Source organism: Eulemur rufifrons, chromosome 3 (genome assembly GCF_041146395.1).
Source record: "Eulemur rufifrons isolate Redbay chromosome 3, OSU_ERuf_1, whole genome shotgun sequence".
Lineage (NCBI taxonomy): Eukaryota > Metazoa > Chordata > Mammalia > Primates > Lemuridae > Eulemur > Eulemur rufifrons.
Window position 1 is genome coordinate 4,956,058 of NC_090985.1, and position 58,606 is coordinate 5,014,663.

Here is a 58,606-nt window from a genome sequence, read left to right on the forward strand (position 1 = left end):
TCATGCACGCAGACATTCATCCACTCATCCATATACTTTTTGAACCATTACGGTATGCTGGGAACTGTGCTAGGAGCTTTTAAAGAATTACTCTGACCCAGTAAATGAATTTGGAACAATCTCCAAAATACTGTATAAGTGAAAAAAGCAAGCTTCGCAACACTGTGTATAGAATGCTACCATTTGTATTAAAAATAGATATATAAATATACATATTTATAAACTTGTAAATGCATAGAATTGCTCTGAAAGGATACACAAGATATAGATAACAGTGATTAACTCCGGAGAGGGGCCTGGAGGCTGACCTCCATCGGGAAGCTTACTGTAATATTTATTGTATACCCTTTTGTATTGTGGAATGACTTACCATGTATATGTATTAATTTTTCAAAACAAACAAAAGTAAAAGAAACTGCCTGGTACCAAATATACAGTGGTGAATGGGGCAGGGGCCCCTCAGTCTTGAGGAAGGCAAAGTACTCAATTTCCTGGGCTATAGTTATTAAGTTTTTAAAAACCAGACTGTTTACATAAGTTAAGAGGAAAGTTCTTGCTAAAATCAACTTATAGTAGTAGTTCGGCATACCATTTTACAGAGATAAAGCAGTTGGAAAATAAACACTAGTCATTTGTCAAGCCTTAGAGTGTATTAAATTGTAGTTCCTAGAAGGGTGGGGACCTTATCTGTTTCACTTGGTCAGTAGAGCATTCACTGCAGCATAATGTGCAGGTAAGTGCTTGTTACAGCAAGCATTTTCTGATGACGGCAAATGATAGCACAACCGTTAAAAATATCTTGAAAAAGGAAAGATCAGAAGATATTGAGCTCTGAGGGAACCATGTGTTCCCTGCGAGGGTTAGGCAGCCTCTTCTGGACGGTCCTCAAAAAGTGATGGTCTTCAAATGGCCAGGCAAATCCCCGTGGGAATGAAAGGTGGTGGAGACACTGCACGTGTTTCGCAACGTCACAAGTGTGATGCACAGGATCCTCCTTGGGGTGAAAAGGCACGTGGACTCCAAAGAGAACCCGGCACTTGGTAGGGGCACCCCAGCCGCATGGGCAGTAGGAAAGTGAACATCTGGATGGCTGCAAACCACTGACAAGCTGGCAGCCAGTCAAAACAGCCTTGGTCACTAAGGCAGCACTGTGGGTGACAGGCTTGACTCGGCACCACCACTGCAGGTGGCCCAGCACATCATTTAACCTCTCTGAACCTCAGTTTTCTTCTCTGTAAAATAGAGGATAACTATGAGATCTTTGTGAGGATCAAAGGAGAGAACCGCCAGAGAGAGGCTGGGCACAGGAGCAGGGCTTTAAATGCTACTGTCATCACTATTACTAAATGACAGATGGGTGTCCTGGGCCAATTCATAACAGATAATCAGCACCGAAGTCTGAACAGTAGACACGGTGTGCTCCACCCTCCGTGCCCTAAGGTCAGAAAAGAATCCCCCACATTCACATAGTGTTTTATAAACTAGAAGATGACTTCACATTCATGATCTCACAAAAGCCTGCGAAGCAAGGTGGATGGGAATTACTAACTCCACGTTGAAGGGAGCCAGTAAGGTTAGGGGGTTAAGAAATCTGAGTAAGGGCAGAACCAAGGCCAGGGCCTGGGTTTCCCAGTGAGTGGCTCAGCATTCTTCCCCCACGCTGTTTCCTGGAAGAGATGGGATCAGAACGGGCGGTCAAACCTACAACTCCATCATCTCTGCCTGCGCTCCAGCTACCGCTGTTTCTGGGCAAGAAGGGACGCGCCATCCATTTCAAACCCTCCTATCAGAACTCCTCGAGAACCTGTTCTTGTGAAGGGACGGGGGGCAGGGCTGGCTCACTACAATTGCAATTAGGGAAGGGACAACAGATAAGTTGTAGGCAGCTGGAAATAGGCCCAGCTTGCCCTCACTGCCAGCTTGGGGAGCAGGGAGGTGGTGGCCTTGCCGGGAACAGCGATCATTAAAAGGGTACAGAGAGCCAGAGTCTCTCCCAAACTGAGGCAAGAACTAACCTTTCCCACTGCCATTAGCATTTCCACTAAAAACCTGGCATTTGATAAAGAAAGAAAATATGTTTTTTTCAATTGTGAAAAGGTCAGGCATATTTATCTGACTTAATAATTTATAATTGATATTTAATGCCTCCCTTAAAAGATCACTTCTAACAATCCAGCCAGCACCCACTTCCCTTTGCTGTTCTAGCTCCTGCCGGGCACAGCCCCATGACACCTGGGTTAGAGACCAGGACACCAGCCTGCTCCTGGTGCTTGGGCAGGCCCTAACTCTCCATCAGCGATAGACAGCCCGCCTCCCAAGTCTAATCCCAATGCTGCCACACCTGAGTTCCCCGTGGCAGTGGCAATACCAAGGTCTCTTGACTATTTCCAGAAAATTACAGAATTCCTGCTTTCCACCCCTCACCAGTAAGGGGTTCTCTTAGGTTGAGAATCCATTTGTAGGAAAGACGGAGGGGCCCAGGAAATTTCCACAGGCTCTAAAGCCAGTGCCACTAGCCCAGGGGAGACCTTGGAGGTGACTTTTAACTGATACTGAGCCCCTCCCTGGCCCTTGCAGGAGGTCTCCAGAGAGCCAGGAGGCGCGGGGCTCCTGGTCCTAAACCGGAGCAGCACTGCTCTCCCTCAGAGACGGAGCAAACAGGGGAGTCCGAGAAGACCCTTACGTGGAACAGGAAAGGGCCAGGCTCATTTGAAGAGGAATACAAGAGCCTACCTGCATGGTAAGAAGGTTTTTTATTTGAAATATAGTCTGAGCAACATGAGTGTAGCCAAGAGGAGGAGGGGCTGGCCTGCGTGGGGCGGCAGCCTCTCTAATGGCACAGGAGCAAGAGTACAAATATTCCAACGTCTGTGTGCCCCAAACCCCACCTGTCAGGAAAGGCAGAACAGCAGAACAAAGACCCACCCACAGCTCCTCTGAGGGGTCTGGCTCTCAGAGCCCGCCTGCCTGCGCTGCATCTCCTGCTCTCCCCGGTTCCGACAGTGTGCTGCAGAAGTTTCTCCCAGCCACAGAGACACGATGAGCGAGTGTGACAATTAGTTCTCAGGACTATTTTGGAGGAAAAGAATCAGAGAAGACAAGAAGGAAGGGCAAGGTGACCGAGGGCCCTCGCCAAGCCAGGCTGGGCAGAGCTCTCCCAGGGGACTGTGTCAGCACCCCTCGTTCCCTCCTTCTCGGGCTCTGAAGGCAGGAAGGAGAGCCGGCGTCTGCAGGAAAATAGAGCTCTGAGGAGTCCCCTGGCTGAAGGCAGCAGGCGGGAACTTCCCAGAAGAGCACAGCCGCTGAGGGGTTTCAAGCTGAGCTGACAGCACTGGGGTTAGAGGGACAGACCAGAGTTGGAGTACCAAGCAGCAGCACAAAGCCATAAATAACAGAAGCAAGTTCAGAGCCGTGAGGTCCTGCTGACCCCATGTTCCCCGGGGCTGGGGGATACCCGGCACCAGCAGCTCGGGGCAGACACTGCTCCAGGGCACAGCCGGCCATACGCACACCCGGGGCAGAGCCTTCTGTTTCCCACGGTCTGCACGGCAGGCGGAGGACGCCATGGCGGCACCCCAACCGCATACACTGCAAAGCCTCTGGTCACACCTGAGGGGACAGTGCGTGGCTGTCCTGGTCCTGAGAGGCCTGTGGCTCACTCTGAGCATCTGGGGCACCGTCCTCCTCAGGGGCCAGGCCCAGCGATCTCCTTGCCTCTGGGTCGGTCAACAAGGGCTCGCCGGCACACTCTTCCAGTCCGTTCTCTCTAGTCTCCATGGACACCTCCTCCCCAGAGCCTGCCACTGGCTCTGCAGCCTCCACTGCCACCTCTGCTGCTGTCTCCTCCTCCTCCTCCTCCTCCTCCTCCTCCTCCACTTCTTCCTCCTCCTCCTTGTCTCTCACCTTGTGGACGATGAAGAGGTGGCGGCTAAGGGAGCTGGCAGAGGTGTAGCACAAGCCACAGAGGAGACACTGGGCTGTGGAACTGTCCACACGGTGCTGAGGTATGTGGCTCTGAAACTCGAGCCCCGAGTCTGTGGCAAAACTACATTTTGCACACTGAAAAAGGGACTTGTGCCTTTTGGTGGAAGAGACAGTTGCGCCATTGCTGGTACCTGGGGTGTCCCCCACTCCACTGACTGGTCTTTTCAGATGGTTCACCTGCAAGGAGACACAGCGTGAGCAGAGTCCAGGCCGAGCCCTGGACACGAGCCCCCAGACGTGACCATGAGCCCAAGGGCTGAAAGCAGGCACCATCCAGGCCAGGGTCACCCCAGACCTGAATATTGGTTTAGGTTTGGTATGTTCAGTTCGATTTATTTTGTAATATATATGCACATGGCAAAACATTCCAAAGATATAGAGAAGATTAAGTCCCTCCTACCGCACTCCCCAGGCCTGCTCTCCAAAGAACACCATATTACCTGGGTTTTATGACTCCTCCAATAGAGAGCCTATGCACATATAAACACAAAACTATTGTCTTTTACAAAATGGTAACACGCCATGCATACTTTTCTTCACCCTGCTCTTTTTACTTAACATATATCAAAGCGTGTCTCCACGTGCGCACATACTGGGGCTTCGTTCTTCTAGCGGCAGCACACTAACCCATCGCGGGGATGCGCAGTGCCCACCGGCAGGCATTTAGTTGCGTTCCGTCTTTGTTACTGCACACAGCACTGCAGCAACTTACTTGAACAGCCTTCTTTATACCCAAGGCCGAAGATCTCTAACAAATAAATCCTGGAAGCAGAATTGCTAGATCAAAGGGTATGTACATTTTGGGGAGAGGGGAGGATGTGCATTTTACTAGTGGGCAAATGTTGCCAAAAAATCAACTGATACCCTACCTACTGTGCAAGAAAGGACCTGTGCCAAACAGTGCCACTGTCTGAATAGAACCAAGAAAGTTTAGAGAGTGGCCTGGAACTCCAGGAAGCTCCCAGAGCTTGCCAGGTATACCAGACCCCTCTGTGGAGCGTCCCCACAACCCTGGCACAAGAAGAGCCCCAATGAGTAGGAAAAACCAGGCTGCTCCAGGAGTTCACCAGAAATAGGAATAGGGCTGGGACACGGATGAGGTCATGGGGCAAGGGGCAAGGGGCAAGGGGCCACGACAGCAGGCTCCAGGCCTGGCTCTTCCCACACTAGCGGGAGGTGGGGAGGTGAGTCAGCCAAGCACCATCACCCTCAGGGGCTGCTGTGAGGCAGAAACAGGGTGGTGTGTGTGAAACGCTCCATGTCCACAGACAGCAGTGCACACCTAAAGCGGGGCCACAGTGACAGGGAAACAACAGTAACAAAAGGCTGACAGGTTGCCTTATGGGTCTTAGCCCCTGTCCTCTACTTGTGTCTAGGACCCAGGTGACCCACACTCAGGGAAGCTGCCACTCTGGTTGCTGCACGGCCACGACTACAAACAGGGTCCCCGCAGCCTTCCTGACGCCCGTCCAGCTGCAGGCCTCACGGGGCAGGGCACACTCACCTGAGAGGAATGTCCGCTCGGAGATCTGACTTTGGACGACTGGCTCAAATCAGGGTTTCTGATGCCATGCATAAGGCTGATGTGGCTCTCCAGGAGGGAGGGCCGCGGAAAGCTGGGGCTGTCCTCTGTGCAGTACCTGCAGAAGCACAGCGGAGAGGTCGTGTGAGACCCCGGCTGCAGGCTCCCCCAGCACTCTTTACACAAAGGTGAGGGAGGGTCTGGAGCGAGCAGACAGCTGTGTCTTCAGGCTGGCTGGAGCTGGCGCTCCCTGGAGAGATCCAGCCAGCAGGCCAGACGCGGTGGCAGACAACAGCGAGTCAGAATAGAACACGTGCACTCCTGACACCTGGCCCTCAGCCCTGATCTCACTCTACACTCCCTGAGGTCACTGCCCAGAGGTCCAAGTGCTGGGCTAGTGGTCAGTATGAAAGCATCAGGGTACATCCCAAGGCACAGGCAGATGGTGCTGAAGGCCCCTGGCTAGAGGAGCTTCCGCTCACATCTCCAGCGCCTCCGCTTCAGCCTCAGAGCCCTTCACGGCTGCCTGGCTGTGCGGCCCCGGGCGGGAGAGCACGATGGGGCAGGGCTCAGGAGCTCCCAGGTTCTGGAAACTAGTTTCTGACCTGTCCCTGATTTCCGACTTGGCCACAGTGCTCTCCCAGTTAGAAACTCACTGGTCTCTTGCCTTAGATCCCTGATCTCGCAGCAGAGAAAATCCCCAGCGAGGCCATGGCCAGAGCCTGGTGCATCTCAAGCCTCGCTCACTACCATCCCCAGAGACTCACCCACAAGTGTAGACCTTCTTCACTGTGTCGTGGTTGTTGCGGATGTGTTTGCGCAGGCTGTTGGGGGTGTGGAAGGACTGCTCACACTGCCGACACGGGTACCGCTTCAGCGTCTAAGGGAGGAGGTGGCAACACATGAAGCAGCGCGACTGTAAGACAGCGCCGGCTGCATCTTGCTTCTCAGATGCTATGGGCAGAATGGAGGATGTCCCCAAAGGCCTCAAGACCTGTGGTACCAAAGTACCCAGAGCACCAGGAACCCTGAAGGGTCAGCCACGTAGGGGGCGTCTGACCCCACAGAAGTCCAGAGAATATAGCACTGTACTGTGACCGTGCGGCTGCACTCACCCGACCGTGGCTCTTTTTCATGTGGGACACATAGCTTTCCCGATCAGGAACCCACTCCTGGCACTCCTGGCAGGTCCAGCCAGTGTTTCTCAGCCGGGGCCTGGCTTCGGCCCTGCGATGCGCTTCGGACCTGCCCCAGCGGCCAGATGGCAGGGAGCTGCTCCGGGCAGCCACATTAGTGGCTGGGGGCTCAGCGGGAATTCGAGAGCCAGGGCGGCTTGAGGACGTGTCCGCTGAAGACTGGAGGCTTGACAGCTCATCCACGTTTCGGGGAACACCGTGGGTGCTCTGGGGATGAGGAGAGCGATTACTGACTGGGCAAGGGGAAAGATGCACAGAGTCAGACCCCCGGCCTGAGGCATGTGCCCTCCTCCCCAGCCTTCTCCCCCAAGGCACCCCACCTTGACATGCTCCATCAACTCCGGCTTCTGCACGAATAAGAGTGGGCACTCGGGGCACTTGAAGACGCCCACCTGCGTCTGACTGACATTCTGGTAAAAATGCTGCTGGATGTGCCTCTTCTTGTTGAACATCATTTCACAGGAACACTTATAAATGAGCCTGACGAGACAAATCCCAGGGTATGGGGAGCCGTGGCCTGCTGGAAGAACCACAGAGCCCCTCCATCCTAGCTCTGCCCTCTCTGAACCAGAGTCAGGTGTGGGAAAGCACCACCCTGAGCCGATGCCTCAGGATGTCCTTAGGAGACTCCAAGCTTCCCGATCCATCCCTACACCACCCCCTAAAGCACCCGGGCCACTCTGCCCCGTAGGGCCTGCTGGCCCTGGACCTGCACTCACTGGGAGGGTTTGTGGGGCTGGGTCGGATGCTGGCTGGCACTGTGGTCAGCGGCGCTGCTGGACGTCTTGAAGGCCATGGGACAGAATGCACATTTGTGGAAAACCTGGCAGTGTCGTTCCTGGATGTGGCTTTTCAGCAAGGTCAAGGTCAGGTGGACGACACCACAGTGAATACACCTGGACAACAGAGTCGGGGTAGTGTGGGTGAGGTAGAAGGAAGGTCAGGCCCACAGGGGGTGCTGAGAAAAGAGCAATGGAGGGCCGGAGCAGAGCCATCCAGGGACTCTCCTCTTCAATCACTCAGGCTTCCATCCTCCACACGTACATCCTGAGAGCGTTCTTGCTGCCTTCTGGCACAATGCAGCCACACGGGGCTCCTGTCCCCAAGGCCGAGCCTTGCAGAGAAGAATGGAGAAACTCTAACCCTCCTCACACTTGGCCACAGGACATTCTTCTGCAAACCAAAATCCCGAACCCACCTAAGAGAAGTTGGTGGAAGCAGAGGAGGAGGAGAATGGTTCAATAATGGCATAAACAGTATCAATTTAAGAGTGACACAACTGCCAAAGTCCAGGAAGAATTTTAGTAGGAAGTTACACAAGCCTGTACCTCCCACAGGCTGGTATTGAATACTCAAGGATGGCCACCTAACAAAATAAACAGTCAGGAAATGCTAAGCTCACCCTAACAACTACATTAAAACAAACAGCCCTTAAAGCCCAAGAAGAAATACTCTAGAGCAGTGTTGTCCAGTGGAACCTGCTGATGGAAATGTTCTGTAGCTCCACTGTTCATGTGGCTATTTAAATTAATAAAATTAAGTTAAAATTTCAGTTCCTTGCTCCCACTGGCCACATTTCAAGTGCTCAATAGCCATACATAGCTAGCACTGTTCTGGACCTCGCAGCTCTAAAGTGCTGTGATGTCTCTTTCGTGGGACTGTGAATAACTTTTTATTTCTTTTTCTTCCTACTAATTTTTATTTTCTGAGGGGTTTTTTTGTGTTTATGTATTTTTATAATGTATGAATAAATCAGAAAACTGTATTATTTTTCCAAAGTTAAGGCTATATAGAATTCTTGTTTCAACTTCAAAATCTCTCTCTATAAATACTGCCTCTTTTTTGAGTATCAGAGAAAGACATGACCTTCCTTCACGCCAACCTGCATCCATTAAGTTTCCTCATCCCTCTCATGTGTTCAGTTTCCTCCTGCCTATGAACATAGCCAGGTGTCTCCCACATGAGAAAACACCTTTCCTGCTCCCTGCTGTTCCTCATCTTCCTTTTGTTGCAATATTGCCTGCCCCTACACCCTTGGCATCCCAAAAGGCACTAGAAGAGAGGTTGTTACTTTACTAAAATAAAGCACACGCCTTCACTTAAGAATTCTTTGTCTCCCCAGTGTTACCCTTCATTCCACTACATTAGCCCATTTTCACAAACCACTGAAACCATCATAGAATCCTCCCCAATCCATTGTCTTCCTTTTATGGGTGTGTTGGTGAGGAGGGGAGAGAATCACCTTTGCAAACTTAATTCGCAATGAGGAGCTGCCCACAGAACCAGAAAGCGGTTTGCAACTAACTCCAAAGAGCATTTATTACTAAATTTGTACATGCTTTAAATTGGGGTTTCTATACAAGCCATTTACTGAATTATATTTTCTCTTCTCTCCTGCTAAATAAAATAGTAAAACCAACTTCTAGCACACAGAAGTACCTCCATATTATAAAGTATTTTATTTTTTTTTAAGAGACAGGTCTCACTCTGTCGCCCAGGCTGGAGTATACTGGCATGATCACAGCTCACTGCAGCCTCAAACTACTGAGCTCAGGTGATCCTTCTGCCTCAGCCTCCCAAGTAGCTGGGACTATAGGCATGCGCCACCACACCCAGGCCACAGTTTTATGAGGACGAAAAAAATCCCGCATATTTCCAAATTCATCGCAAGTGGCCAAGTACACCTGATATGTGTAGAGAATTTCTTAAAGTGGCTCTATTTATGCCATTTAACCAAACAAACTTCTGCAGAAACAATATACTGTTCTCGAATGCCACTGAAAATCCATTGTGTGTATCTGGTAGACATTCTTTGAGAAACCTCATGGAAAATAGGGGTAAAATATAAAGGAGTAAAAGAACAATGCAAAGTGGCCTCAGTGAAGGACTGAACCCAGCAGGGTTTACGAATTGGTGAGGAAGTGTGCAGAACAGAACTCCAACCACATGACACAACCCTTGACCACATTTTTTAATAGAAAAAGAGAAAATAGACAATTATAAAATTATATGCTGTAAAATATGTAAGGTTTTAGAAAAGATAATAAATAATATAAAATATTTAACTTTGCTAATAATAATCACAAATAAGAAAATATTATTAAAACAGTCTAAACTTGCTTCCCTGTGACATCATTGGCCACTCTCCAAATTATTAAAGAGCAGGAAAGTTATAAAATTTTAAAATACATATATAAAATGTATATATACATTCTACATAAAATATATATAAATAATACATACATTAAAAGTATGGACTTTTTATACTGTCTTCAAGAAAAAGCAAAAATAATACAAAACATAAAATAACATTGTAAAACTCTAGTAGAGCTCAATAAAATGGAACATGGATATTTTTTGAGAATTTACTAAAAAACATTAACATCCCACAGAATGCGAGAAAATATTTACAAACCACATATTTGTTTTTCAGTTTTTGGTGGATTTTTTTTTTTTTTTTTTTTTAATAGAAATAGGTTCTTGCTCTGTCACCCAAGCTGGAGTGCAGTGGCCTCATAATATGTAGCTCACTGCAGCCTTGAATTCCTGGGCCCAACCGATCCTGCTGCCTCAGCCTCCAGGGTAGCTGGGACTAGAGGCGCATGCCACCATGCCCGGCTAAGCATATCATGTATCTGACGTAGAACTTGTATTCAGAACATATAAAGAGCTCTTACAACTCATTAAGATGACGACAAATAACCCAATTTAAAAATGGATAAAGGATCCAAATAAACATTTCTCCAAAGAAGATATACAAATGGCAAATAAGCACCATTAACCATCAGGGAAATAAGACACCACTTCACATCCATGAGGATGGTTATAATAAAAAACAATAACAATGGCCGGGCACGGTGGCTCACGCCTGTAATCCTAGCTCTCTGGGAGGCCGAGGCGGGTGGATCGCTCAAGGTCAGGAGTTTGAGACCAGCCTGAGCAAGAGCGAGACCCCGTCTCTACTAAAAATAGAAAAAAATTATATGGACAACTAAAAAATATATAGATAGAAAAATTAGCCGGGCATAGTGGCGCATGCCTGTAGTCCCAGCTACTCGGGAGGCTGAGGCAGAAGGATCGCTTGAGCCCAGGAGTTTGAGGTTGCTGTGAGCTAGGCTGACGCCACGGCACTCACTCTAGCCTGGGCAACAAAGTGAGACTCTGTCTCAAAAAAAAAAAAAAAAAAAAAAACAATAACAAATGTTGAAAAGGATACAGAGAAATAAAAAGCTTCATACACGGTGAGAATGGAAAAATGGTGCAGTCACTTTGGAAAACAGTCTGACAGTTCCTCAAAAAGTTAAACATGGAGTTACTATTCAACCCAGCTATTCCACTCCTACACAGACACTCAAAAAACTGAAAACATACGTTCACACGATAACTTGTACATGAATGCTCATTAGCAGCATTATTCATGATAGCCAAAAGGTGGAAACCACCCAAATGTCCATCAACTAAGGAACAGATAAACAAAATCTGGTATATCCACCCAATGGAGTATCATTCAGCCATAAAAAGGAAATACTAGTTGGGCACAGTGCATCAGGCCTATAATCTAAGCACTTTGGGAGGCCAAGGCAGGAGGATCGCTTGAGGCCAGGAGTTCAAGATCAGCCTGAGCAACATAGTGAGACCCCGTCTCCACAAAAAAATACAAAAATTAGCAGGGCATAGCAGCATGCACCAGTAGTCCCAGCTACTTCGGAGGCTGAGGCAGGAGGATCACTTGAGCCCAGGAGTTCAAGGCTACAGTAACTTATGATTGCACCACTATACTCCAGCCTGGGCGGCAGAGTGAGACCCTGTCCCAAATTAAAAAATAAAAATAAGGAAACATCAATATATGCTACAACACAGATGAACCTTAAAAACATTGTCCTAAGACCACATACTATATAATTCCACTTATATGAAATGTCTGGAAAGGGTACGTATGAGACAGAAAGTAAATTAGTGGTTGCCAGGGGGCAGGGGAGGAGATGGGAGAATTGATGGGTATGGGGTTTCTTTTCAGATGGTGAAAATGTTCTAAAATTGTTCGTAGTGATTGTAGAACTCTGTAAATACCCTAAAAACTACTGAATTGTATGGTATGCAAATTACACCACAAGAAAACTACAAAAAGGCATTAATAGTTGAGGATCTTAACTGTAATGAACACTGTATTGGTGTATATGTCTTCTGACTTCAAACACAGATCACTGAATATTCTAATGTCACCATCTTTAGTAAAACCTCTAGCTGAATCACAATACATTTTTGCCTGGCATTCCTTATAAAAAGGTTTGATAAACTGAAACTGAACTGGAGACATTACATTTCTTCTTACTTTCATAGAATAAAATAAAATATTTAATTAATAAAATATTTAATTAAAAACAAAAAATGGTATTCATCCATCCATGCAATCTTAGATTCAAGATTCAAAGATAAATATTTTAGTGTTGACTACATCACTATTGGATTTGATCTTTTCTCTTTTTCCTTTTTCTTCTTTTTTTTTTTTTTAAGAGACAGGGTCTCGCTCTGTTGCCCAGGCTGGTGAGCAGTGGCCCAATCTTAGCTCACTGTAACCTCGAACTTCTGAGCTCCAGTGATCCTACCGCTTCAGCCTCCTAAAGTGCTGGGATTATAGGTGTGAGCCACCTGTGCCCGGCCTGGATTTGATCTTAGAACAAGCAGCACACACTTAAGTCAAAGTTAGAATATTTTTAAATGTTACAAGATTCTGTAAAAACACACATTCAGGTGTCTTGTTTAAAATGCAGGCTGGGAGGCTGTAAGCAATGCTCCTCTGCAACACTGTGATAAGGCCTCTGCATAATCCTGTCTCTGGATAGTCTTATTTCTCATGTACTTTAGATTCCCCATCCTCTACAACATGCAAAAGAAATCAGTCTACGCTGGAAACATCCACACCAAGACAGAAACCTTGGAGCCATCATGAAACCCTTCCTATTTCTTACTCCCATATACAAGCTGTTATCAAATCTTGATGTTTCTAGTTCTTAAACCTTTCTCAAATCTACCTTCTCTCCATTCCCAGGGTCATGCTCAGCTGAAGCCCACAGCATCTCATCTGGCCACCACACCTGCCTCGCAAGCAGTCTCCAGTCTCTCCCCTTGCACGAGTCAGCTTCCCAGAATGATCTTTCTACGACACAGATTGGCTGGGTCACTCCCCTGCTGCAAATCTTTCTGTAGCTCCTCACTGTCCGTTAGATAAAGTCTAACTATCTGCTGCCAAGGAATCCAAGGTCTTGCATGACCCGGACCTCTGCCAACCCTCTAGTCTCATTTCTCCCTATTCTCCCAGGTGGTCCCGACACACCTGCATACTCATCATTCCTGTAACTCCTTTTGTACATGCTGGTATCCCTGCCCAGACCCTTGCCAGATGTGCTCTCTCTCTTCTTCTGCCTGAAAACCCCCTAATATGTCCTTGGTGAAGCTTTCCTGACCATTCTTCTCTCACGAGGCTTACCACTCTGAGTTATGATTACTTGTGCTCACATGTTTATAACCCACCAGACTGAAGGGCCCTTGAGGGCAAGGGCTGTGTCATCTTTGTATCCTGAGTGTCTAGCATATTGCTGAAGACAGTAATAAGTACACACACAAAAGTCAAGTGAACTAAATCAAAAATTTTTTAAAAGGCAAAAAAACAAAACTTTACTAAATTTGGTCAAAACTAATTTCAAAAGTGAAATGGATAAAGTAGGAACTCCCAATTGTAGTAAATCAGTAAAGGAAACCTAACTGGATCAATGCAAAAGTTACAGATCAATGAGCTCTAAAGGGAGTTTTCTCTCTCACTTTGATCTTTTTCCTGAAAATGACTTCTTGTTTATATGTTTGAAAGAATAAAGGAGATTCTATTTAAAATAAGAGTTTTCTTGGTTTTACTATGAAGCTGATCATTTTTTCCATTCTCAGGTTTTGCCTATTTCCCACAAACTGACAAAAACTAACAAAAATGAAGACACTAGAACCCTTTCAGTTTGGCATCTTGCAGCTCCATTTGTTAAAAACTGAGAAAACTTCAAACTACTACAGTTAGTAAAGTTATTATTTAAACAGTAATTTTAAACTTAATATGCCAAACATTAACTTTGTAAGCAAATTAAATTTATACACTTTTAAAAAGTGAATGTTATATATATTCCAAACTCGCCAAAACCTTCCCCCTTCAAAGCTATTTTTTTAAAACTCTTTATTCTTCTCCCCCTTGCTCTTCCTGTCCTGTACAAAATAAAAATATACATATACCAACCAACGCTCTTGTCCTGTTAGGCTGGAACCCAGGCCTCTTAGGACCCAAACTATCTGAAACGAGTTCTAGGAAAAGGACCAGCCATTGGGCAATACCAGGACAGTGAGCCAGGCAGCACCCACCTGTAGCCCACCTTGCGGGCATAGTGCAGGCAATTCTCCTTTACATGGGTCTGGAAGTAGGCAGAGCGACAGAGGACCCCACACTCCGGGCAGCAGTAGGGGGACTTGTGTGCATGAATCCGCTGGTGGGCACAGAAACTGCACTGGTTGGGCAGCAGCATCTGGCATACCTGGCAAGTCTAGGAAAGAACACCGAGAAAGCAGATCATGCGGGTGCCACAGGCTTGTGGCTCTCCACTCGGAGCTTGGCTTCCTGGGACACGGGTCAGAACAGCCCCCTTCCCCAACCACTCTTTCTTCCAACTCTCCTAGGATGTCTTTGACACTCCCAGACCTCATTAACAGTGTTCATACTGACACCCAAGTAAGCTTTGCCTACCACCTTATTTATCAGGGTCAGACCTGACCCTATTTTCTCAAAGGTTAATTCTACCTCAAGGACAATGAATGTTTCTTTCCTCTGGCTTAGCAGAGGACTAGCCTTTCCTGTGTGGAGGCCTAAAGGCACTTCTTGAATTCTAAGACCTCACTGCACTGCCAGACCCACCAGGGTCTCTGTTTCAGCTCAGCAGAGGCAGCTCTTGCCAACCACCTCTCACAATGGCCTGGTGGATACCTGCTTAGCACCTCTAGTCAGATGGTTCAGTGACTCCCAAAGAGACCTGGGCCCACCCTGACTGGTACTCAGAAGGCCCTCAATGCAGACTGACCTACTGAATGGTCTCGCCAGTTTCCATTACCCAGCCCTGCCTGCCCACTCTGGGGGAAGGGGGTTCTCTGAGCCACAGCTAACCAAATACACGCACAGACAAGGGAGGACCAGGCAGCTCCTTTGTTCCCAGCCCCAGCAGAAAACCAGGGGAAGTATAAGCCAGACTCACTGAAGCTCTCATGGGCAGAGCGGGAAAGCAACAGGCTGAGCTGGTGCCTGCATCCTGCAGAGCTCCTCCTGAGCTTCTAGTAAAAGGGGGACACCTGTACTGCTCGCAGAGGGGGCCACTGACCTTGGGTCAGAGGAGTTGCTTACAGGGAGAAATTATTAGGGAGGACAAGATCTCTGCTTTAATCAGCAAAATCCAGAATATAGGCCTTCTACAGGACAAACAATCCAGTTTTTTCAACAAATCGCAAGGGGGGAGAATGGACAGAGAGGGAAAGGAAACTTAGAGATGAAAAGAGATTTAAGAGATATTTTTAACCAGTTATGATGTACCGCACTTATATGGATCCCGATTCAAACAAGCCAAGTGTAAAGAGAAATGAGATAATCAGAGATAAACGCTAACTTAATAAACGATAATATTAGGACATTAAAAAATATTAGGACATTTGACACTTGATATTAAGATTTGATACTAGAAATTATTCTTGATTTTTAGAAGTGATATTATATTTATGTTTCTTTAAAAAACGCTTTATCTTTTAGAGATACATACTAAAGTATTTACAGATATGATGTTGCTAGGATTTAAAAATGATCCATCCACTGGGGAGAGCAGTGGGTAAGAAAAGAAACGAAACAAGATGGGCCATGGGCTGGTAGATGTTAAAGGAGGGTTCATTATACCATTCTTTCCACTTTCATATGTTTGAGACACTCCATAATAAAACGTTTTGGTTTTTAAGTATCCACTTTAGGTACAGAGCAGCATATACAGTATGCTACCTTTTGTGTAAGAGGAGGGGAATATAACACATACACACATATTTGATAATAAATAAAAAATGAACAAAAATGGTTACCTATGGGGAAGGAGGGAATTGGGGACAGGGACAGGGATGGTAGCAAGACTTCTTTGAATGTACCTTGTCATGGTTTTAACTTTGGAATCACATAAATGTTTTATATAAGTCAAAAAGAACAATATAAAATAAAGATTCCCTAAAAATTGAAAAACAAGCAAATAACGTAAATATATATCAAGTTGATGATATAATCACACAGAGAAAAAAAATTATTCCTAGTGACCTCAAAACACAGTATTTTGACTTATACAACCTTAGTGTGATATAAGGGTAAAAAGAGCTGCAAATGCATCTAAACATTATGCACTTTTCCTAATGTTAGACATATTGGTTTTGACATTTTGTAATTTGTATATGTGTATGTATACGTATGCGTGTGTGCCTGTGTATAGATACAGTCATCCTTCAGTATCCGTAGGGGATTGGTTCCAGGATCCCCAAGGATACCAAAATCTGAAGCTCAAGTCCCTGATATGAAGTGCCAGAGTATTTGCTTATAACCTGCACACATCCTCCTGTATACTTAAATCATCTCTAGATTACTTACAATACCCAATACAATGTAAATGCTATGTAGATATTAGTAGCTGTGATACTATATTGTTAAGGGAATGGTGATGAGAAAAAAAATTTGTGCACGTTCAGTATAGACACAATTTTTTTCCCAAATATTTTTGATCCACAGCTAGTTAAATCCAGGCATGCAGAACCCACAGATACAGAGTGCCAACTGTAAAAATTTATAAATATATATAGAGAGAATAGGAAGATCTTAGGAATCAAGACTTTTAGTATTAAATCAATTACGTAAAAACTCTATCATCTTGAATTTGAATTTGTATAAACACATGGTTTTTCTTTCCTTTTAAATGTATGTATTTCCTATGGCTGTGTATGGTGGCTCATGCCTGTAATCCTAGCACTTTGGTAGACTGAGGTAGGAGGATCACTTGAGCCCAGGAATTCGAGAACAACCTGAACAACATAGCAAGACCCCCATCTCTACAAAAAAAAAATTAAAATTAAAAAAAATTTTAAAGTATGTATTTCCTAGCTCTGATCACTGATAAGGCCTAGAAACAAGATAAACCCAGCAGCAAGCACATCTAGTGCCCCGACTGTGGCCTCTCAATACCATTCCTCACTAAAAGAAACCTGGTTTCTTGGAAAAATGACTGATTCGGGTTTAACAAAGAAAGGTACCCAGGTCATCTTGTTTGGACTGAAAACAAGGAAGCTTCTCAAGGATTAATGAGTTGATGGCAAAAGGACACAGGAGCCAGCCTGAAGGGGCTCCCACTGACCAAAGATGGGATAACTTCAGCATGAAAAAGAATGACTGATTACATATTAACAAATATAATGAATTATGAATGAACTCATAAAAATAAATGAGCTCATTATAACACTAAAGCTAAAAACAATAGAAGAGATTACTTCACACCCATTAGGATGGCTACTATCAAAAAAACCCAAAAAATAATAAGTGTTGATGAGGACATTGAAAAATGGGAACTCTTGTGCACTGTTGGTGGGAATGTAAAATGGTGCAGCTGTGTGGAAAACTATGGTGGTACCTCAAAAAATCACACATACAATTACTACATGTTGTAGCAACGCCAATTCTGGGTATCCAAAAGAACTGAAAGCAAGATCTCAAAAAGATATTTGTACACCTATGTTCACTGCAACATTATTCATCACAGCTAAAATATGGAAACAACTCAAGTGTCCATCAACATACGAATGAACAAACAAAATGTGGTATACACACATAATGGAATAGTATTCAGTGTCAAAAACGAAGGACATTCTGACACACACTACAACATGGAGGAACCCTGAGGATATGCCAAGTGAAATAAGCCAGTTACAAAAAGGCAAATACCGTATGATTCCACTTATATGAGGTACCTGGAGGAGTCAAACTCACAGAGACAGAATATATAATGGTGGTTGCCAGGGGTCAGGGGAGGGGAGAAACGAGGAGTTTTTATTTAATGGGTAAAGAGTTTCAGTTTTGAAAGATGAAGAGTTCTGGAGATTGGTTGCACATTAATGTGAATATACTTAACATTAACACTACTGAACTGTACACTTAAAAATAGGTAAGATGGGAAACTTTATGTGTATTTTACCACAATTTAAAAAAAAAAAATAGAAGAGGGACTCTTGGAACACCATTTGAGATTGTTAGGACATCGACTCACTACTCTGAAACTGTTATTTAAAGGAAACTGGCCAGGAGCAATAGCTCACACCTATAATCCCAGCACTTTGGGAGGCCAAGGCAAGAGGATCGCTTTAGGCCAGGAGTTCGACACCAGCCTGGGCAACATAATGAGACCCGTTTCTATAAAAAATAAAATTAAAAAAAAAAATAGCCAGGCATGATGGTATATGCCTGTAGTCCCCACCACTTGGGAGGCTGAGGCAGGGAGATCACTTGAGCCCAGGGAATCGAGGTTGGAGTCAGGCCACTGCACTCCAGCCTGGGCAACAGAGTAAGGCCCTGTCTCTAAAAAAACAAATAAATAAAGGAAACAAATTAACTATTTCATTTTCCACCATAAACTATGTTTCAGAGCAATCAAAAAGCCCATAAGGAAGCAAGAAAGATATTTTATACAGAATTCCAGCTAATAAATGAGAAAGAAATAACGAAATTAGAAAAACTCTTGGGAATTCTTAACAAAATTAGACTCAAGCAAAAATTATCGATGGCCACTAAAATCAGTAGGTAAAAAGTGGAGAACGTTACAGTGAAGGGAACAGAACATCCCCACTTACATTCATGATCAAGCATCTTTAACAGTGAGACGATCAGGCGCTTTGTGCCTCCTGAAGCCACGGAACAGGAAGAACACAGCATCCCCACCTCCGTCAAGACTGAACCTGAATCTAGGCAAGTCTTTATTGCTAACTTCTAGTCTACAGAAAAAATACGAAATATAGAGGAAAAAAATTACTTGTGTAAGGAACCCATCAGTGAAACTCGGAATGTCCTGGAAAACTCAGGGAGCAATCAGTCAAACCCAGAATTGTTCTGGAAAATTCTCAAGACACATGACCCAGTTTCTTCAACAAGTCAATGGCCTGAGAAAAAGCGGGGTGTCTGGTTGGGTGGAGCAGAAAGAGATACTATTCCAGATTGAGCCATTTAAGAGACATAAACAAATGTAGTGTGTGGCCCATGTTGTGGATCCCGATTCAAAATAAGCCCAAGTGTAAAAAAACATTTTTTTACATAACTGGAAAAATCTAAACATGAACTTGTATTAGGTAATATAAAGCAACTGTTACTAATTTTCTTAGGTGTGATAATGACAATATAGTTAAATTAAATAAACATTTAAGAACAAGAAAAACAGTCCCTCTTTCCTGATATCCTGCCCCCACCTTATTGGGAAATGCAAGGGGGAACGATGAACAGAGTCCCTCAGTCACCGCCGAGAGCGGCATGTTCCTTGCAGGGGCAAACTCCCAGGAGAAGACGGAAGGCCTCAACACAAGCTGTCCCTGCAGTCCCTGCTCTGGTGTGGAGTCTAACCCATTCAGCCACACTCTGCCCTGGACATGTGGCCTGAAGCCTACATACTGTCATGCGGAAACCTAAGCCCAACAGCCATCAACACCAGCTTTTGATCCCAGCGCTAAAGACTTCCCCTTCCCCTGAGACTCAGAGGCCACGTTTAGTTGCATGAGATTTTTTGAGGGATTTGAGCTAGGCTGAGAGGAGCCCAACAGCCACCGTGGGCACTCCGGTCCTTCCTGTCGGGGGGGCTCTTCTCTGACTCCCACACTAGGGAAGAATAACAAAGAAAGGTGTAGGATGAAAAGCTTGCCAGCCTGGGATCCTACATCCAGACCTCTGCCTACTCAGATTTTAGCAGATGTGTAAGGAGCAGTGTGAAAAAAACCACAGGCCCAGACATCAGACCCCACTGCCAAGGGTCCTCATCACATGACTCAGAAAAAGTACTGGCCCGACTCAACCCCGCTAGTACGGCAAGAACACCAAAGCCTCTGGGGAAGCGGCCCCGGGTAACCACGCTCCATCTGACTCATCAGAAGGAAAATGCAAACTGAAACAGGAGGGGGAGATGAGAGGCCACAACTGATTCTACAGCACCTCCTGGCCCCCTCTGGGGGCTGGGTCCTCTGCAGAAGGCCCGCAGGCCTACAGAATCAACTGCCAGACTCTCCCCCAACACTCCCAAGGCCAGCCTCCCACCCACCAACTCCTTGCTCCTCAAACCCATTCTATACTTTCAGACCTTTGTTCTCTACACCTGGAACACCCTTGACCCTCCCCCTCCTCCAAACTCATCGTCGCAGGCCCAACTGAAATATCACCTCCACACTGCACCTTCCTTATGCATGGAGTCACCATGAATGAGTCCCTCTGACGCACTCTGTGCAACTAGGTTTAGAACCCTGTTTTAGCTCCGATCTTAGACTGTATATTGCAGCTGTTTGGGTGGTGACCCCTGCCCTTGCTAAGCCACTGCGAGCTCCTGGAGGAAGGCAGGACTCCCTCCCACTGGCATCCTCCACTCGGCACACAGCCCCCTTGCACAGGGGGCACTCAGAAAACGTGTGCGAAGCTCCTTAGCTACCAACATGTGCACAGGCCAGGCTGTACTGAAGTAAAAATAGTTGTTTTGCTTTCCTCCCAGGCCTCTGTTAACCCTGGCTTAGGGAGGCAGGGTGAGGGGTAGGTTTGGCGATGTCATGAAGAGAACCACTTTCTGGAGGCCTCCTTCTTCACAGAACCTGCTGATACATAACATAGACAGCCACCAACACAGAGGGTCCCATTCTCAGCACAGGATGCCCTTTTTCAAAAAAAAAAAAAAAAAAAAAAAAAGACCAGATCTCATCAAGCGTAACCAAGAATCGGAACAAGCAGATGAGCACAGCTGCTTTTCTGGAGTGGTGAGAGAACATAGTTTAAAGGAAGGGGCCCCAAAAGCCTCTGCCACAGGGCCCACACGTGTACCCACTCGCCCTACTGCCGCTTCTCCAAAGAGACTCTACAAAATCAGCCGTGTCCACTGTTGGGCAGGACAACAACTTACTGAAGACGTGCTTCTCAGAACAGACTGAGGTGCAGGGGCAGTGACTCACCTACCTCTGCCCAAGTTCTTTGGGCACCTGCTAAGCCTGTGCCGATGCCTGCCAGAGCCCAGAAGGAGACTGGCCAGTAAAGAGCTCTCAGCCGGGCAGTGGCCCTGCAGCCCACTGGAGTGGGAGCTGAGTGGAAGACGGGGCGTGTGCACAAATACACTTGCTCAATCTCCAGGCTCTCTCCTATCATGGGCGCCTTTCCCAATAAACACCAAGCACTACATATTCAGGCAGGTCACTGACCACCCCATCAGACATCCTCTTCTAAGACTTCTAAGATTCTACCACTGCCCCTACAGCAATGAGCTCTTTTCTCCATGTCCAGCTCCAGTCATGGAACTGATGTGAGCTAGGAGCCCAACACCCAACACAGTGAGGGTCTGCTTACCAGCCCCTCGGTTTCCTCTGTCGTCCTCTGGAAATGTGCAGCCAGGACCATGTAGTCCCGCATCTGTTTGTGACATTCAAGACACTTGACTGCGTACCGGATGAGCCTCACTGGGTCGGGGTAGAGCGGCAAGGCTGGAAGAGGGGGACTGGCACTGTCTGAAGTGAGGCCATGTTTGGGAGAGGAAGAGGGGGCCGGGGTTGCTGGTGCCGTGGAGTTCACAGGGGCCGACACGAACATTTGGTCCGCAGAGATGGGCTTCACCAGCAGCTGAGAACACTGCATGACGAGCCCCTTGCTCTTATGGTCGCGGGCATGCCGCAGCAGGCTACACTTGTTGAAGAAGAGCAGCGTCTTGGAGCACAGAGTGCACAGCACCTCAATGTGGACGCTCCGCCGGCCGTAGTGCTGGCTCAGGCTCTTCTCTAAGGCAAATGCGTCTCCACACTCCAGGCAGCAGTACCCACTGGCCGGCACGTGGATCCTGCTGTCCGCAGGCGGGCTGAGATTTGGCGCATAGAGGGGCACGGGGTTGGAGCTGTGGAGGACCTTGTTGAAGACCTCCACAATCAGTGGGGCGGCCTTTTTCACCTGGTGGACCAGGGGCACCGACATTTGCGTGAGCTGTGGCTGGTTCCGTCTCTGAGCTGAGGACTTGGCTGTCACTGATGCGGCAACACTGTGGGGGACGAGGTTCAGGTTGGCCAGGTGCACAGCTTTGGGAAGGAGGCTGGCAGGGGCCAGGGTGGATGCCTGCAGTGCTGTGCTCTGCTGCTTCTTGCCCGTCTGTGAGCCTGGGGCAGCCCCCTTTGGGACCCGGGGCCCCGAGCTGAAGCAGGGAGACGAAGAGTCACTGGCCTTTGTCATGCTCTCATCTCCTTTCCTGTCACCCTGGGGGCTCCCTGAATTTGTGCCTGCCTCAGGAAGGTGCTCCTCCACAGGCACTTCGTCACCTGGCACCTCACCTGGGGCCTCAGCAATGGCGCTCCCTAGAGGTGACCCAATAGGAGACTTACTTGGATCATCAGGGTCTGGTAGGATCCTTGTGACGGTCCGTTTGATTTCCCCCGATGATGTCTTAATGGTTTTGATTCTGACTTTGGGAATTGCTGGTGGGGAGCTGGCAGCCACAGAAGGGGAACCTTTGCTGCTGCTGTCACTGCAGATGCTCCGAGGGCTGTCCGATGGCTTGATACTTTTTCTAGTGGCCTCCAGAGGGCTCCGGGGACTCTTTGGTGACTTGGGCATTTTGGGGCTGCCTTTAGAACCCTCTTTAGTGGGCCCTGAGGCATCCTTTGTGTGGCCAGCCTGATCCTCCTTAGTGACACTGGCCACTCTTTTGGCCTGTAGGGCCACCAAGGCTGCCACACAAGAGGACAGCTTGGAATGAGCTGGCTTAAGACGCTGCCTAGGGGGGACTGATGAGCAGGTGCCAAGCTCCCGGGCAAGCCCCTTGGGCTCCCCGATACTGTTGCTAGGGTGGCTGTTGAACTCCAAAGCTTCCCCAAAGAATCGACTGGCATCCAGCTCTTTGTGAGACTCCACTGCCTTCTGCCCACCTTGCTCGTGCTCCTGCTGGCTCCCCAAGGGCAGGGGCTCTGGCTTAGGTTCTTTCTTACAAAAATGATCAAACATATGCAGCTCCGGGACTGGAAATTTAGCCAGAGCCTCCAGGACTGGGCCTCCCACAGCCCCGCACCCAGGAGGGGGTGGGAAATAACTGTCAGAGTGCTTGGGCTTTATCCCAAACCCATTATCTTTGATGGGATCCTCGGGTTCGGGGCTGGAGATTGGACTGAACTGGTTGAAGGTGGGTAACGGCTCTGACTTGGGAGGCTCCAGCTTGCCAGGGAAACTCCTGGCACTGTCTCCATTCATGAAAGTTGAATCAAACTTCCCACAGTTGTGGGGATCTGGAGGCAGGTCTGAGCCCCGGAATCCATTGTGTAGCAGGGTGGGAGCAATGTGGTCTTTCTCCGCTTCAAATGACTCCTGGCGGCTGGTGTTCTTAACAATGACACTCACGGCCGGCACATCTGGGGCTGATCCTGAGTGAGACAGGGACACACTTTCATCCATACACATGCCTGGAGGTTTGAGGGGACTCTCATTCTCCTCACTGGGCGTCTGGATGGCCTCCTTGGCGTCAAGGCTGGTGGGGTCGGGGATGTCAAAAGCAGCCAGAAGGTCATCAAAATCTGGGGTTTTCATATCCCCCATGGCTGGATGCTGGCAAGGGCTATAACAGAAACAGAGAACAGAATCAGTGACCACCATGGTCCCACGGGACTCCGTCTTGCATCATCTTCATGGCTCATCACACTAACACACACATACGCAGTCAGCACGCCCACACGGAACCCCAAGTACTATGATAAGAAATCACACACCTGAGTTTTACCCCACCAGGTTTCTAAAACACTGGAACAGTAGGGGGAGAGATGAAAAGAGAATTTTATACATAGTGACAACCCTGCCTGGCAGGTCTTAAACCTCAATACCTGGAAATTCCTTACCGACTGCATAGCCAAAAAAAAGGGTACACTCCTACCACACGCCCTCAGTTTCTCAGGGAACATCATTACTCCATGATCATGTATGTGAGCAAAAAGCCAATCACTCAGTCCTTTGAGAAAAACAAAAAGCATGGTCCAGCGCTTCCTTTAGAAAACATCTGATTCTACATGAGACTTGGCTATAACTTGTTCTGATAATTTACTCTTAGTAATTACTCACTAACTTTATATAACTTTGGGGGATTTTTGCTACATGAATTCAATCAAATCCAAAATGACTTCCTATTGCCAGGATTTGTGTTGTCTCATGAATAAACTCTAGAAAACGCTATCGTCCTCTAGGTATTTTTTTCTCTACTCAGCAGACACACTTGATTCCTTGATTTTCACCCTAAAATTGTTATTGGTTGGTGAATGGACCATTAAACCTGAGGAGCAGGGTGACTTTCAAGGTACCACATACTGATCAAATTGGCCAAGTGACAGTTTGGGGAAAGGCTAAATTCTGTTTTAACTTTGTATACACAAAGAAGAGAATAACAATTCTATTTTAACTTGATGCACCTGTTTCCTTCATGACCTGGGGAAGCACAGCTACAGAACTATTGTGCAGGGGAAGCCCAAGGCCCTGGAAAGAGGCCTTTCAGTGGGAAATTATCATAACATTCACGCTTAAGATGAAACATGAAACTGGCTGGCTCAAACCTGCCGGAGGATGGAGAAAAACCTCACCATATCCCTTGCTCAGCCTTTAAATCCTGCATCTGCTTCAGCATCCCGGGGTTTTACTGGCTTACGTATTTCTTAAACCATGTTTATGCTGAAAACCCTTCTGGATGCAGACGGACACAACTCTTTTAGACAGCAGGGTGGTAGCTGCATAGAACCAGTGAGTGGCAAACTCTGGGTCCAGGCACCCCAGTTCCAGAAATGTATCCTAAGAACAAAACTTCCCGAAAGCTATATGCAAAACTGTACCGTATAGTATCATTAAAACAGCACAAAAGAGACACACACAAAAAAGAATCTAAATGTCCAAGAACAGGCAATGGCTGAATACTAGAAGGACTATTAAGCAGTCGTTAAAAATTCTAATTATGAAATCTACATAGCAACATAAAAAACTACTTATAATGCTAAATTTAAAAAAACTAAAAAACTAATAAAAAATGTTGTCATTATAATAATGTAAAACTAAGTATGCGTTTGAGCCACACCTTTTATTTACTAGCTCTGATTTTCTAGCAAAGATATTTACTTTATCTCTGACCATTCTCAGCCAATCCCTGAGATTTCTCTGTGAGGAGAACTTTACCTTCTTTCGATGTAATGTCTGCTTCAAACCCCTGCAGCAGGGAAAACCTTTTATAAGGATTTTAAATGCCAAAGTTGAAGCCTTTAAAAGCCAAATATCACATTGTGTTTTCTATTTAGCCCTTGTAAGAAAAACTGAAAACAGCAGAATTGACAATAGTGAATAAAGGACTCTCCGCATACCTGTGTGTTTGTATTCCTTTGAACCTTACTCTAAAATGAGTATTGCATTTTTTATAAATAGAAGATAGAAATTAATCAAAATGTAGTTATAAAAGCAAAAGAAGAAACAGTAAAGAAAAAGACAACCAATAAAAAGTTCTATTCATCGAAAACCTGTCTGCACAAAGTTAAAGGGCAAACAACAAACCAAAAAGTATGCTTGTAACATATAGTTACCGTCATTAATATCTTAATATATTAAAAGCTCTTACAAAGCAGTAAGTAAAAGATAGCAATTCATTAGAAAAATGAGCTTTAGGGGGTAAAAAAAAAAAAGAAGAAAATAAAAATGAGCTTGAGGTAAGGTGATGAGCAGGCAATTAAAAGAAGAAACACAAATGGACAATTATTATAAAAAAACAGTTGCAGGCCAGGCACGGTGGCTCACGCCTATAACCCTAGCACTCTGGGAGGCCGAGGCAGGTGGATTCTTTGAACTCAGGAGTTTGAGACCAGCCTGAGCAAGAGCAAGATCCCGTCTCTACTAAAAAAAATAAAAAGAAATTAGATGGACAACTAAAACCATATAGAAAAAATTAGCTGGGCATGGTGGCGCATGCCTGTAGTCCCAGCTACTGGGAGGCTGAGGCAGGAGGATCGCTTGAACCCAGGAGTTTGAGGTTGCTGTGAGCTAGGCTGACGCCATGGCACTCACCCGGGCAACAGAGTGAGACTCTGTCTCAAAATAAATAAATAAATAAAATAAAATAAATAAAAAACAGTTGCAAACTCACAAGAAATTAGAGAAATACAAATTAAAATAATGAGAAACCACTTTTGGCTTATCGAATTGACCGAAGTTTTTAAAAAGCAATAATCCCAGTATTGGCAGAGATGTGGCAAAATAAGCATTCTAAAGGTAGTATAAATTGATACAACTTATCTACTAACGGGCAATTTAGCAATGCATAAAAAAAGCCCAATAATTGCACTTCCAGAAATTTATCCTACGGAAATAGAGATGATGTGACAAAGACAAGCATTAAAGAATATTTATAATACAAAAAGGAGACACAACCTAAAGATTCAACAACAGGAAATTGGTTCAATAAATTATGGTATATTAGTACAATTAAATGAGGCATCATTATAAATCATATTACAGATCAAAATTAAGGCTATGAGAAATAGTCCTGACAAAAAGTGAGGAAAAAAGGATACTGAAGTACAGTACAATCTTTATTTAAAGTAAAATTGGCCGGGCGTGGTAGCTCACGCCTGTAATCCTAGCACTCTGGGAGGCCGAGGTGGGCGGATCGTTTGAGCTCAGGAGTTCGAGACCAGCCTGAGCAAGAGCGAGACCCCATCTCTACTAAAAATAGAAAGAAATTATATGGACAGCTAAAAATATATACAGAAAAAATTAGCCGGGCATGGTGGTGCATGCTTGTAGTCCCAGCTACTCGGGAGGCTGAGACAGGAGGATCGCTTGTGCTCAGGAGTTTGAGGTTGCTGTGAGCTAGGCTGACGCCGCGGCACTCACTCTAGCCTGGGCAACAGAGTGAGACTCTGTCTCAAAAAAAAAAAAAAAAAAAAAATTAAAAATTAAAGAAAAATTAAATATATATATGCCCGTGTGTGTGTGTGTATATATATACATACATATATATTTCTTTTTTTTTTTAGAGACGAGGTCTTGCTCTGTCATCCAGGCTGAAATGCAGTGGCACAATCACAGCTCACTGCAGCCTCAAACTCCTGGGTTCCAGTGATCCTCCTGCCTCAGCCTCCCGAGTGGCAGGGACTACAGAGGGGCACCACAGTCCTGGCTAATTTTTTAAATACATACTTTTTATGAAAAAGGCTAGAAGAATACTCCAAAATGTTAAAAGTATCTCAACAGATAATGAAATTATTTTCTTTTGTTTATCTCATTTTCAAATTATTTATTCAAACTACTTTAATTTGTAGTACTTAAATAATTTTATTAAATTTTACTTTTAACATGCAAAAAAAAAAAGAAGAAGAAACTAGGCAGGCCAAAAAAATTTGAGGAGCTCCTTACACAGGACTCTGAAAATCATTAATATAAAATTCTTAAAGCACATCTGGCATGACTCAGCAGAAGGCTAGCTAGAAAATCAATGGGGTGACTTAATTAAAATAAAAGGTGTAGTTGAAATAAAAAGCTTTAGCATAGACCAGTGTCTGCAACCTGTTGAAAGCGGCAAGCCAAAGCTGGGAAGAGCAAACCATGGGGCCAGAGCCACGCCCATGAACGCCAGCGAGGAGCCAGGGCCCAGCCTGCAGAGCATCTGGCAGAGACTCACCCCCAGGCATCTGAACAAGCCAGGCAGATCCACGCCTGGTGAGCTCACTGAGTGATCTAGAGTGGCCCAGTCCACAGGGAAGGCAGATCACAGGTTCTCCGTGGCCTGGGCTGAGAGCAAGTTTCCCTCAGAGGCAAGACAGTGGAACCACGCAACAGTATATGCAGCCCACTTGCGGGTAAAGAACAACTCCGAGACTGGCAGACTGACACTCATCCCCTCTCAGAATAAGTTTTACTTCAGGAAAGAACTGGAAGCTTATTTCAAAAAAAAAAAAAAAAAAAAAAGAGCAAAGCTGAATATAAATTCCCACTATTACAGGGTCTACTAGTTTGCCCAGGTCATTTTACAAAACATGTAAGTAAACATATTAACTGGATGGCGAGAAGGAGCATCTTAATCTTGGAAAGGCCTCCCAGCCCTCATTAGTCTATTACAATTCTTTGAGGGTGTAAAAACAATATGATTATATATAATTATGGCAGAACCAGTAGGTAGAATTTCTACAAACTTTAAATGTCAAAATTCTACCAAAAAGCAACAACAAAAATTGAATTCCATAGACTTGGATTGTTAATGTACATGGTCTGTGTATGCCTTTATGTGATTGTCATTGACAGGGAACTACGAACAGTGAAGTTTTTAACCCACTGACCCGTTCTGGACTGGAGCTTAATGTTTTCATAAATGACCTAGAATGGTGATTTCTAATTCATAAGGGAACCAAACTTCACATCTACATATGTGTTCTCAATGACCAACCTACTGAATGAAGACTCATGAAAAATTTATTTTAAAAAGGAGGTCTCACATTCAAAATGCTTTGGGATCCAACAACCTAGCAGAAGAACGTTAGGCTGTACGCATCACAAAGGAAGCAGCGTATCGGTCTCATTCATCACTGCATCCCCATTAGGTACTCAGCAAATATTTGTCAAAGCAATAAAGTGAAATCTTCAAATTTGCAAATTGCCTTTAAGCTGCTCTAAATCAAAATGTAAAATTAAAAGACAAGTTTTCATAAGGCTGTATGAATAGGCAAAATTATGGCAAATGATCATCAGTGAAGGCAAATGTGAAGGAACATTTAGGGAAAAGCAGTACCAATTATGCTATTAGAATAACAGGTTCTAAGCTAAACTATTCAATAAAGAGGCCTAGGCATCGGCTTAGACTATTCTCTTAAGATACCACATTGCACGTTTCATCACAAAAGGCCCAGAAAATGGCAGGCCTTGTCAGAAAGCACACTGCGAGCAGCTTAGAGCTTGTGCTCCGGGCCCCTATTCACTGCCACCGTGTCCGCAGCTACACGTGCTGTGCAGCGTGGGCTCCCACACCTTCAGAAAGACATGCCAGAGTTGGGAAAGGTCCTGAGAAATGAGATTGAAGTTATAAAGTATCTGGAAGCGCTTTCTAATGAGATTCTAAACATTAGAACTCCATTTTTCTGGAAAGATGAAGACTGAAGGGAAAGGGAGAAGCATAACTAAAAGTTTGTTCGTCAAACCTCAGAATACTAAAGAGGAGAGGGCAGTATCCTGAAGTTTAAAATTAAAGATGTAGACAGATAAAAGATGACTTTATCCATTAGTCAAAAACTATACTGAAGTTATTACAGGTAAAAGATACACATAAATGTAGTAACATCCATACATTCAAATCTAAAAGTGAAAAAAAAAAAAAGGCTCTGAGGAACTAAGAACAAGAATAAACTCATGAGCTTTTTTCCTTAAGCACAAAGCCTTCAAATTTCAAGTAACATTAAATTTGGTCATGTGGTTTTCTCAGCAATGTTAAGTTTCGTAACAGCAGATTAATAAAAGTGCAATAACAGGACATCAAAGAGGCAGAGGTGCTCCAAAAGCATTTAGAAAAATCTGATCTCTATTCAGTATATTCTATTTAATACGAAGGCAAACAACACATTGCAGAACAATGGACAATGAGACAACAAAAATGAAGTTTTCTTGGATTTGCCATTGTTTGTGGGATCAGAACTGGATGGAAGAATATTTTACAATGGGGGGGGGCTCTTAACCCTGCTCCCCTACATGATTGACCATGTCTTATATATTGATAGCATCTATCTGTGTTCAATTATTGTTTATAATGCTTAAGAATTTTTAGGACGGGCGCAGTGGCTAACACCTGTAATCCTAGCACTCTGGAAGGCCGAGGCAGGCGGACTGTTTGAACTCAGGAGTTCGAGACCAGCCTGAGCAAGAGCGAGACCCCATCGCTACTAAAAATAGAAAAATTAGCCAGATGTGGTGGCACATCCCTGTAGTCCCAGCTACTTGGGAGACTGAGGCAGGAGGATCACTTGAGCCCAGGAGTTTGAGGTTGCAGTGAACTACGATGATGCCACTGCACTCTACCTGGGGCAACAGAGCAATACTCTGTCTCAAAAATAAGAAAGAAAGAAAAGAAAAGAAAAAAAAAAAGAAAGAAAGAAAGGGAAAAGAAAAGGAAAGGAAAGGAAAAGAAAAGAAAACTGTTGTGTTGGTTGCCAGGTAGGGGAACCTCTTTTGTACCAGCAATGGAAGCTGGGCAAGAGGAAAGACAGAATGAGCAAGCAAGCTTGAGAGTGAGCTGCTGCTCTCAAGACCCGTGGGGGCTTCAGCCTGGACTCTAGCAGGAACATTGATCAGAGAAAGACATTGCTTCCAGGGGTAGTAGGGAAAGAAGGGAGCTCAGTGAAACTTCAGACGCATCAAAGGAAACAGAAAAAGAGCCCCATGCTCCTGGACCCAGAACGAAGGCACAGACTGGGAATGGTAAAGCTGAAAGAATAAGCAATAGCGAACCACAAGGAACTGGCTTCCACTCCTGTGGTATCAGCAGTCACCCAAGTGAAGACCTCGGGCAGACCTTGATTGAATATGTAAAACTAAACTAACTTTAAGGATTTCTGAGTCCTTGAACAGACTAGGCTGCAACAGCTGGGCAAATTAATCTAGAACTAATGGATTTCTAAGTAAAAATTAACTCCTAAAGTGGACAGATTCCCTACAATATACATATCACTGTCCTCAACACACATCTAAGGCCTACTTATGGGTCCAAGTGATCCCAAGTCACAGATGTTCAGAGTCAGTGGCCAATGTTTCATTTCATGACGCACCTGATATTCAAACAAGTAGCAAAAAATGGCCCAAAGAGATTGTCAGTAGTATGTACGAAAACAGCTACACCACCCCCGCCGTCCAGTGGACCAGGCAAAATAAATTTTCTCACTGTCTCTTTCTCTATCTAGTTTACCCCTCCAACGCACATTGCCAGGATGGTTGCTGTGAAACACATCTGATCACAGAGAGGTCCCTGTTCAAAATCCCCATCATCTTCAGGACAGAGCTCAAACACTTCAGCCTGGCATGAGGATCATTCCTGACCTGGTCTCTGCCCACCACTCCAGCCACTTCCCAGGACATCCTTCATTCTAACCACAGCTTGCTCATGCCTCTGTGTCAGGGCTTGAGCTCTTCCCCCTGACTAGAGAAGAATGCCTGATACTCCAACCCCACCCCCAAACACAAATCTGCCTGACCACTGCTCCTCATCCCAAGCTTCAGCTCTAGGGGATGTCACTCCTCCTGAGTGCTGTGACACCAGTGGTCCTCTGCCCTCCTCCTCCTCCTCCTCTTTCTCCTGACACCTGGGATACCCTTCCTTGAAGGCAGCACTTCCCACAGTGGGCTGGAATCATGAGTTTTCTTGTCGTCCTTCCCAGTAGCCGTGAGCCTCTTCAAAGTTGGGATCATATCCTTCTCTCCATTTCCAGGACCTAACACACCTGGCTCCCAGAGACAGATGAGCTGTCACTGCTCCCACCACTCCCAGAACCATTCCTCAATGCCTCTCCAGCTCCCTGGCTGACGCACCTGCCACCTGCCCCTGCTTGCCCTGCGCAAGGTGGCCTTCGCCCAGAGGCAGCTTCTCCTCCCTCCCACCATGCCTTTTCCACCCCAACCAAAGATCCCCCTTCCCAAGAACAGAATTATATCGCAAGCATTCTAACAAGACTCACAGGATGTTAGAGCTGAAGGGGACCTCAGAAATTATCTGGCCCAGGGGTTTCCAAGTGCCTGTCTGCAGGCTGCTGCTGGACTGACTGCAAAAGAGTAACATGGGGAGTGACTTTAAAATGCAGATACCCGGGCTCCAGGCATGGAAATTCTGACTCAATATGTCTAGGATGGGTCCTTGCTTTTTTTTTTTTTAAGCTTCCTGGTTCACTCTAGTACACCGGTCTAGTCCGACCTCTTCATTTTATACATGGAGAACTGAGGCTCAGAGAGGGGAAGTTCACACCTCAGTTACCAAATGCCAAGACTTACGGCTGCCACTGAGGACACAAAGCTGAAGGCCCAGACCCTACTCTTGAGCACCCACAGCCAAGCCCCTGAAAACATGTGGGCACCACTGAAGGCTCAACAAGGGCACAGAATCCTACAGACGTCACCTCACCCTCCCTTGTGCTCCCTTTTGCTTTATTTATTCTTTTTCACAACATACTTTTCTACCTTTATTGCAGTTATTTCAGTAAAACCTTCTCTCTCCTGCTATTCAATAAGCCCCTCAAAAGGCACTCACTGAATTATTAACCAGTATTTCTACATTTGGATCTCTACTTGGATGTCTAATAGGCATCCAACACCTACTATGTCCAAAATGTAACTCTTAATTTCCCCCTACAGACCTCCCCACTTCAGTAAATGACACCTCCATCCTCCCAGCTGCTTAGGCCAAAACCTCTTTACTTCATACCTTTCATCCAACCCACAAGCAAACACTGTCAACACTACCTTCAAAATATACCCAAGTCCACCCACTTCTCACTACCTCCCTCTCATGTCTCCCCGAGATTCCCACAAAAGCCTGCTCACTGGTCTCCCTGCTTCCACCCTTGCCTCTCCTAGTCATTCTCAACACAGTCGCCGAAGTACTACTTTTAAAACACATGTAGGCTGGGCATAGTGGCTGGCACCTATAATCCCAGCACTTTGGGAGGCTGAGGCAGGAGTTCGAGACCAGCTTGGGCAACTTAGCCAGATCTCATTTCTAGAAAAAAAGTTTAAAAATTAGCCAGCCCTGGTGGTGCGTGTTTGTAGTCCCAGCTTCCTGAGAGGCGGAGGTGGGAAGATCGCTTGAGCTGAAAAGTTTAAGGCAGCAGTGTACCATGATTGTGCCTGTTAATAGCCAACACACTCCAGCCTGGACAACATAGTGAGACCTCGTCTCAAAAAATAAAAATAAAAAAATAAAACACACATCAGATCATGTCCGTCCTCTCTTCAAAACCCTTCAATGCCACCCAGTCTCACCCGGAATGAAATGCAGCCTGCACACCAGATGATCTAACTGCCCTCCATCTCCTACGCCTCTCTCACCGCGTCTGTCCAGGCACGCAAGGCCGCGTTACTGTTCCTCAAGCATGTCGGCCATGCTCCTGTCCCAGCGCCTTTGCATTTCCTATTCCCTCTGCTTGAAATCTTCCTCCCCCAGATCTCTGCGGGCTTACTTCCTCACTTCCTTCCGGCCTTTACTCCAACGTCACTTTGTCAGCAGCCGTCCATGGCCATTCTCCGTGAGAGACAATCCCCACCCCCCACCCTCAATCCCCACCCCTTTACTCTACTCTATTTTTCTTCCCAGCACTTATCACCATCTGACATACACACCCGTGCGTTACTGTACTGTCTGTTTATAAGCTCCGGTGTGTTCACTGGAGGACAATCCACCATTAGAAAGAGGAACAATTTGACAGCTCATTTGTCCAGAACTAGATTGCTCAAGATATTCACGGATTCCCGGGCAGGTTTATTATCAGTCAAAAATTTGGCAAATATGCAACCTTTTGGGTGTTTTGCTTTTTAAAACCTTTTATAAATAGAGAGACCTTCAGTGTTGATGGGAAGATCACCAGCAGAAAGGGGTCTACCCAAAGTAACCCTTGTCTATGAATCCTGGGGCCCTGTAAGGGCTGACTAAATTAAACATTATATCAGTGGGGATGCCTACTGGCCAATGTCGCCATGATAATGTCATCTGCCTTGAGGTGGGATCAGCATGACGCAGTGGAGAGGGAAGGCTGGCTCTGAGAACCGCAGGGAAGAGGAGGACACGGGGTGGTCCTGAGTCTTAAGAAAAGGGGATACAACTCTGTGAACAGACTAAAAACCACCGAATTATAGATTTTAAATGGGCAACTTACATGGCATATAACTTATGTACCAATATAACTGTTATGGTTTTCAAAAGATAAAAAGACAGAAAAAGAAAACTGGAAGGAGTTGGGATTATGCAGGACTACGGAGCTGACTGCGACAGGTGGAAGCCAGACATAGGCAGCAAGTTCACACTGAGCTGAGAATTCGGATAAAAACTGATCCTGTGTGACCTGGGCCCTCGCTGCGCACCACACTTTGTTAGAAGGGAACAAGACACAGAGATTTGAAAAAAGTGGGACAGGGCTCCTCTTATTCACACACCAACCTAGGCGGTGCCTCCCCCTAACTTTGGAAAAGTATCATCTCTCGGTAGTGGGGACCCCCACGCGTAAACAAGAAGCCAGCAGCCTCAGACCCACTGGGAACCAAACCCCTCCCTAAGCAAAAGATGCAGAAAAGAGAAAGTGGCCTTCTACAGGCTCACTCTTTCCGCCTCTGGTACCCATGTTTGTCGCGCCAGTCTCGCCTACCGCAGACAGCTACAGTCCCGGAGATCCCAGAAGCGAGAGGCTTGGGGGGACACAGTAGTGTGCTGTTAGTCCTGGGGTAGCTCTGTGGTTGCTTTACATCCCCACAGGAGCTAGTAAGGAGTTTCTCTCCCAGGTGCTCTGTTCTTTCACTGCCATTCTCCTGCACACACACACACATACACATGCACACGCACGCACGCACACACTCTACTCTTTCTCATCCTCTCCCCCATTCCTTCCTCCACAGTACGCTTTCTCTCTCTCCCCCTCCCTCCCTCTGCCTCTCCCTCACTTGTTCTCTCCCTTATCCCCCTCTTCTGCTTTCTTTTCTCCTTCTTCTCTTAACAGAGATCTGAATGGCTCTTCTCTTTTATTCTTTTTTTTCTTTTTATCAGAAACAGGGTCTTGCTATGTTGCCTAGGCTGGCCTCAAACCCCTAGTCTCAAGTGATCCCCCCTCCTGCCTCAGCCCCTCCCAAGAAACTGGGACTACAGCCATGCGCCACAGAGCCCTGCGGTGGGCTTTCTCGCGACTGCTCAGACTTCAGGGCAATCAGCCTTCTGCAGGAAAGCAGGGCTCCAGCCAAAGCAGCTTTTCACCCACAACCCAGCTTGGCAACAGATCCAATATCCAGGGTTCTGTGCGCCCACTGTATGTCCCCGCTGATCCAAGGGAACGACAGGGAATAATGTATCCAGAGGATCAGCCCTGTGTGCCTTTCTGCCATCAGACTAATGGAATATCAAGAGCCTTATCTTTTTAAGACACATAGTGAAATGTTCACAGATAAAATGAGGTGATGTCTGGGGTTGGCCTCAAAATAACACAGGCAGGAGGAGAAAGCAGGGAGGGGTATATAAATGAATTGAGATTGGCCACGAATTGGTAACTGTTGAATCCGGATCTGCGTGGAGTACATGGAGGTTTACCATATTTTTTCTACATTTCAACATTTGAGTAAATAGGGACCTAGCCTGATTAGTGGTCCAACTAGATAACCACCGAGGTCACACTCATGATGGCTATTATTATTAATAAAAAACAAAACAAAACAGAAAATAACAAGTGTTGGTGAGGAAGTAGAGAAATTGGAATCTTAGTGCATCCCTAGTGGGAATGTAAAACGGTGCAGCCGCTACAGAAAACAATAGGGTGGTTCCTAAAAAATTAAACATAGAATTACCACATGATCCAGAATTCTACTTCTGGGCATATACTCAAAAGAATTAAAAGCAGGGTCTCAGCTGTGCACAGTGGCCCACACCTGTAATCCTAGCACTCTGGGAGGCCGAAGCGGCAGGATTACTTGAGCTCAGGAGTTCGAGACCAGCCCAAGCAAGAATGAGACTCTGTCTCTACTAAAAATAGAAAACTTAGCCGGGCATTGTGGCCCTCGCCTGTAGTCCCAGCTACTTGGGAGGCTGAGGCAAAAGGATCGCCTGAGCCCAGGAGTTTGAGGTTGCAGTGAGCTACGATGATGCCAATGCACTATACCCAGGGAGATAGAGCAAGACTCTGTCTAAAAAAAAAAAAAATTTTTTTTAATTTAAAAAATTTTAAAAACTTAAAAATTTTTTTTAAAAAAGCAGGGTCTCAAGATAGCTGCACACCTATGTTTATAGCAGCATTATTCACAATACCCAAAGGTGGAAGCAACCCAGTATCCATCAATGGAAAAAAGGATAAACAAAATGTGGTACACAAACACAATGGAATATTATTCAGTTTCAAAAAGAAAGGAAACTCTGACATATGCTATGAGATTGATGAACTTTGAAGGTACTATCCCAAGTGAAATAAGCCAGTTACAGAAGGGTAAATATTATATGATTTTACTTATGTCAAGTCCCTACAGTAGGCATATTCACAGAGGCAGACAGTAGAACAGATGTTGCCAGGAGCTGGGAGGAGAGAGAGGAGGAGGAGTTATTTGATGGGTACAGAGTTTCCGTATGGGATGATGTAAGGTTCTGGAGCAGGACAGTGGTGATGGCTGCACAATTGTGAATGTACTTAATGCCACCAAAGTGTACACTTAAAAATGGCAGATTTTGTTATAATGTCTTTTACCACACACACAAAAAAACAACCCACCAAGGGACAGAAAAAGTCTCTTACATTCCTCAGCTCTTCAAGGCCAGCTCAGGTCAGCCTAGACATCACACCTTAGTGAGGTTCTCAAAACAAGGGTGTGGCGAGCGTTGCTGGGGGAGTGGAGCTGTGGAGAAAGGAAAAACTTCCACCTAGGCACATGGTCTAGTGTCCAAATACCACCTAAGGAAAGAAGAAAAATAAAATATTTTTTTAATGGGTCCAAAGGTAAATGTTAAGGTAAGGAAAGATAGTTTTAAAAACTAATAATAATAATCCAAGTGAAGGTAAGGCCCTGAAAAAAATCCTCAAACATAAATTCAAAGCAGGCCACAAATGTCATCAAAGACAACACTTTTCCCAGCCTCAGATCTGTTCCCCCTCCCCTATCATAGGCTAGTGGTTCAGAGCACAGACGGGTACAAATCCCAGTTCTACCATTGACTGACCGTGTGACCCGGGGCAAGATTCTTCACCTCTGTGTCTGTTTCCCGGTATGTAAAATGCACTATTATTGGAATCAAATGAGTTAATATTAGGTCATTGAATATGAAATATCCAATTTCCAATCAAAAGGGTAGTTTATTATATCTCAAACAAAAAGCAGTACAATTAACCAAAGTGTGCGCCTAAACTATTGACACAGTTTTGCCATCTTAATGGTGGCTTGTTTATGCCAACAGCGAGGAAGCCTGGAGAGTGAGTGGCGATGAAATTGTAAAAGGTGTTTTCCACAGCTTGTTGAGAACTGAATATTCTCCCTTGCGAGAAGTGGTCCAAAGCCTGGAAGAAGTGGCGGTCAGTGGTGCAAGGTCTGGTGAATACAGTGCATGACAGAGTTTCCAAGTCCAGCCTCCCCAGTTTGAGCAGCATTGTTTGTGCGACATGTGGTCGAGCATTGTCTTGCAGGAGGATTGGCCTGCAAGACCAATCTCAGCTGCTTAATCGCAAGCATCCTCATCATGTCACCCAATTGTTTGCAGTAGACATCAGCTGTAATCGACTGACCGGGTTTCATGAAGCTGTAGTGGATAATACCAGCACTGGGCCAAACAGACACCATTAACTTTTTTGATGAATATTCGGTTTTAGACTCTGTTTCGGCACTGCATCTTTATCCAACCATTGTGCCGAACACTTGAGATTGTCAAAAAGAATCCATTTTTCATCACACATAACAATACTGTGTAGAAACGGTTGACCTTTATGTCATGACAGCAAACAAAGGCAAGTTTTGAGACGATTTCTCTTCTGACGCTTGTTTAATTCATGCGGAACCCATCTATCCAGCGTCTTTACCTTAATGATTTGTTTCAAATGGTCTAATATTGTTGGAATAGTAATGTCAAACCTTGCTGCTAATTCATGCGTAGGTTGAGATGGATTTGCTTCCACTACAGCTTTCAGCTCATCATCATCCACCTTGGTCTCAGGTCACCCACATGGCTCATTTTCAAGATTAAAATCACCAGCACAGGCCAGGCGTGGTGGCTCATGCCTGTAATCCCAGCACTCTGGGAGGTCAAGGTGGGAGGATCGCTTGAGCTCAGGAGTTGGAGACCAGCCAACACAAGAACAAGACTCCGTCTCTACTAAAAAATAGAAAAAATTAGCTGGGCGTGGTGGTGCATGTCTGTAGTCCCAGCTACTTGGGAGCCTGAGGCAGGAGGATCACTTGAGCCCAGGAGTCTGAGAATGCTGTGAGCTAGGCTGATGCCATGGTACTCTAGCCCTGGCAACAGAGTAAGACTCTATCTCAGGGAAAAAAAAAAAATCACCAGAAGAGAACTTCTCAAACCATTGATGTACTGTGGGTTCATCAGCTGCATCCTTCCCAAACCACTGGTATTTCGAGCTGCTTGTGCTGCATTGGTTCCACGATGGAACTCATATTCAAAAATAACATGAATTTTTTACTTATCCATGGTTTCACATAAATTGCTCTGAAAAAATGTGAAAGATAATCACAAGCCAAAATGTGCATTTAAAAGATTTGAGGATGCACCTTCACAATAAGCACAAAACAAGAAGTGTCAAAGTGAAGTGTCAGAGATATCAACTGTCAAACTTAGTACTTCAGGGAATCGGACATTTCATACTTAATAACCAAATGTTTGTAAAGCTCTTACAGCACTGCCTTTCACATAGCAAATATATGTATTTTTTAAGTATTATGCCACCAACCTCAGTGGCCAGCAAGCTTTCCCTCCTAAGTTCTCTGAGGGTCCCAGCAGACTGCTGGTCAGAAGCCTGCGGAGAGGACCGAGACACCAGAGTGATGCCTGCCGTGCCTCCACACAGCCTCGGGATGCCCCTGAGGCTGAGGACGCCTGGGCCAGGGAGTGGGGCCAGGGCCAGCGGGCAGGCAAGCTGGGGAAATCACAGTGGCCATCAAGTGCCTGTACCCACAAATGACAGAACAAAAGGTCTCATTCCCTGAATTTCTAATTCGGCTCATTCTCACTCTAATCCTGCATTCTCTCACTTCACTTCATTTTGTCCCAATTTTGACAGACTGGTATTTAGTTTGGATTCTAAATAGAAATATAGACAATATTAATGGAAAAATTTAGAAGGGAAGGAAAGGAAACCAATTATCTCAATTCTATAGAAAGGAAATAGAGAAAACTTTTTTCCCTGAGTTTTTCTTTTTTTTATTTAGACCTTCACATTTCAAAACATAAACTAACAAGCAGACACTGTGCTGTCCAACTGAGGACAAAAGTCAGAGACCAGGGGTCAGCTGTTGTCTAAAGTCTGACGTCCCAGAGTGAGTTGTCAGGTACTCCCATGAATGCACCTGGTTATCTGCTCCAGGTTAACCTGGTCCCCCAGCCATCGGGTGTGTCAGTTACCCGGATTGCACATGCAATCACACCGTCTGGCTGCAGACGGGGGCTCACAATCCTGAGCATCAGGCTTCCCTGGCCCAGGCTGACTGCTTCTCCCAGGTCATCCTAATCACAGGCTCACACTGGGATGTATAGGAACTTTACAGTTTACAACACAGTATTCCCACTTCGAAAGGAACTCACCCATCAGTGAGCTGAGACTGGCACTCAGGCTCCCACCTGCCTCCAAGCACCAAGCTGCCCTTGTACTCTGAACTCTGAACAGGAAGGCCAGCTCTCACATTCCAGAATTCCCAACACCCTCATCTCACGGAGGTGCCACTGGACATCGTACAGATTTTCCTTCAGTGTGGTACTGAGACATTCACAATAGCCTTTGCCATAATAATGACACACCTTAGGTGTTATAAGATCAGGATTAGAAAACATTGTCCTAGACCATTGTTCTAGATTAGAGATTCTTCCAGAATTAGAAAGGTTAAGGACTGTCAAAGCCAAAGAGATTCTAGAAAACCATTAAATTTAAGCCACTCACTCTACAAGCAAGGAAACTGAGGGCCAGAGAGGTGAGGTAATCAAAGGAGAAAAGGTACATAAACTGAAAAGAGTTTTTATTACTTTGGAAGATTCCTGTTATTCCTGGAAAGGTCACAGGGCCCTGCCTTGGCCTTCCCAGCAGAGCAGCTGTAGTCTCCTACTCACAGTTACCCATCCAAATCTCCCCATCAAATACAGAGGACAAGGGTTATTTAACCCTTAGACCAGTGACTCTCAGCCCTGGATGCCCATTAGGAACACCTGGGGAGCAATCCCCATGCCTGACCCTCCCCCCATGCCCATTAGGAACACCTGAGAAGCATTAGAACCCCACCTCCACCCCCATGCCTGACCCTCCCCCCATGCCCATCAGGAACACCTAGGGACCAATCCCCATGCCTGACCCCAGCTCAGAACAATTAAGTCAGAATCACTAGAGGCTGGGCCACGATGGGATTCCACCCACCACCGCCCCCACACTGACTTCCTTGCAGGTCTTTAAACAATTTAAGCACTCTCTGACCTCAAGGGCTTTTGCACTTGCTTTTCTCTGCATCCTGATTGCTCTTCCCTCAGATACCTGGATGGCTCACTGTCACCTCCTTCAGATCTCTGCTCAAATGTCTTTCAGTCTGTGAGATTTCTCTGACTTAAAATAGAAAATCTGGCCAGGCGTGGTGGCTCACGCCTGTAATCCTAGCACTCTGGGAGGCCAAGGCAGGAGGATCGCTGGAGGTCAGGAGTTCGAGACCAGCCTGAGCAAGAGCGAGACCCCCGTCTCTACTAAAAATAGAAGCAAATGATTTGGACAGCTAAAAACATATATATATATTATATATATATAAAAATTAGCTGGGCATGGTGGCACATGCCTGTAGTCCCAGCTACTTGGGAGGCTGAGGCAGGAAGATCGCTTGAGCCCAGGAGTTTGAGGTTGCTGTGAGCTAGGCTGACGCCACGGCACTCTAGCCAGGGCAACACAGTGAGACTCTGTCTAAATAAATAGAAAATCTGCCTCCCCACCAAACCCCCCATCCACCATCCCTGCTTTATTACTCTCCATGACACTTTTTACTATCTCTCATACTTTATCTTTCACTTGTTTATTGTCTCTAAACCCACACACACTAGAACACGAGCTCCATGAGGGTAAGAGTTTTATTTTTTTCCCTGCTATGCTCTCAGTGCCTAGAATAAGGCCTGGCACACAGCAGGCGCTCAAATATTTATTCTAGAAATTAATGACTACATCAGAAACACCAGTCTCAAAACACGACTGTACCAAAAGATAATAAGCTGATTATACCAAAATCTCTTCTCACCTTGACAAAAACAGGCCAGAAGCCTAATGAAACAAAAACCATTTAGAAATAAGTATTTCTAGTCAATCCAACCCAAGTGGGTTTGTAAGCTGAAAGCAGCTCTGAGAAACAGATAAAACTATGGAGATAGAAAAGGAAGTTGAAAGGTGATTGAACAAATGGATTTCAGGTGCCATGCTAGTATATGTGCAGGTTCGGAAGAAAGCCCAAGAACACCGACAGCTAGACTCACATAGGAAACGGTTTTCAGCCGGCCAGAAAGATAGGCTCCTGTCCTGGATCACAGTCCGCCAGACTAGACCAGTTCAGGATATCACCCCCTGCTCACCACCAGACGAATAAACCTGATACACACCCTCAACACCTTAAGGAGGACTCTTCTTTCCTCATTCACTCTTATAACCCCACCTCCTTCCAAAATTCATTAGAAATCACTGACAATACTTTAAACTCTACCATGTTGGGAGCACTGGAAGCCCTTAGGCAGCCACACAGCAGTTGGGGAGCACGCTGCCTTCATCCAGTCTCCCTGATGTCATCTGCTCCATTTCATGTCTGCCGACCCCCGGCCTTATTTCCTCACCCCATCTGGTCTGTCCCTACACGGTCACCCTGCACGTCTGAGACTAATCTTTCCCAAACACCATTTTCATCAGGTCCTACTCATTCCACTGGAGAACCTAAAATAGTTTCCTATATTATGCCTACTACATCATGCCCAATCCTTGGGTCAGGTTTTCGAAAACCTCCATAAGCTAGGCCTAGACCAGGTCTACCGATTTTATATTTCAGCAGCTGCCCTTCACTTACCTCATGGTGCCAAATCACTGCCTTCCCCTCAACAACGCCAGTAAGAGAAGAGACTGTAGAGACTGGAATAGAGCAGACGACGTCTCCAACTGCCATTCCTGCTGAGAGCATCCTCCTCATCCTCTCCACACCATCCACATTCCTCTGCCCCTCCAGCTGCTCGCTATACTGCCCTTTCCCACCGCATCTCCACAACACACGCACATGCTTTCATGCACTTTCAGTCAGTCGACAATATTGAGCACCTGCTATGTGCTAAGCCTTGTTCTAGTCACTGCGGATACCGCCATGAGCAGAACAGACCAAGTTCCCGCTCATGTGGAGCTAACAATCCACCGGGAGGAGACAGACAGACACAAACAGATTCATCATGTGTCAGGTAGTCACACAGCCTTTCTCAACCAGGGATCCTCATCTGAAATCAGAAATTAGAGTGAAGACATTCTCAATTCTGAAGTGAGAGAGCAAGCCATGTGAATATGGGGGAGAAAAGGTTTTAGGCAGAGGAAAAAGTAGAAAGGCCCTAAAACAGGCATAGGAGATGGGGGTGGGAGGTAGATGATGGAAGGCGACAGGAGGACTCGGGATAGAGAAATGGATGTGCTTACATTTTAAAAGGATCACTCTCCGCTGCCCATATATCTCAGCTGTCTGTCGTTAGGAAGAATTATGACGGATTGGTTTTCCTCTTGAATGTTCCCAAATTTTCTAAACTGAGTGTATATTATTTTTTAAATGAGAGAAAAAACAATCCCCACAAGCCTTAAAGACTCAGCTGAAATTTCAACTCTGCCTCAAAGCCCCGGTACCAGTGCTAGCTCATAGCAAACTCCATGCCCCAGCCAGCGGGACCACCAGGGTGGGCCCAGAGTCAGCAACACTCACCTGTAGCAACTGATATGCATGAAAGTTTCTTTTGCTGCCCTCACTTCTCTCCTGCCCTGCAACAGTGTGTCCCTTCAGACACTCTTGCCCCTAAGTGCCTGCCTGGGTCCCAGTCTTTTTCTCAGTTGACTTAATTAATTCCTAGTAATTAAAGCTACTGTTTGGTGATGAACTAAGAGTATGACCTCCCCAGGAAGGTGTAAATATTTTAAAAGAGAACTCTAAGATGGAAATGCAAAGGCCTTAGGCTCACAGGCCGGGAGCTGTGAGGATGGAATGCCAGGCACTGGGGTTTATATTCTGTGGATGGGGGCTGCCTTCACTCAGGTACAGCACTTAGGGAAGCAGAGTCAAGGGGAGACAAGCGAGGTAATGAAAGACAAGATTACATCATTGCCACAACCTCTCTCCTCCCAAATGGCCAGTCAATCCATTTTCTCTGGGGTACTAGAGAACGTTCCCCAGAGGTGACTCCAGCCATCGCAGAGGGTGACCTGTTTGAGAGTAACCATCGCCCTCAGCAAGAAAAGCCCCCTTGAGACACTTCTGGTCTGAAGTAAATTGTTCTCTAATTGCTTTCAGTGGGGGAACACCTTGAGGGCAAAGTTCATCTCACATGGTTCCTTTATGCTCCACAGACCACCCAGGGTGGGCCTTTCATAAGCAACTGTAGACTACTAATCAATGATGGTCCAGTTGCAAAATGGCTCCACAAGATTTTAAATAAAGAAAACATTCTAACTAAAAACAATGGTAGGCCAGGGGGTGTGGCTCACATCTGTAATCCTAGCACTCTGAAAGGCCAAGGCGGGAGGATCGCTCCAGGTCAGGAGTTCGAGAGCAGCCTGAGCAAGAGTGAGACCCCCGTCTCTACTAAAAATAGAAAGAAATTAGCCGGACAACTAAAAAATATATAGAAAAAATTAGCCGGGCATGGTGGCACATGTCTGTAGTCCCAGCTACTCAGGAGGCTGAGGCAGGAGGATCGCTTGAGCCCAGGAGTTTGAGGTTGCTGTGAGCTAGGCTGACACCACGGCACTCTAGCCCGGGCAATAGAGCGAGACTCTGTCTCAAAAAAAAAGGTAGTGTTATTGGTCTGAGTGAAGAAGAAAAAGAATGGTAGTATTAATCAGACATCTAACATTTTTAAGGGCCTGAAGATTTATAGCTCTAATGAAGTATTAGATGGTAAAGTGGTTTTTACAACCTCAGCCAGTTCCGTTCAGGGTAGAGAGTCTATCTAACGAGGCAAAGGCAGAGAGTAGACTTTCACCACACAGACCAGAGCCCTGGCTGGGCCAAGCCCAGGAAAAACTTAATAGCTACTCAGTGCCCACCCCTGGACTCCCCCTTCCTCTGAAAATACCAAAGCTCTGCCTCAGATGAGTCTTCAGGCCCTGGAGTAGCCCTGGGATGGTTGACAGTTACAGTGGACACCTATCTTCAAAACCTCTCCCTATGGTCTCGCTCTATCCTTTGGCTTGCTAAAGGAACACTTTCAACTTCAGTAACTGACTTGGCAGAAAAGAGAAGAATGCTGTAAACTGCGGCAAAGCAGGGGAAGAGAAAAGCATACCAGAGTCCACTACACTGGCTCATGTTTAGCTCCAGCTTGCCAAGGGAAATGTAGGTAAAATGTTCCTACAACCAAAGACTAGATATGAGGAAAAAGCAACCCCCTACCTTACCCCCAGGATAGGCTGAGCCCCCAAAAGGGGGAAAAATCCCAGGAAGGCATATGAGACTTACACATGGAAATGCCCTCTCTCCACAGTCCCTTGATCCCCAAGTTGTAACACCAAGGCCTCTGGCATCCCCCAGAGACTGAGGGGAGACTGAGCCCAGTATTCCAGAGCAAGACGCCCAGGGCCAGAAAAGGAGTGATTTCTTTAGAAGCACTCCTAAACAAAACATCCAACAATTGAAGCTCGAAGCCAATCACACTCTCCTATACCTCCTTCCAGATGGGTGCAAGCCCGGGCTCTCTGAATTCAGAGACTACACCAATCAGAGGTGCCAGACTAATTCACCTGTTTGAAGCATATCTAACAAAAAGGCATCTTCCCCTGAAACTGCTTAATTAGGCTTCTGTGATGGGGAGAGTGTCACATGGTGGAATTGTCTCATTCTGACTCTTTAGGTTTGGGTTATTGGCTGCTGGATCAAGGGAGTACGGCCAACTTCAACATCATACCTCTTCTATAGGATCACAGTTTTAGGCAGTTGGAGTTTTTGCTTTAGGGCATTCTGTGTTTGTCTCTAAAATGAAAGTAGATTTACCAGTTATTTGTTTTTGTAAAGATGATATATAAGCCTGTATAAAATTCAAGTGAAAGCAAGAAAATATAAAGTTGGCTGGGCACAGTGGTTCACACCTGTAATCCCAGCACTTTGGAGGAACAAAGCGAGAGAAGACCCCTATCTCTACAAAAAATTTTAAAAAATAAAAATTAGTGGGGTATGGTGGTAGTGTGTGCCTACAGTCCCACCCACTTGGGAGGCTGAGGAAGAAGGATCACCTGAGCCAAGGAGTTGGAGGTTGCGGTGAGCTACGATCAGGCCGCTGCCCTCCAGCCTGAGCAACAGACCGAGACCCAATCTCAAAATAAAATAAAATAAAATAAAACAGAACTTAGGCCAGGTGCGGTGGCTGACGCCTGTAATCCTAGCACTCTGGGAGGCTGAGGCGAGAGGATTGCTTGAGCCCAGGAGTTTGAGGTTGCTGTGAGCTAGGCTGATGCCACGGCACTCTATCCAGGGCAACACAGCAAGACTCTATCTCCAAAAAAATAAAATAAAATAAAATTTAAATGTAAAAAAATAATAAAGCAAAAACCACTCCAATCCCTCCACTCAGAGGTAAGGAGATCTTATGGTGAACTCTGTCCAGAGAGGAAGCAAGTCTATTCTCAGTTAGACCTGGGGTACAGACAGGTCTTGCATTCTCAGCACCAGCCTGTTGATTTTTATGGAGGACCCTTAATGCCACCTCTGGACAACTTAAAAAGTTTCAGGCAGGTGACATGGCACACACCTGTAGTCCCAGATACTCCAGAGGCTAAGGCAGGAAGATCACTTGAGCCCAGGAGTTCAAGGCAACATAGGGAGACCCTGTCACAAAAAAAAAAAAAAAAAGTTTCAGTTAAAACAAAAATAAACATAAAACTTTTTAAAGAAAAGTTTCAGAATCTCTAAGGGGGTCCCGATAATCCTGGAGCTCTCAAAAACAAAAAGCTAAAATCACAAACCCTTTACCCACACACATACTGATTTGAGATGAGAAGTTAATCTGTTCAGCAGACATACTCCTTTCCGTCACCCAACATTGTGTAGTCTTTCCACAATCAGTCACACACATAGACAGCATCATCCTTTTCATCCCCTGGACTGTGTTAATGAGAGGAAGGGGCAACCTTGACACAGCACCTTCAGAACGGATATGGAGACGGTAAGGGACTTCACCAAAGTCACACAGTGAGCAAAGGACAGCCCATAAGTGCTGACAGCTTTGAGGAGTGACTCTGTGGTGACACTAAACTCAAAAGGTATTCATTAACTTTTCTTTGAGCCATAAAAAGGATCAGATGTGTCATTTCAACGCACACACACGCACACACACGCACACACACACTTCCCTGCTGTCAAATTAAAGCAAATGGTTGGCTAAAGTAGCGCTCTGCTCCCCTGAAAACATTTCTCAAAAGTAATCAGCTAATGGATATCACATCCTATACCTCTAGAGCAAGTGAAGGGGAGGGCACTGGACCAGATGCCCACAAACGGAGACATCCATGGACTTGGGTTACATGCAATTGCTCTGCCTCACAGACATGGATATTCAGAACTCTCCCCTAGTCAAGACGTTTCTATTGTTGTAAGAAAAGGTTCAAATAAGCTTACATATAAAGATAGGGATAGTGATAAAGATCTAATATAAATACCAAAATAGTAAAATGTTAACAGTTGCTCTAGGTTGTAGGATTTATCAGTCAGTTTTCTTTCCTTTGTACACCTATCTGTATTTCCTAAATTTTCTACATAAATATGTATTTCTTATATTATTTTTAGAGTTTTAAATGGAAAATAATCCACAATCTAGGTTAGTCTATCTGGATTTTATTTTTCACCATAGAAAAATACAGATTGGAAACTCTAGAGTGTCCACCATTCTTCCCAGTATTGCAGAAGCAGAAAGAAGTGTAAGACAGTTCAAACTTCATCAAGATTCCAATCCAAGGAGAAAGCTCACCATGACCAGGCAGAGTTGAAGGCAGGAATTCTTTTTTTTTTTTTTTTTTTTGAGACAGAGTCTTGCTCTGTTGCCCGGGCTAGAGAGCTGTGGCGTCAGCCTAGCTCACAGCAACCTCAAACTCCTGGGCTCAAGCAATTCTACTGCCTCAGCCTCCCAAGTAGCTGGGACTACAGGCATGCGCCACCATGCCCGGCTAATTTTTTCTATGTATTTTCTAGTTGTCCAGCTAATTTTCTTTCTATTTTTAGTAGAGACGGGGTCTCGCTCTTGCTCCGGCTGGTCTCAAAGTCCTGAGCTCAAACGATCCACCCGCCTCAGCCTCCCAGAGTGCTAGGATTACAGGCGTGAGCCACCGCGCCCAGCTAGGAATTCTTAATTTCTTTTCTGTCTCCAATGTGTAGGAAGACAAAGATTCTAAACCAGTCTCTCATTCAAGTGCAATCAAAAACTCCCTGTACCCTCCAAGAGTTCACAGACCTCTGCTCCCACCCAGAACAACTTCCAGTGCATCTGCCCACAACCACTGCTTAGCCACAAAATTACCCACACCACTTAGAATCTGCATACCTTCTCCACTAACCTAATTCTACCGAACGCTTTTTTCTGATATTTCATTTCTAAGTTATTCTTCTTATTCCTTGAGTTTCGCAAACACAGGACCCTACCCAAATGATACAGAATCATCCATTCTATAAATTACTAATCATTGTTGACTACACTGAATAGTGCTTGAGGAAAGATTATGTTAACAGAAAGGGTTCATTTTCAAGGAACCTGAGAGAAACAAACAGGAATTGAGCAGCAACTGTTTGTTAGTATGTCCCAGTCCTGGCCAGAAATGAGGGAGCAATGGCCAGAAGACAGAAACATCTGTCATTGTGCAGTTTCATTTCTCATGGTCAGTTTATACGCTAGGTTTATTCATCAGTCTCTTCCAAGTTCGGTTAGTGAGTCAGTCTCTGGACCCAACCAGCTCTGAGTGCTCTACAAAACTGAATTTCCAGTCTACAAAGCTGAGAAACAGATTCCAAAGCACAATGATTCCCATGCCACAATCCCCCCAAAAAAGCTGCCCAGGATGACATCTATCTCTACTCTCTAACACCCATCATGGGAGGTACTTACTTGATGTATCTAATACTCTCTGGTAGCTCTCCCATGGCTTACAGAATAAAATCCAAACTTCTTGACCTGCCTTTCATAGCCCCAATTCAGCTTTCCAGCCTCATCCCCAGACAGTGGGGCCGCTCATGGCTCCATGCTTTCACATTTATGACTCTCTCTACTGTCCTTTGCCTAATCTTATTTGCCTATAAAACTCCTATTCTTCCTCTAAAGCCTGGTTCAAAAGTTGCCTCCTCCCTGAAGCCTTCCCTACATATCCAGGCATTTAGTTCTTACTGCTCCCAACAGCTCTTTAAAATATCTGACCTCCCCAGGACACCCTGAGCTCCTGGAGGGAAGGAACTCACTATATATCCTGCAGGTTCTTGCACAGTGTTAACTGTGATACGCGAGATCCGTGTTGAACAACTGATCATATGGAACATGGCATTAAGTTATTAAGAGAAAATAGGAGGCATGGTGGCTCATGCGTGTAACCCTAGCACTTTGGGAGGCTGAGGTAGGAGGATTGCTTGAGGTCAAGAGTTTGAGACCAGCCTGAGCAAAAGCAAGACCTTGTCTCTATTGAAAATAGAAAAATTAGCCAGGCGTGATAAAGCACACTGTAGTCCCAGCTCCTCGGGAGGCTGAGGCAAGAGGATGGCTTGAGTCCAGGAGTTTGAGGTTGTAGTGAACTATGATGATGGCTCTGCACTCTAGCCTAGGCAACAGAGTGAGACACTACCTCAAAAAAAAAAAAAAAAGTTAAAAATAATAGGAGGGGCAAAAAAAGAGAGTCACACAAAATTCAAGAATTAAATATAAATTTTGGCCGGGCATGGTGGCTCATGCCTGTAATTCTAGCGCTCTGGGAGGATCGCTTGAGGCCAGGAGTTTGAGACCAGCTTGAACAAAAGTGAAACCCCATCTCTACTAAAAATAGAAAAAATTATCGAGGCGCTGTGGCACACACCTGTAGTTCCAGCTACTTGGGAAGCTGAGGCAGGAGGATTGTTTGAGCCCAGGAGTTTGAGGTTGCAGCAAGCTATGAAGACACTACTGCACTCTAGCCAGGGTGACAAAGCAAGACTCCGCCTGCCTGCATGCATGCATGCATTCATACATAAATAAAATTTCATACAAAATGACCACAATATGGCCAAGAGGCATGGCCATATGGATATTTGAAACATTTAAATAATAGCAACTAACATTTGACTAAATGCTAAACTATTTACATGGCTTAATTTGATCTGCACAACAACTCTATGAGGCAGGTACTTTATCTTAAATAAGATGAGGAAACTGAGGCCCAAGAGAGGTTAAGTAACTCAAGATCATTTGGTTAGCAAGTGGCAGCAGTAAAATACAAACTTTAGTAGTCTGGCTCCAGAGCCAGTGGGCTCTGGAATCAGGCAGACCTGGGCTTGAATCCAAGCTATGTTACAAATGTGGCTTTGGATAAGTCATCTACCCCTTCTGGGCTTGTTTCCTTGTGAAATGGGTATGATAACCTCTTCCTCTTAGGGTGTATTGAGGATTAAGTTAAATATAACAATGTATGCAAAAGTCTTTAAAATTGGTTCTCCCACCTGGCAGGTATTCCATAAGTGCTAATTCATTTTCCTCCGTCTTCCTAAAAGTTGAGTGATACAGACTCACAGAGGCTAAGGATCTCCCCCAGACTGCTTGAGGCTTTTCTAAACAGATCAGGTAGTTAGGCCGCTCAACAGAGACAGCCTTGCCTTAACTGCTTATCTCAAAGCCCATTCCCTGCACAGGGGCCAGAGACCTTTTAAAATGTAAATGTCATCATGTCATTCCCTTAAACCTTTCAAAGGTTCCTAATTACACTGGAGATACAATCCAAACTAAGGAGGGCAGGCATTCTGCCCCCAAGGCCCTGGTGACTTGGCCCACATCTCCACAGACTAATCTCCCCTCTCCCTTTCCCCCTGCAGCCCCATAGGCCTCTTTCACTTCCTCCAACTTGCTAGAGTCTGCTCCACACATGGTTAACTCTTAACCCTCCTTCGGGTCTCTGACCTAAACATCACTTCCTCAGGGAAGCCTTCCCTGAGCCCCCAACTCAAATTAATTTCTTACCCCTCTCTTCATCTTTCTTTCCTTATATTCATTACCATTTTGAAATTATTAGTTTACCACTTCCTTTAAAGTTTTATTCGAAAGATACCTTCTTAGCACAACTTCCCAGGCCATCCTAATGTAAACTGCACCCCCACCCGATACCTAAGATTCTCCTTCCCTGTTTTTGCTCCTTAGCACTTAGCACTTTTTAACAGCCTATATTTTTATTATTTATGTATTGTCTTCTCCCCCCAACCAGGGCAGCTATTTGTGCTCGCTGCATCTAGAACAATGCCTGACACATATTTGTTGACAAATATCTGTTGTTGAATAAATGTTCATGATTATTTATTAGACTTTCCCAATAGGCTAAGAGCTCCACCAACTAAAATATGATGTGCTTTTGGTTTACCACCATATCCCCAATACCTAGTTCTGTGCCCAGCACATAATAAGTGCTCAGTAAAAATTTACTGAACAAATGAAAGCCATAACCAGTGGAAAGCTTGGAAGATAGTCAAAATAGATGCACTGCCACCATGCTTCCTCTTCTATCACTGTGTAATGTGCCTGTGAGATTGAGGAAACAGACCCCTGAAATCCCATCAAGCACCTACCAGGTCAGGCATCTGTCCACGTCCTCTGTGCTCATCACACTGTATACGGGACAGAAGCACACTACAGGCCCTACAGGGCTGAACACAAACGGGCAAACCCTAGGCCAAACAGTATCTTATCCCACGAGTCCCCTTCTCCTACTGTCAGTCCTATTCTATGCTAGTCTTGGATGCCAAACATGCCTTCCTGGGTGGGCCTGTAGATTTATCCCAATCCAGGACTTTTAATGCCATCTCTAGCATACTGAAAAAATGGTTTAAAAATCCCTAAACAGCTTCAATAATCCTGCGTTTCCCAGGAGCAGGCATACCTAAGGTCAAATGGACCCCTCCCCCTCACAAACGCTGATCCAAGGCCAGGAGGCCATCTGTCCAGCAGACGCTCCCCTGTCCTCCCTCAGGTCACACCGAGCCTTTTACCCCCTGGTTAACAGGAAGAGCCCCTGCAGGGAGACAATTTCCACCCTGATCAACAGGCCTGGTCACCCCCTGAGGACCCCAACTCTGGAGCAAGAATACCTGTATGATCCAGGAGAAACCTTCCCCAGGGTCAGAACTTGGGCGTGGGGGGTGGGGATTGAGGGGCACCAAAGAAGGTCGTTCCCCGAAGTGTCTGTCCCATGACGGCGCCAGCACTTCGGGCGGCGGGGACAGTCGGGCTGACAGGCCGTCCCAGCAGGGAAAAGTGGCACCGTTATCCGTGCCCGGGCGGGGGGCCGCCGGCTGTCGCCGACGGCGGCCGCCCGTCCCACCCCGCACAGGGAGGACAGCGGCGTGCCAGGCCGGCCAGGGAGCGGCGGGTCGCGGCGGCGGAAGGGGCCGGCGGCCGGGCTACGGGGGCGGGGTGGGGTGGCGGCCGGGGCCCGCCAGGCGGCGGTCGGGGGAAGTGGCTGCCGCCTCTGGCGGCGGACAGGGTCCGCCAGGCTGCAGGGCCCGGCCGCGGCGCGAGCGCGGGCGCGGGCTCGGACTCGGGCTCGGTCCTGGTCCGCTCATCCCAGGCCCGGGCTGGACTGCCCCGGCAGCGGCCCCGGCCCGCAGGCCCCGCCCGGCCCGGCCCGCGGGGGACGCTTACCTGGCGGCGGTGGCGGCTGCAGGCCCCAGGCTCGTCCGCGCGCGTCCCCAGCGCCGGCTGCGGGATCCACAACATGGCGACGGCGGTGGCGGGCGGGGCTGCGGCTCCGGGGGCGGAGCGGGGGCGGGAGCCGGACTGGCGGCGGGACCTGGCTGGGGCCGCTGGCGGGGGGTGGGGAGGAGGCGGAAGGCGACTCGGACCTGGGCACCGGCCCAGGGCGGTACCGCTGAGGGGCTGCCCAGGCCTGGGCCTGGCCTCCCGCCTCCCGCCCGAGGCGGGCTGCGCGGCGCAGGCCCGGCGGCGACGGCGACGGCAGCGGCGACGGGTAGGGCGGGGCGGGGCGGGCGCCGCGCATGCAGGACCCCCGACGCCGGCCGGCCCTGCCCGGGCCCCGCCGCCGCCGGTGCCGCCAGGCACCCTGCGCGGTTGCGCCGACGGCCGCTGCTCGCGACCTGGGCCTCTTGCCCTCTGACGCGCCTCTCGGCAGGGGACCTTCAGTAGGGGCCCAGGCCGCCCGCTAGAGGGACAGGATCTGCCTACGCGGCTGTCTTGCCCCCGCGGTGAGCGCCTCGGGACCCGGGACTGCGTCCTCTGCACTTAGATCTGGCGCGTAGTGGGGCCTGGTTAACGGCTGTTAAGTGCGAGGAAGCAGGGGCCGTGTGAGCTTCGCGCACAGATGCGTCCTAAATGGCCATTGCTGGACATAAGGATATTCACGCAGTTCTGGAGGAGTGGGGCACTCTGACATGACGTGTTGCCTCAGGGTAACCGAGGGACGCGCGGCAAACAGAGTTGAAGGACTGGCGTGCCTCGCAGATCTCTTGGGGTTACTGGGGAAGCTATGACTGGCAGGGTAAGGACTCGGAAAGGCGGGCAAAGGGCGGGCAGGACCTTCCAAGGACCCAGTGTACCTGGAAACGGGGTCTGTAGCATTAAGGGGCCTGCAAAATCAGGGTGTGGGAGCACAGAGATGCGGCTCTGCCGACTGGTGGCGCGTACCCACTGCTAGCCATGGAGAAACGCCTTCTGAAGAACCAGGAAAAAGATGCCAGTCTGCAAGAGGGCTGGAACATTCAGCCCAGGCCTGCTGTGCACCAGGCACTGAGCTGAGTTGACAGCTTGGGTAAGGAGTATGTTAGTGATGAAGCAATGAAGGCAGTAAAGGGTGAGGATTCTTAACAGAAGTTTGGCACTGAAAGGAAGAGAAAAGTAGGCCTGTAGCTCAAGGGATAGTAAAAGAGAGAGGTGATTTTTTTTTTATTTTTCCCATTAGAGGGAGAGGAGAGAGTGAGAGATAAGAGATAGGATAATTGATGATGCAAGATCCCAGAAAAGGAAAAGGAGATGGGAAGAGGGGAAAGGGGAGAGAAATAAGAGAAGAGGTGCTCCTCTTCCTGCAAGATTTAAAGGGTGCATATAGAAATATTTTGAGGTAGAGAGGCGCGCATGTTTCCATGGATCAGCAGCTGGTTCACCCCCAAGGTCATCTGTAGGTCAGCTGGGGTCACTGTCCTTTAAAATTTAAGTACAATTGGCTCAAACCCCTATACCACTTAATATGGGAAACCTGGTATACCTGCCAATATCTCCAGAGATTCATGGGGAACTTACTTTCTCCTAATTAAATCTGGCCCCAATTTCTTCTTTCAAAAAATATTCTCTTTCAGGAAATTTGTCATCATACCTGGTTAGCACCCCATTTATACTCCCCCCAAATACTGCACCCTACATGTAAATAAGCACAATGGCTAATGTTACATGATTGTTTAATAGAGTTCATTTGTAGCCATTAAAAATCATGGTGAACAAAAATGTGTAACGATATGAGTTATATTTTTAATTAAAAAGCACATTATAGGGCCGGGCGCGGTGGCTCACGCCTGTAATCCTAGCACTCTGGGAGGCTGAGGCGGGTGGATCGCTGGAGCTCAGGAGTTCGAGACCAGCCTGAGCAAGAGCGAGACCCCCGTCTCTACTAAAAATAGAAAGAAATTATCTGGCCAACTAAAAATATGTATAGAAAAAATTAGCAGGCATAGTGGTGCATGCCTGTAGTCCCAGCTACTCGGGAGGCTGAGGCAGGAGGATCGCTTAAGCCCAGGAGTTTGAGGTTGCTGTGAGCTAGGCTGATGCCACAGCACTCACTCTAGCCTGGGAAACAGAGCGAGACTCTGTCTCAAAAAAAAAAAGAGCACATTATAAAATGATACAAGTTGTAATATATAAATACACAAAAATATATATATGCATAGATTTTAAAATGGGGCTTTTATTTTCTTCTGTGACTTCTGTATCTTCTTATTTTTGCAGTTCATTTATATTTCTCTTGGAAGCAGGGAAAATAGTATTTTTAAGTAGATTTTTAAATGTTTTTTGTTTTGGGGGGGTTTTTTTTGAGTCTCACTCTCTCAGCCCAGGTAGAGTGCTGTGGCGTCATCACAGCTCACCACAAACCTCAAACTCCTGGGCTCAAGTGATCCTCCTGCCTCAGCCTCCTAAGTCACTGAGAAAACAGGCACATGCCACCATGCCCAGCTAATTTTTCTATTTTTGGTAGAGACGCTGTCTCACTTTTGTACAGGCTGGTCTCAAACTCCTGACCTCAAATGATCCTCCCACCTAGGCCTCCCAGAGTGCTGGGATTTAACCCCGCCTAGGCTTAAAATATTTTTAAGAAAAGTATTTTTAAAAAGATAGCCATGGAATTTAAAAGAAAAAAATATTAGGGGCCAGGCGAGGTGGCTCATGCCTGTCATCCTAGCACTCTGGGAGGCCGAGGCGGGAGGATTGCTTGAGCTCAGGAGTTTGAGACCAGCCTGAGCAAGAGCGAGACTCCATCTCTACTAAAAATAGAAAGAAAAAAAATTAGCTGGGCAACTAAAAACAGAAAAAATTACCCAGACGTGGTGGCATGTGCCTGTAGTCCCAGCTACTCAGGAGGCTGAGGCAGGAGGATCACTTGAGCCCAGGAGTTTGAGGTTGCTGTGAGCTAGACTGACACCACGGCACTCTAGCCCAGGCAACAGAGAGAGACTCTGTCTCAAAAAGGAAAGAAAAACAAAAATACTAGGATTCAGGAAAGGAAATTGGAAATGAATCTTTGAGGTATGCATGGGACTTCAGCAAGCAGAGATGGGCTAGGTAAGGAGATTGTCCCAGGCAGAAGGAACAGTACAATCAAGGACCCAGAGTGGGAAATGGATGGAGTAGTTCAGGGAACACCAAAAAATTCATTTAACTGGAGCACAGGATGTGTAGGAGAAAAGAAGAGGAATCAGTCTGGGAAGATAAGGTAGGGGTATACTAAAAATGGTCTTGGTTAGCCGGGCATGGTGGCACACACACACCTGTAGTCCCAGCTACTTGGGAGGCTGAGGCAGGAGGATCACTTGAGCCCAGGAGTTTGAGGTTGCAGTGAACTGTGATGATGCCACTGCATCCTACCTGGGGCAACAGAGTGAGACTCTGTCTCAAAAAACAAGCAAACAAAAAACCCCAACAATGGCCTTGAATGCCAAGCTGAACCCATCGTACTTTGCAGGTCAGAAAGAACCACTGGTGTTTCAATTGTGCAGGTGATAAATTTTGTTATGAATACTTTTTTTTTTCCTGAGGCATGAGCCACCACGTCCAGACAAGGTGGTAAATTTTGAAGTAAATTTTCATGTAACCTCTTTGTTTTTGTTTTGTTCTTGAGACAGAGTTTTGCTCTGTTGCCCAGGCTATAGTGCCATGCCCTGACAACGTGATAAATTTTGAAGTAAATCTTCATGTAACCTCTTTGCTTTTTTGTCTTTGTTTTTGTTTTGTTTTTGAGACAGAGTCTCGCTCTGTTGCCCTGACTATAGTGCTGAGGCATCAGCTTAGCTCACAGCAACCTCAAACTCCTGGCCTCAAGCAATCCTCCTGCCTCAGCCTCCCAGAGTGCTAGGATCATAAGCATGAGCCATCACACCTGGCCCGCAAGCTGTTTTTCTTGCATTGATCATATCTATGGTGCATTTTCTATGCTTTCTAAATTTTTTTCAGTATAATAAAGTATTGAACAAGGAATTTGTTTCTTTAAAGTTAACTGAGGACTTAAAACTTCTTACAAAGCAATATAAGCAGAGGCTCCTTATTAAAAAAACATTTTGTAGTTGTCTCACTCACATCTGGTTTAATAGTAATTTCAACTGGTCTTTAGGTAATATTTCCAAAGTATCAACTGACACGTCATAGAAACAGCTCTTTCTTTTGATGCATATGTTTCATCAGTTAATGTAATTTTAATTAAATTAATTACACTCTGGAATACAGCTGCCATGAGAAGGTTTAGGGCCAAACACAACAGACTCTTGTTAGGTACCTAACTCAACTGGTAGGAAGGAGTGTATAGGTATTCCTGAAGTAACTCCCTAGTCCCAAGCATTCAGCAGGCCATGGGCAGGAGTGACATGTTTATTTGGAGGGAATGGAAAGTGATGACTCCAGACAGTCCATTAGAAGGACAGCAGTTAATGCTTATAGACCATTATGACCAACTCCGTGTGCATAAATCTTAACATTCTTCCTTCATCACTTACCCACTTTTTACTCTTTTAATGTCTTCTTCTTTTTTTTTTTTAACATGAAGCCATGCCCAAGAAGCCTTGAGCAAGTGGACTCCCACTTTTTAAATGTTTCTTGATAGTCAGGACACTACAGTAAGCCCTGAAGAAGCACAGCTCACTGAAGAGGGAAAACTGATATGTAAGCAAGGGAAGGAGCTGGGTGAAGAAGGAGGAATGTTGGAAAACAAATCTCTTTACCTCCTCTCTACCGCATCCCCTCAAAATCACAGTTCCTACAGTCTCATTTAGTTAAAAACAGCTTTAAATGGCTTAGGATTGATATGGCTATCAAAGAAATTCAAATGAAAGATAAGCTATTATGTGTCCATAATAATCAAAAATTTTAAAAAAGAAGTTCAAATGGTAAGACTCCCTAGTACATTTGCAAAATATACTTACCTCATGTACTTCCCAGTGTTAATGAGATGATGAAATTGGTATATTCAGAGAAAGCTGTGGCCGTGTCCATTGGTATAATCCTTTTAAAAAGCAATTTGACAGTACTCTGTAGAGCGTTAATAGGGATGTGACTCTCTTTTGACTCATCAGCATCACTAGTAGAAACTTCTCCTTGAGAAATAATCCTCCCCAAAAGGGATGGGCCACATGCACAATATTTATTATGGTATTATTTGTGATAGTGAAAATTTGGAAACTAATGAATGATTAAGTAACTGGTGGTATGCAACATTGTATAATCTAACATTGAGTACATAGCCAAGGGAGTAACATGAAAAACATTGGACTACATATTAAATGAAAAAAAGATACATTTGCTGGTGAAAAAAAGATACATTTGCTAACAACCACTGAATTGTATGCTTCAAAAGGATGAATTTTGGCCAGGCATGGTGGCTAACGCCTGTAATCCTAGCTCTCTGGGAGGCCAAGGCAGGTGGATCGTTTGAGCTCAAGAGTTCCAGACCAGCCTGAGCAAGAGCGAGACCCCCGTCTCTACTAAAAAAAAAAATAGAAACAAATTAGCTGGACAACTAAAAAATATATATATATAAAAAATTAGCCGGGCATGGTGGCACATGCCTGTAGTCCCAGCTACTCGGGAGGCTGAGGCAGGAGGATCGCTTGAGCCCAGGAGTTTGAGGTTGCTGTGAGCTAGGCTGACGCCACGGCACTCTAGCCCGGGCAACAGAATGAGACTCTGTCTCAAAAAAAAAAAAAAAAAAATGAATTTTGTGAACCATATCTTAATTTTCTTAAAAATATGCAATTGTGTATTTTTGCTTTTATAGCAGCCAAGATCAAGAGGAAATAGATGGACTGCTCTAAATGTGAACTGAAGAGAGTTAATGAAGGGACAATGTACAAAGATGTGGGCAGGGGTGAGGGAAACCAACAAGGGACAATGAAGCACCTGGGGTCTAGCATCTGCTGGGAAGCCATTCCCAACCATTGGCCTGAAGGGGCGAAGAGGTAGAACAGTTACCAGGGCTTGTGTAGCTGTAGGAGACGCACGGCTGATGGGAGCTTAGAGGAACACAGTCCTGCCTCTCTTCTTTCTCTCAGATCTCCTGCAGGACCTCCCGCTGGCTGAACCCAACAGGAAGCCTAAGGGCAAATGAGCCCAGGTGGTGCTGTCCTTCAAGGTCAGCCTCTGGAGGTAAAGAACAGAGTGGAGAAAGGTGGAGAGTGGGTCCGGAAGGGCAAAGCCAGAATATCTAACAGGTGTGTGATCATCTGACAGTGTAAAAACCATCTAAGCAGAGGTCCAAGGACCTTAAGGGAACATGGAAAACCAAGATTTCTAGAGATTAAAAAAAAAAAAAAAAGCAGAGGTAGCAAGAGAGCAGGTAAGACAGGTAGCGGGGGCAGGGGCAGGGGCAGGAAAGATTAATTTATGCCAAGCCATGGATGAGGGCCAGAACAGGGACCATTTTATCATTTGGTTAAATATTGAGCTGGAGTCTGAGCTAGGGAAGTGATTCTTTTTTTTTTTTTTTTCAAATGAGACAGGGTCTTATTCTATTGCCTGGGCTA

At 46.0% G+C, this 58,606-nt stretch overlaps 1 protein-coding gene across 3 annotated transcripts; it reads right to left on the reverse strand.

The window, feature by feature from the left end:
* Positions 1-384: 384 nt before the first annotated feature.
* On the reverse strand, positions 385-52,081 carry ZNF592 (zinc finger protein 592). 3 transcript variants are annotated; one of them, XM_069466584.1, is made up of 12 exons: positions 52,020-52,081; positions 45,921-45,997; positions 36,508-36,663; positions 21,365-23,603; positions 14,101-14,279; positions 7,422-7,598; positions 7,023-7,182; positions 6,622-6,909; positions 6,274-6,386; positions 5,489-5,624; positions 3,904-4,161; positions 386-1,232 (listed from the first exon to the last, which is right to left on the reverse strand). In XM_069466584.1, exons 4-12 carry the CDS (start codon positions 23,582-23,584, stop codon positions 1,200-1,202), a joined length of 3,564 nt encoding a protein of 1,187 aa, XP_069322685.1. In that variant the 5' UTR covers positions 23,585-23,603; positions 36,508-36,663; positions 45,921-45,997; positions 52,020-52,081; the 3' UTR covers positions 386-1,199. The 3 variants fall into 3 exon arrangements, with proteins under 3 accessions (XP_069322682.1, XP_069322684.1, XP_069322685.1); XM_069466581.1 differs by having other exon boundaries at positions 385-4,161; XM_069466583.1 differs by lacking the exon at positions 45,921-45,997 and having other exon boundaries at positions 385-4,161.
* Between the last annotated feature and the right edge of the window lie 6,525 nt (positions 52,082-58,606).

Bases quoted from the DNA above. Each gene is read 5' to 3' on its own strand.
- ZNF592 (XM_069466583.1), bottom strand. From the start codon at position 23,584: ATGGGGGATATGAAAACCCCAGATTTTGATGACCTTCTGGCTGCTTTT. The intron at 14,280-21,364 runs GTAAGCAGACCC...GTTCTTTCCTAG, and splicing joins CAGAGGAAACCGAGGGGCTG to ACTTGCCAGGTATGCCAGAT. The intron at 6,387-6,621 runs GTGAGTGCAGCC...CTCCTCCCTTAG, and splicing joins TGAAAAAGAGCCACGGTCGG to ACGCTGAAGCGGTACCCGTG.